Below are 71096 nucleotides of genomic sequence, written 5' to 3'. Positions count from 1 at the left end.
GATCCCACGATTTTGCAATTTACTATGGGGGAAAAAAAGGTGTATAATAGATAATTGTTTGGGGGTTTTTTTCTTTCTTGGCCATTCATGCTAAGCAACAGTCAAATGGCTGTTTGTGCCCGTTTTTTAATTTCTCTTATTCTGCATTGGCGAAACTGGTACATTTGAATAGTTGGGCGTGTTATTGTCTCCCTGTAGTCTGAAATTCCCGCATAGATGATGAGAAAGTATGGTCATGTTCCCTACTGACTCTGTCCTTTTCTATTGATGGGGAGACTACCGCCAGTGCTGGCCACTGAGCAACCCTTGCAAAGCCAGCAGACCGAGGCACCTAAGGGAGCCCACCCCTGCCCCAGCCCTGGAACGAATTGTGGGCAAGGCAGGGGCCCCCAAGGGGACACTTGCATGCCTATACACAAATGCCAGGAGCCTGGGGAATAAGCACTTGTCCTCCTGCTTAACACAAATAATTATGATGTCATAGGTATAACGGAGACCTGGTGAGACTCCACCCATGCCTGGACCACAGGTATAGATGGCTATACCCTGTACAGGGCAGATCGAGTAGACAAAAGGAGTGGGGGTGTAGCTCTTTATGTCAAGGGGAGCTACGCATCCCTGCAAGCTGACATTGGCACCTAGGGTGTGTGACTAGATACCCTCTGGGTTAAAATCCTTGGGGAACACAGCACAGGGGACACAATGGTGGGAGTCTACTACAGACGCCCTGCCCAGGATGAAGAGCTTGACCAGGAGTTCACCAGGGAATTGGCCGAGGCTGCACGCTCCCAGTGCATGGTTGTCATGGGAGACTTCAACTACCCGGACATCTCATGGGAAGAACGTTTGGCCAAATGCAATCACTCGAAGGAGCAATCCTGGGTGTGCAAGCAAAGTCTATCCCATCATGGAGTAAAGACAGCAAAAGGGCACAGCAGCCCCCTTGGCTCTCCAGGGAACTAGTGGACCTCTAAAAAGAAAGATCTACAAAGGATGGAGGACTGGATCCACCTCCAAGGAGGAATACTCTGCACTGGTCGGGACCTGCAGAGAGCAAACCAGAAAAGCCAAGGCTGTGACAGAACTCCAATTAGTTACAAGTATCCAGGACAATAAAAAGTCCTTTTTCAGATATGTGGGGAGCCGGAGGAAAAGCAAGGGCAACATTGGACCCCTTGGATGCTAAACCAGATGGGACAAGTGACAACTGACACCCAGGAAAAAGACAACTTGCTAAATGAGCACTTCGCATTGGTCTTTCACCAGTCCCATGGGACACCCCTGCCCATTACGGGACTGGGAGGCCCGGGTAAGGGAGATTCCTTACCCCTCATCAATGCTGACCTCGTGAAGGACTACCTTGAGATACCTTAAAGTGAGCCGGCCCTGCCTGTTTACACCCCAGGGTACTCAAAGAGCAGGCGAGCATCATGGCCTAGTCTCTGGCATGGACCTTCAAGAGCTCCTGGTGCTCTGGTGAGGTGCCTGAAGACTGGAAGAAGGCACATGTGGTACCTATCTTCAAGAAAGGGAGGAAAGTGGATCCAGCAAACTACAGGCCCATCAGCCTGACTTCTATCCCGGGGAAGGTCTTAGAAACGATTATCAAAGAGGCCATTCTTAACAGGCTGGCTGATGGCAACATCCTGAGGGATAGCCAGCATGGGTTTGTTTCAGGTAGGTCTTGCTTGAGCTATCTCATTTCCTTTTACAACCAGGTGACCTATCACCTGGACAAAGGAGAAGAGATTGATGTTGTATATCTTGATTTTTAAAAAAGCCTTCAATCTAGTATCCTATGATCACCTCTTAGTAAAACTGGCCAACTTTGGCCTCGGCCTCACCATGATCTGCTGGCTGGGGAACTGGCTCCGTGGTCGGACTCAGACGGTGGTGGTTGTTGACAGAAGTTAATCGTCGTGGTGTGTTGTGACCAGTAGCTTCCCTCAAGGCTCTGTCCTTGGGCCTATACTATTTAACATCTTCATTAATGATATGGACATTGGAGTCAGAAGCAGACTGGCCAAGTTCGTCAACGACACCAAACTCTGAGGTAAAGCATCCACGCCTGAGGATAGGCTGGTGATCCAAGCCAACCTTGACAGGCTCAGCAAATGGGTAGACAAGAACCTGATGGTGTTTAACATCGAAAAATGCAAGGTACTCCACCTGTGGAGGAAAAACCTACAGCATCCTTATAGGCTCAGCAGTGCTACACTGGCTAGCACTACGGATGAAAGGGACTTGGGGGTCATGACTGGCCACAAGATGAACACAAGCCTGCAGTGTGATGCTGCGGCTAGTAAAGCAAGCAAAACGCTTGTATGCATCCACAGATGCTTCTCATGCAGATCCCGGGACGTCATTCTCCCCTTATACTCGGCCTTGGTGAGGCCGCAGCTGGAGTACTGCGTCCAGTTTTGGGCTCCACAATTCAAAAAGGATGCAGAGAAGCTTGAGCGAGTCCAGAGGAGAGCCACGCGCATGATCAGAGGTCAGGAAAACAGACCTTACGAGGACAGACTGAGCGCCATGGGGCTCTCTAGCCTGTAAAAGTGCAGGCTCAGGGGTGATCTGGTGGCCACCTATAAGTTTATTGGGGTGCTCACCAGGATCTGGGGGAACATTTGTTCACCAGAGCGCCCCAAGGGTTGACGAGGTCGAACGGTCACAAACTCCACCATGACCATTTCAGGCTGGACATAAGGAAGAATTTCTTCACTGTCCGAGCCCCCGAGGCCTGGAATAGACTGTCATTGGAGGTGGTTCAAGCACCTACTTTGAACACCTTCAAAAGATATCTGGATGTTTATCTTGCTGGGATCCTATGATCTGCGTGGAGCCAGGCCGGGTCAAGCCCCACCCAGGCCCCTACTTGGCCCAGCCCCCCAGGGAGAGAGAAAGGTAGGAGGGGGTACTCACCAGTCCCCCTCCAGTAGGGCAGGGCCCCTCAAATCCTAGACAGGGCCCCCCCTTGCCCTAGAACAGCTTTCCCCAACAGCGGGCCCACTGTGCATGCGCACAGTTTAAAAGGGCCAGCCAACAGCAAAAAAAGCCCCAGTTAGGCTCTGGAGTGGTGAGAGATGTGTGGGTGAAAGCCCGCCATGCCTCCTCTCCCCCGAAGCCGCCCAGATACCCCCAGCAGCCATGGAGTCCCCTGCCAACCCTCAGCACAGAGGCAAGCGGGGCCTGTGGTGGGAAGGGGTTTACCCCTCTCTGAGTGGGAGGAGGCAGCTGCGTGGAGCCGGGCAAGGTCAAGCCCCACCCAGGGCCCTACTTCGTCCAGCCCCGCAGGGAGCCACGCGACCGGAGCTGCGTGAACAGGCTGCGCAAACAGGCGCGCTTGTCTGCTGGTGCATGAGTTAGCGCAGCGTTCTTGCAGGAGGGGGCACAGGAGGGCCCGAGACCCTGCCTGTGAACCCCCCAGGGTAGACAGTCCCAGCCATAGCCAGCCTACCAGAGGCATGACACGGATGAGCACGCACCGCATCCTGAGGGTCCCCTCGGGCTCTGCGGCCCTCCCCCAGGGCACCTCAGATACGGCCACCTAGACGGAGCCCATGGTCCGGGGCTCCAGGCAGATAGAGCCTCTGGCTCTCGGCTGCGCAGGCTGCCTGTCCTTTTTTCAGGCTCTGGGGCCCAGGACCATGGTCACCTCCCCGTGTGGGGTCTGCTCCCTTTTGGGGTCTCTGGCGTGCCAGCTGGAGGAGCTCCAGGCCACAGTCCAGAGATTGTGCACCATCAGGGACTATGACCAGGAGATTGACTCCTACTACCAGGCCCTTCTCCCCCGGGAGCCGGAGGATAGACCACCATCTCCCTCCAGGACAAAGGAGGACTCCGGGACCTCCCACTGTCCAGTCTGTCCAGTCAGGGGCATGGACTAAGGTGGTCAAGGGCCCTAAGGCCTGCCACACCTAGGCCCCTGCCCCACCGGAGCTTAGCAACAAGGACGCACCTCTTGCTGCTCCAGCAGAGCCTGTGGAGTTGCCAGCTCCCACAGGCAACACAGGCCCAACTGCAGCTACTGTCCCCGCTCTCCCCAAGACAAAACGTAAGGTGTTTGTTGTGGGAGACTCCATCCTGCGGGGGACTGAGGGGGCAATCTGCCACCCCAACCCCCTAGTCCGGGAAGTCTGCTGCTTCCCAGGCGCCCACATCTGGGACATTGCAGAGAAGATCCCAAAGCTCCTCCAACCCACAGAGCACTTTCCTATGCTCCTTATTCATGTGGGCACCAATGACACAGCTTGGAGCACTTCCAGCCGGGTCATGAGGCACTACAGGGATTTGGGAGCGAGGCTAAAGGGTCTGGGGGCACAGGTGGTGTTCTTGTCAATCCTCCCAGTCTTGGGCTATGGGCTGAGGAGGAAAGGAGGATCCACATAGTCAACCAAAGACTGCAGCGCTGGTGTCATCAGGAAGGCTTTGGCTTCCATAACCACAGCTCACTCTTTGGCGAGAGAGGCAGTGAGCTCCTGGGAAGAGATGGCCTCCACCTCTCTCCCCTGGGGAGGAGGCTCTTCTCAGCCAGACTGGCTGACCTGCTCCACCGGGCTTTAAACTAAGCCCGCTGGGGGATGGGGGGACTACCACCACTGCTGGCCCGCTGAGCAACCCTTGTAAAGCCAGCGGGCCAAGGCATTTAAAGAAGCCCACCCTTCCCCCAGCCCTGGTACAATCTGTGGGCAAGGCAAGAGCCCGTAAGGGGACACTTGCCTGCCTGTACACAAATGCCAGGAGCCTGGGTAACAAGCAGGAGGAGCTTGTCCTCCTGCTCAATGCAAATAATTATGATGTCATAGGGATAACGGAGACCTGGTGAGACTCCACTCATGACTAGACCTCGGGTATAGATGGCTATACCCTGTACAGGAGGGATCGAGTAGATAAAAGGGGCGGGGATGTAGTTCTCTATGTTAAGGAAAGCTACACATCCCTGCAAGCTGATATTGGCGACCAGGGAAAGCCAAGGCTGCAACTGAACTCCAACTAGCTTTGAGCATCAAGGACAATAAAAAGTCCTTTTTCAGATATGTGGGGAGACGGAGGAAAAGCAAGAGCAACACTGGACCCCTGCTGAACCAGATGGGACAACTGACAACTGACGCCCAGGAAAAAGCCAACCTATTAAATGGGTACTTTGTGTTAGTCTTTCATCAGTCCCACTGGACGCCCATGCCCGCTACAGGACAAGGAGGTCCGGGTAAGGGAGATCCCCTGCCCTCCATTAATGCTGACCTCGTGAAGGAACATCTTGAGAAGCTGGACACTTCAAGTCAGCTGGCCCTGACAATCTGCACCCCAGGGTACTCAAGGAGCTGGCGAGCGTCATAGCCTAACCCCTGGCACAGATCTTTGAAAACTCCTGGTGCTCTGGTGTAGTGCCCAAAGACTGGAAGAAGGCCAATGTGCTGCCTATCTTCCAAAAAGGGAGGAAAGTGGATCCGGCTAACTATAGGCCCATCAGCCTGACTTCTATCCTGGGGAAGATCTTAGAAAAGTTTATTAAAGAGGCCATTCTTAATGGACTGGCTGACGCCAACATCCTGAGGGATAGCCAGCATGGGTTTCTTGCAGGTAGGTCTTGCTTGACCAATCTCATTTCCTTCTATGACCAGGTGACTTATCACCTGGACAAGGGAGAAGAGATCGATGTCATATATCTTGACTTCAAAACAGCCATCATCACTTCTTAGCAAAACTGGCCAATTGTGGCCTTGGGTCCACGACGATCCACTGGCTGGAGAATTGGCTCCGTGGTCGGACCCAGAGGGTAGTAATTGATGGCAGTCACTCATCATGGTGCCCTGTGACCAGTGGGGTCCCCCAAGGCTCTGTCCTTGGACCCATATTGTTTAACATCTTCATTAATGATGTGGACATTGGAGTCAGGAGTGGACTCGCCAAGTTCGCCGATGACACCAAACTTTGGCATCCACACCAGAAGACAGGCGAGTGATCCAGGCTGACCTGGACAGGCTCAGCAAATGGGCAGACAAGAACCTGATGGTGTTTAACATCGAAAAATGCAAGGTTCTCCACCTTGGGAGGAAAAACCTGCAGCATCCTTATAGGCTCGGCAGTGCTACGCTGGCTAGCACTACAGAAGAAAGAGACTTGGGGGTCATCATTGACCACAAGATGAACATGAGCCTGCAGTGTGATGCTGCGGCTACTAAAGCGAACAAAACGCTGGCTTGCATCCATAGGTGCTTCTCAAGCAAATCCCAGGTCATCATTCTCCGCTTGTACTTGGCCTTGGTGAGGCCGCAGCTGGAGTACTGCGTCCAGTTTTGGGCTCCACAATTCAAAAAGGATGCAGAGAAGCTTGAGAGAGTCCAGAGGAGAGCCACGCGCATGATCAGAGGTCAGGAAAACAGACCTTACGAGAACAGGCAGAGAGCCATGGGGCTCTTTAGCCTGGAAAAGTGCAGGTTCAGGGGTGATCTGATGGCCATCTATAAGTTTATCGGGGGTGACCACCAGGATCTGGGGGAATGTTTGTTCACCAGAGCGCCCCAAGGGTTGACAAGGTCGAACGGTCACAAACTCCTGCAAGACCGCTTCAGGCTGGACATAAGGAAGAATTTCTTTACTGTCCGAGCCCCCAAGGTCTGGAACAGCCTGCCATCAGAGGTGGTTCAAGCACCTACATTGAACACCTTCAAGAGCAAATTGGAGGCTTATCTTGCTGGGATCCTGTGACCCCAGCTGATTTTCTGCCCTTTCGGCAGGGGGCTGGACTCGATGATCTCCCGAGGTCCCTTCCAGCCCTAATGACATCTATGAAAGCTATGATTTTGCTTCCTTAAAATCCAAATAGAGCGTGGAATTAATACAGTTTAATTTTCTTCTCTCCCTGTCCTGTGCACCAGGACATTGCTGCTGCACAGCTCTAAGTACAGAGAACACGGCAGGTTTGACTCTTCCTTCAGATGACAGTAACTACTGAGAAGAGTAATGTGATGATTCCATATGCTCCCCATCCAAGAGTGGTGGGGATCCTTTGTTTCAACCAAATAGACAAGGTAGGAAGAGTCATAGAATCATAAAAAAGTAAGGTTGGAAGGGACCTCAGGAGGTCACCTCATCCAATCCCCTTTTCAAAGAAGGACCAGCCCCAACTACATCATCCCAGCCAAGGCTTTGTCTAGCCGGGTCTTAAAAACCTCCAAGGACGGAGAGTCCACAACCTCTAGGAAACTTGTTCCAGTGATTCACCAGCCTCCTAGTGAGAGAGTTTTTCCTAATATCCAACCTAAACTTCCCTTGCTCCAACTTGAGACCATTACTCTTTGTTCTGTCATCTGCCACCACTGCAAACAGTCCAGCTCCATCCCCTTTGGATCCACCCTGCAGGGAGTTGAAGGCTGCTGTCAAAACCCCCCTCGGTCTTCTTTTCTGCAGACTAAATAAACCCAGGTCCTCAGCCTCTCCTCATAAGTCATGTGCCCCAGCTCCTGAACCATTTTTGTTGCCCTCCCTTGGACTCTCTCCAACTTGTACACATCCTTTCTGTAGAGGGCGGCCCAAAACTGGACACATTACTCCAGATGTGGCCTCATCAGTGTCGAATAGAGGAGAATCACTTCTCTTGACCTGCTGGCAACGCTTTTACCAACGCAATCCAGTATGCCATTAGCCTTCTTGACAACAAGGGCACACTGCTGGCTCACATCCAGCTTACTGTCTATTGTAACCCCCAGGTCCTTTTCTGCAGAGCTGCTGCTTAGCCAGTTGGTCCCAAACCTGATTCTTCCATCCTAAGTGAACGACGTTGTACTTGTCCTTGTTGAACCTCATGAGATTTCTTTTGGCCCAATACTGCAATTTCTCTAGGTCACTCTGAATCCTAGCCCTACTCTCCAGTGTATCTACTTCTCCCTGCAGCCTGGTGTCATCTGAAAACTTGCTGAGGGTGCACTGCATCCCATCTTTCAGATCATTAATGAAGATATTGAACAAAACCGGCCCCAGGACCCACCACGGGGCAGTCCACTTGATACCGGCTGCCAACTAGACATTGAGCCATTGATTACTACCCTGTAAGCCAACCAATCCAACCAGCTTTGTATCCACCTTACAGTCCATTCATCCAACCCATACTTCCTCACCTTGCTTGCAAGAATGCTGTGGGAGATGGTATAAAAAGCCTTGCTAAAGTCAAGGTATATTATATCCATTGCTTTTCCACAGAACCAGTTATCTCATCATAGAAGGCAATAAGGTTGGTCAGGCATGACTTGCCTTTGGTGAATCCATGTTCACTGTTCCTGAACCCTTTTTTTTTCCTCCTCCAAGTGCTTAGAAGTAAGGTGCCTTCCAGCCTCTAACAACTATGAAATGGATTCTTTGAGGATCTGCACCATGATTTCTGGGGACTGAGGTGAGACTAATTGGTCTGTAGTTCCCTGGATCCACCTTGCCTTTCTTAAAGATGGGCACTATATTTGCCTTTTTTCCAGTTGCCCAGGCCCTCCCTCAATCACCAGGAGTTTTCGAAGATGATGGCCAGTGACCCTGCAATCGCATCTGCCAACTCCCTCAGTATCCTCGGATATATTGCATCTGGCCTCATGGACTTTTACATCATGCCCAGCTTTTCTAATAGTCCCTAACCTGTTCTTTCACCCCTGAGGGCTGCTTGCTTTCTCCCCAAACTGTGCTGCCTGGTGCAGTAAGTCTGGGAACTGACCTTGCCTGTGAAGACCAAAGTAAAAAAGGCATTGCATACTCCAGCTTTTTCCTCATCATCTGTCGCTAGGTTGCCTCTCCCATTCAGTAAGGGACTCACACTTTCCCTGACCTTCCTCTTGTTACCAACATACTTGTAGAAACCTTTCTTGTTACCGTTCGCATCCCTTGCTAGCTGCAACTCCAGTTGCACTTTAGCCTTCCTGATGTCATCCCTGCAGGCCCAAGCAATATTCTTATACTCCTCCCTAGTTGTTTGTCTAAGCTTTCACTTTTTGTAAGCTTTCTTTTTGTTTCTAAGCTCAGGCAGAAAAAAATGCTCTTTTGGCTGGTTCATCCAGAAACTGAACTCAGAGGGCTCCATCCTGCCGCTCAAGGTAGACCAGCCCAGCTCCTTTGACCGCAAAGTTTATTAAATCACCCTAGCTCAAGGTCACCGTGTCACTTACCACTTCCATGAGAACTCACAGGCCAGTTCATTCAAGGATCTCCGAGGACTTTACAAACACCACCATCTTGTGAAGCAGGTGAGTGTTATATCAGTGGGAGTCGGGCATGGAAGTTGAGTTAGTCAAAAGACTTGGGGAAAGAAGCAGGTCACCTCTTCCCCAGTTCCTTTTCTCTAAACACAGGAAAGCTGCTTGTTTAGGTGTTGTTAGGGATGCCTTCATCAGCAGTCAAAGATGCAAAGGATACTTTGTATAAGGGCAGGATTTCTCAAATCCCCAAGCAGGGGCTAGGCGGTGCAGTTGAGACTGACAAGAGCATTCAGGAGATTGAGGATGCTGAACATTGCTGACTTGCATTCCTGATTCCTGCTAATGAACTTACTGGGGAGGAAGACATCTCCTGTCCCATGGGAGGCGTTTGACTTGGGCAGGAGGCCTGAGGCTTTTGCTGAAGGAAGTGCCTGGAGGCAGGTTGTAGTGCCAATAATGAGGCTATGAAATGTTGCGACCCTGGTTAATATAGGCACCCATTCGTCATGCCTGTTTATCACATCACAGCACTGTTTAGCTGTATAAAATGGGCTGTAAACTTTGTTCATTTTGGCTGACAGGTATGATAAAAGTAATGTGCATTTTACAACATTACAAATTTAAAGGAGATAGTCCCTTGAGACCTCTCACTGCACAAGGACTTGCTATTCATCAGAATGTGGAAAGGACCTACCGGGTCATTTTGTCTATCCCTCGCATGCCAGTTCAGGATATCATTGCTTTGCTTAGCAGTGTCTCTTGTCTGGATTAAAGACGCTGTTTTAAATATGAATCATTTCTTCTCTCTCGGCACATCTGCGCCTTTCATATCTGCATTTTAAATCCCCCACCTCACCAGCAGTTGTTTGTAAATGTCCCTAGGTATTTAACTTTTATTCCCCAAAACCTCAGCTCTATTGTTAAAAAATTTAGCTAATATACACTCCTGATATTTCGGAAAGGTCAAAAGTAAATGGAAGAGTGCCTTTCCTTTCTTTTCTTCCTTCAAAGCAATGAAGGTAAGACTGCTCTGAAGCAGTTACTTTTGCTATTATCCCAGGTATATACTTTTTATTTATTGCAAATTTTCTGGAGAGAATTATTCCCCAAGTTATTAGCAGCAAGAAGATACAATAGTCTTTTATTCTGTTTCAGAACGTAGGACTCTACCTCAACAGTCTGTTTTTTCACAGTTTGCTCTAATCCTCCTGCAAGCTGACACAAAATTAAAGCTCTGAATGCTTATGGACCCTTATTCTGCAACATTTATGCACTAGTGGCTTAAAAGGACAAGGTGACTAACTATAGCAGAATTAGGCCCAATATATGTAAAGTGCTTTGGCACCCTTGTGGGATAAATAGCATTATATTAAAGCGGCATGTGTTAACTCACCCAAATGTCTTCTCTAGGGGTAAGTGTCTGATTCCTCCAGAGGACTAAATGCATCTTGCAATATGCTGTATCAGTATGTACACTGTTATACACACAGAGTATATGATTAGAACATATCAGTATCTATTATACTGACTTCTACATGGTGCTGTATTCAAGGGCCCTGTACCAGGCAGAACTATAGACCTAAATGATGTAACAAGATCCCCAGACTGATGTCCCAGAGTTGCCCTGGATTATGTGAAAATAAGCCACAATGCTGGTTAATGATTACAAAATAGTTCAGGACACTGGGTGGCTCTTTCACCTGTCTCCTCTGCACAGGACACTGGCTCCTCATCCAAAATCTGATCCAGTTAAGGCTCTGGTTTTCATATTGAAATCCTGACAAATAAAGAATAGACCCATTCCACCTCTTCACCCGCTCCATCAACAGGCATGATGCAGTAGATGGTACCAATGGCAGGATCCAGAAGAATTGTCTGTAAAAGTACCCCCAGGGTAAAGGTCTGTAGTGTAGGACATTAGGCTCAGCTCCCTGCTTGTCTCTTTCAGGACTTGGTCTTGTTTCCACTGCATTTGAACTGACCTAAGTAGGAGCAGACTCAAACCCCAGAGCTTGCATCTATTAATTAATTAATTAATACAAACCTCTCCTCCACAGAATGGGTGATGTTCCAGCCAGGAGACCCCCTTCCATAACAGATCCCTCACCCAGATGGACAAACAGCCGGGGGAGCAGGGCTTCCACCAAGCTGCTTCCTTCTTCCCAGATCTCTGTGAGGCTCATGTTCTTGTATTAGGCAGTGTGGATGGGACACAGAAGAGGAAGATTAGACAGACAAGCCTGAAGCATCCTCCGATACAGAGCAAGAGAAGCCCCCAAGGAGCACAGATCTTTCTCATCACTAGAGGTTTGGACAGCAGGGGAGTGTGCCTACGGTCTAGTGCTTCCGAAAGCCACAGGACCATAGCTCTGCTTGTCTGCATCTTGGGAACCTCAGGAGGTAGCCGTCATGCTGACAGGGGTCCCCCTTGAAGCCCGTTGTCACTCACGTCCATTCCTTAGGCTAGCTATGCTGTCCCTTCCCTCTAGAGCTCCAAATTACCCTGGGGGAAAAGCCAGGGAAACTGAAAACAGAACAAAAATGAGAATTTATCTGGATTAATGCAGAGGGTAAATGACGGGGCTATTTTTACTCCCAGAGGCCTAAATGTGCTCTATTATAAATGCTTTATACCACACACTGTTGTATAGTGTAATTGTACTGCCCTGTCCTGGGGCTGTATTTTTTACCTATAAATGTGCGTGGCGATTTGTGTGTTTCTCCTATTTACACTGATCGTTTCAACACCCCAAATCCTGCGGGAATTTAGGAAAGTGCATCAGGTACAACAGACCCTCTTCATCATTTAAGAGGGCAGCTAGTGCTCAGGCAAAGCTCCATTACATACACACAGGCCTTTGCTTACGCACCAAAATTGCATTACTTACCTGTGCAGGTCTAGCAGAAGCATTACCTGTGCGGCTCTAGCAGAAGTATTACAACCCCCACCTAGGTAGGGTGCAATTACACCGCTTGCTTCTGTCCGCCCATAACTTTGCTAGGCATTGAACAGGTACAGCTATCTTTGTAAAACACCCTGCTCCCCAATTCTGTTACACTGGTATGAAAACTCTGTATAAAGTAGGGAATGGCAGTGGTCCAACTGGCCTGTTAATATCCCTGTTTTGCTTAATGGTGCCTCCCATTCAGGCTAAAGATGCTGTTTTAAATATGTAAGCAATTAGTGTCTTTCTCTCTCGCTGAACACATCTGTGCCTTTCATATCTTTTGCATTATAAATCCGCTGTGTCCCCCTCTAATTTGGTGGGGAGTATATCGCCAGATATTTTGCTCCCATCTCCAGTAACTTTTAGAGCAAAGGGAGCCAGCCTGGCCTCAGCTGCGCTCACTGCATGGCTGGCCCTTTATCTCCATGGCAGGGGGCTGGAATCGGAGACCCCTAGGATAGCACCTCCTGGGGAATTCACTGGTCCAACCCATCCCCCTTTCCCTCTCCCCCACCTCTCTCACACACCATCACACCCAGGCTATGAAAGAAATTGCAGCTCTCACCCCAGCAGCCATTGCTCTCCAGAATAAAATCTAAGATTATAGCTGTAGACAGCAGCAGGTCACTGGGGCTATGAGTATGACAGAGACGCATCACGGTCTCCAGGAAGTAAAGCTATTGTGTGCCTTTACTGTAAAATACAGCCGGCCAAATTCATCCCTGATGTAACTCCAGTGAGATTAACAGAGAAACCCCAGCGGAGAGGAGGGAGGAGAGAGGGCTGTGACTGTTTCCAAAAGCAGCCTCCCTCTTTGCAAATAATTCCCGCTCACCTCAAATTAGGCTGGTCCCTGCTACTAAAGCGGTTAATAATGAATGGTACGTTTCATATTTAAGCAGCAGCTCTTCCACCCAAAGGATCCCCTGCCTCGCATGCATTATGCAAGCAGGGAAAAGGTATCATTACCACCCTAATAAAACATGAGTTATTATCACGGTGCCTTCACTGCCTTTTGCCACCACGGGGACAAAGCAGTCACCAGGTTGCCTGGGCCTGGCAACAGTAGCCACCGCGTGGCATTAGCAACCCGAGGACAGCGTGATGCTTAGGAGGATGCTGAGGCACCGGTCATTTTTTTGTGGCCGGTGCCACTGCTGGATGGGTGCCTACCCTGCTGGGACATCTGGACAAGGGGGGCCATGGCAGGACTAGATGCACTGCCTGTTCTGCTCTCAGGGTCTTTGTGGCTGTAGATGAATGCGGGGAGCTAACGGTGGGACTAGATGCAGCACCAGCTCTGCTCAGAGGGTCTTTGTGGCTATGGATGCATGAGGGGTGTCACAGTGGGACTAGACACAGCAACACAGAGGGTCTTTGTGGCTGTGGATGAATGTAGGGTGCTACGGCGGGGCTAGACACAGCGCCAGCTCTGCTCAGAGGGTCTTTGTGTCTGTGGATGCATATGGGGTGCCACAGCAGGACTGGACATGGTGTCAGCTCTGCTCTCAGGGTCTCTGTGGATGAATGCGGGGTGCCACAGCAGGACCAGAGACGGTGCCAGCTCTGCTCCAACGGTCTTTGCGTCTGTGCATGAACGCAGGGTGCCACGGTGGGATGGGACGCAGTGCCAGCTCTGCTCCAGGGGTCTTTGTGTCTGTGGATGAGCGTGGGGTGCCACAGCGGGACCGGACGCAGCGCCAGCTCTGCTCTGAGGGTCTTTGTGGATAAGCACTGGGTACCACAGTGGGACCGGACGCGGTGCCAGCTCTCCCTGAGGGTCTCTGCGGATGAACGTGGGGTGCCACAGCCGGACCAAACACAGCGTCAGCTCTCCTCCAAGGGTCTTTGTGTCTGTGGATGTATGAGGGGTGCCACGGCGGGACGGGACGCGGCGCCAGCTCTGCTCTGAGGGTCTTTGCGTCTGTGGATGAGCGTGGGGTGCCACAGCCGGACCAAACACGGCGCCAGCTCTGCTCCAGGGGTCTTTGTGTCTGTGGATGTATGAGGGGTGCCACGGCGGGACGGGACGCGGTGCCAGCTCTGCTCTGAGGGTCTTTGCGTCTGTGGATGAGCGTGGGGTGCCACGGCGGGACGGGACGCGGCGCCAGCTCTGCCCTGAGGGTCTCTGCGGATGAACGTGGGGTGCCACAGCCGGACCAAACACGGCGCCAGCTCTGCTCCAGGGGTCTTTGTGTCCGTGGCCGAGCGCGGGGCGCCACAGCCGGACCAAACGCGGTGCCGGCGGAGGCCGGGCCGGGCCGGGCCGGGCCGGGCCGAGGGGGCGCGCGGCGCCGTCGGGCAAAGTTTGGGCGGGAGGCGCGAGGGGCGGGGGCGCGGGGAGGCGGGCGCGAGGCGGGGGGAGGGGGCTGCGCCTCGCCGGCTCCCTCGCTCGCTCGCTCCCGCGCTCGCTCTCCGCCCGGCAGCGCCCGGGAGCGGCCGTGGCCCTCGGCGGCGGAGGCGGCCGCGCCGGGGAGCGCCCGGGGGGCGGCGGCGGCCCCTGCCATGCCGCTGCCGTGCCGGGGCTGGACGCTGGCGCTGCTCGCGCTGCTCGTGGGCTTCCTCCTCCTCGCCGACATCTCGGAGCTGGAGCGGGAGCTCGGGTAGGGCGGGCGCGGCGGGGGGCCCCTTGCGACCCCCCCCGTCGGTGCCATGGAGGACCCGCCGGGCGAGGGAGAACTTGCCCGGGGGCTTTCCGGGCGCGGGGGAGCTGGCAGACGTCCCACGGCTGCGGGTGGGCCGACTCGGATAGTTGGGCAAAGAGTGGCCGGCGAGCGCGCTGCGTGGGGCTGGGGGAGCCTTGGGGTGACACCCGAGGGCGGGAGGAGGCGTCGGGGGCAAGGGGGCTCCTCGGAGACGCCGGCCGGCGGGGCTCGGCCAGCTCCGGGGGTGGCTCGGAGTCGGGTCCGGCGGGGTGAGCGTGCTGGTCCAGGGCGTAGGAGACAGGCCACTGCACCGCCGACACGATTGCACCCGCTGGGGCGCGTGCAGAGACGTCGAGGGTCGGTCTGGCCGTTGTCCGCAGGCTGTAAGCGCCTGGGGGCAGAGGCCTCCTTGCATTGCACGTTTGTGCGGTGTTCGGTAAAGGTGCCTTTAGTCCCTGAAAGGGCTACCGAGCCGTCGTTATAATCCAACGGCGGGCAGCATCAGTGTCTTTCAGGGCTGAGGCGGGAGGGCAGTGGAGGGAAGCTGCCTTTGCTGCGCCTTTCTGTCTCCAGGCCTCCGTGACTCCTGCATCTTTGGCAAACAGTGACTTGAAAAGGCAAGAGAGAGCGGCTGGGAGTGTACACAACGGGAGGAGAGAAAGAGACGGTCCAAGTTTCCTGAGAGCTCTCAGTGCGCCTGTAAGGGAACAGTTACTCGCACAGAAACGGCTGTAAGCTTGAGATCGGCTTTCCAAATACCCCCACACACAACCACCCACACTAATTCAGGAAGGGTGGTTCGCCTCCATCCTCTGCTATCCATCCACCACCTGCTCAACTGTCTCGGGGAGTTGAAATGCAAGTCAAGAGCCAGCCACAGCACCCGGAGGCACCGGGTTTCGGGGCAGGTGCTGCTCACTTCTTGTCATCCCTTGGCTTAGAAATACTCCTTGAAGTATTTTCAGGAGAACAGCTTTGCCCACTCCCACACCCACCCTCACCCCAGCCTGTGAGTTGGACACTGGGTCAGCACAGCCTGCTTGGAAGAGGGTGGCTTGTATGAGCAGGAGAGGGGAGAACATATTTGTTTCACCCACGAACACTTGGAAATCTTGAACAACCTGGTTAAAAAAAGAAGAAGGAATGTTGATTTAAATGCAAAGTGAAAGGTATGGTGTTACTGACAAGAGGACCGAGAAAAAATGGTGCTGTTTCTCAGGGTATTAAGTCTTCAGTGTTGTAGGTAAGGAGGGAGTGCAAAGAAGAGAGGGCTGTGGTTGCGGGAGTCTGAGATGTTTCAGGGGCAGAGAGTTGTTTCGTTTAACTCTTTAAGTTGTCCTTCTTGCTGCCCGGGCTCTTCAGTAGGAAGCTGTGGCAAAGAGGGAGACAGACCTCAGGAGCTGGGTTATATTCCTTCAACCCTCCTCCCTTTTCAGCTTGGTCTACCCCCACTTTTCTGTACCATTATCATTATGTCGGTGAGAGCTGTGATTTTTACGGTGTAGCTGTGGACTTTGACTATACCAGGGTCATTATAGCGGGACTACTTTAGTGGACAGCTGCAGTCATATTTCCATCTGGTGTTTGCCTTTGTGAGGTGCTGATCTTCCCAGTGCCATTAGTACCTTGTTTTCAAACACCTGGTTAGAGACCTGGAACTTTTTATCCGGCTTGAATCTTCCTTTCCACCACTGCCTATGTGTTGGGTCTGTTGTTTTCCCGGATACAATAGCAGCCAGGTTCCCTTGTAAGAGAAGGGGAAAGGCATAGCAAAATTGTGGTCATTTTCTGATTTGCTACAACCGGTGCAGGGGAATGGGATATAATTGCCTTGTCCCTCTGCCTCTCACTGTAACACAAGGGACTGGACTCTGCTACTGGTGGAAAAAATGTTGCCGGCTAGCAAGAGTAAAACCTGGCTCTGTGTTTTAAGTATAAAGGGAACCGTTCTTTGTTATGTGTTCATACGCTGTCTGGCAAGATCTCTCCTGCCCTGATTATGAGTAAAAAGGAAGCCTGTAACTTGCTGTCACCAGGTGGCTTCTTCTCAAAGAAACATGTGAGCCGTGGTGATGCGCGCTTGACACTTCTTAGTGAGTCAGACTTAACGTGTGTGGAGATCTCATTTTCCCTGCCAGTCCAAACAGCATAACTCTCCACTTTGTCCAGTGAATGGTAATACCGAGGATTTCTGGCCAGACTTTATGTGACTCAAAGCCTTGGGGTCCCAATGAGTCTCTCAGCTCCTTGATGAGCACATCCAGTAACGCCAGCTGATAGCAGGCTTCAAGGAGACTGTGACCTCTCCTTGCTGACATGCAGCTCGCCACTCCCAGCCGTGGGGCCAGAAAGCCATCTTTGATGAGGTCCTGAAGGCTGTAGCAACTTCTGGACACAGCAGCCGTCCACTGTAAGATGAAGCATCTTTCCAGGATCACTAACCACCTCTGCCCTGGATGGTTTAACTCCTTCAGCTGAGGATATTGTGCTTTAAAGCCCTGGTACGCTGAGATCCAGTTACTCTTCTCTCTTCTTATATTATGCTACTTAAACGTGACTGCTGCCAGCATCTGCCACTAAGCTTTTCAACATACAGCAGTAAAGTTGAGCTCCCCCCAAGCATCCAGCCAAGCCCTGACATGGCCAGCTGCAGAATCTGTTCAGCTTCTGAGTCCAGCCTAAGGATTGCTTTAGGATTTCCCCTTGATTTGGTTTCCTGTTTGAGATGCTAAGGCAGATGAAACAAGGAGCTGCATCTGAGGTCAGTCGTGATGACCTGAAGGTTTGTGCTATGTCCTGATTGCAAAGTACTTTGGTTACAACCCTTCTACGCAGAAATCTCTTGCTTGCACTGGTGCTCTGCTGAGTTGTTCCGGGCCATCTAGTTTGCTGTTCTCTCTCAGTAGTGATTCTCCCTGCTTTGGTACCCTTGTGGGATAAATAGCACTGAATTGTGTCCAGGTCTTTTTTGGGGGGGGAGGGGAGGGCATTGCAAATGATTTTTTTCACCAAATTAAACTAAAATGCAAAACCAGCTCACGCCACTCTCTGAATCCTGTGCGACTTGGTATCGGCCTTTGCTGTGCTTCACTGATGCAAATCCAACCATAAATTATTAAGTGAATTAGTAGAATTTAAGCATAGCTACTTCACTTGAAGAGGTAAGCAGTTGAAGGACTAAGCCAGCGTCAGACGATCTGAGGTAGGACAAATAAAGACTAATGTCATGGCTACGTGCATGTATGTGCGATGAGATGAAGGTGTGTGCCATCTCATTACCTGAAACATTGCTAAAACAAGAATTATAATGGTTACTAAGTCAAGCCTCACTGGTGTTACGTTTGGATGTATGAGGATCTGAAACCTGACACTTCACAGGTCCATGAGATGCCTCCCTTTTATCCATCTATCTGAGTTGGAGAGACATAGTTTTAGGAAGAGATGTAGAGTTAAGTTCGTGGTGTCCAGCTCACCAGGTGATGAGTGTTCGGTAGAGACAGATAAAAGTGAGATTGAGAGAGAGAACAAGATAACCGTAAGAAAAGTTAACTTTGTTGCATCAAGGACCACTTTCTAATCCTCTGGCTGGTTCAAAGCAGGGACAAGGCATGAGTTGCATAGCTCTCATTTCCGTGAATGAAATTGGGTCCCAGTGTGTTGACTTTCTGATATGACATGTAAGGATCTCCTCCCTTTCCTTCTTCTGGATAACCTCCCCCATCCTTCTATTTTTACATTCTGCCATGAGAGCATTTTGATGTAATTAGCTTGTTCTCTGTTAAGGAATAGGGGTCTGGTTTCTGCAGACTCAGTGTCATGGCTCCTGTGTCTTCAGGTTACACTGGCGATGAGACAAACACTTGTTCTTGATGAGGCACAAAACTCAGGGCCAAATTCTACTCCCATTTACACCAGAGCAACCTCGGCTAACTTCCCTGGCATCAATCTCAGGCAGGTCTGGCTGTCTGCACTGAGAATGTCAAGGCATTCTCCTACCTTGGGTGTCATGCTAGCATATCTGCATCAGTGCTAGCAATAGGTGGGAGTGATAGCATAGTCCAGGATTGAGCATTTTTATTACCAAGCCTTCTAGACACGTCCTAAGATAAAATAAAACATCCGTGGTCTGTTTGCACAGGCAGTCCCTGTCGCTGCGAGAAGCCTGGGGGAGCTCCCCTAAAATCTGCAGCACAGGCAGCATCCCTGGAATTCAGCCCTGTACCTTGAGGAAGAATAAAATTCAGAGCTCTAAATATAACTTCTGACATGGAGGAAGTTTTTAACACCGACCTGCCAAGCTTTGACAATGTGAACGAGTGTGATTTTAAACATTTATAAGTGAGATTTCAAATGTCTCATCAAGTCGCATTGCAAGATCCCTCATTCCAGCAGAGGAACACTTTTGAAAACTGCCTCTGAATTAATCCCCAAAGAGGGAATCTCACTTCCTGGGAGTTGGCAAGTCTGCCTAATGGCCACTATTCGTCCTAATCATGGTCTTTTTCACACTCTGCAGCAAAAACCTCAAAGGCAGCTGTTGAAACATCGTGGGGGACAATCTGCAAATATCAAATGTCCTGACTCATTCCAGTGTGTTCTGAAATGTGACACAGCTGAGAAAAAAAAATGTCTTCATCTGGGGCTTTGGGAAAAAGGGCACAAAGGGAAGTCATGTCATGCTCCATTTTAAGTAGCTGACTTGGAGGATCGAAAACATGCCTCTGATCCCACTGCTTCTCTCCGGACTCAGGTTTTGTTTCAAAGCTGTGAGTCAGCCTAGTACTTAGGGAAGTGCCGGCCCAATATGAGTGGTGAAAACGGAGCGTACTGCAGGCAGGCATTCAACAACTTCCCCACCTGCTGTTCTGCAGATCACCTTCCCTAGCATGACCTTCAACACCCGCTGCTATTCCAGTGCGGTGTACCTCACCTCCCTTCTGATATCATGCTAGTCCAGTCCTGGATCTCCCACCGTTCTGTCAATACAAGTCACTCTTAATGTACAGCACTCTCTGTTATTCTGCTGCTTGGCTTTTCTTGAGTTAGTTGAGCTGAAGTGTGATATGCTGAGATGGAGAACAGGCTGTTTCAGGCCAGAGACACAGGTTCAGGTGGAAGCCCAGTTGAATCAAAACTGAACCCCAGTTGAATCGGGCATAGCCAGGCTGGCTGGACACAGAGACTTCACCAGAAAGAGCTACACTGCAGCATTGTCCTAGACCAAGGCACTGCTGGACATTTTGGGATGGACAAGAAGCTGTTCCAATTCAGAACCGAACTATGCCATCGATTCCTGTAAAGGCCCACATTGCAAAAAAGCAGTGAACCATTTTCTCAAGAAAAACAGAAAACCGTTAGTTGCAAAACATTTTGCAGAGATGGTTGCATTCTGACAAATACCTGCTGGGAACTACGGCAGGTTTCCATCAGAAAGTCTGCCTGTTTCCCAGTCAGGTTGGTTCTTCAGCAGCTTGGACTGGCAGGTTTACAGCTCCTTGGCAGCTGCTCTGCTGTGCTAATGGAGAGCCAGGGGACTGGAAACCTTGGGAATCCAGGCTCCAAAGCCCCCATGCTCCCACACCTTTGGCAATACAGGCTTTGAAGGCCTACATCTCCAGGGTACCACACCAAGCAGACTGGAGCCAGGGCTCCTGGAGCTGGGCAGAAAGGAGACAGTCCCTCTCCAAGAACTCTGGAAATGAGGGACGGGAAGTTGTTCCAAATTAGAAGGAAACCATTTCCAAAACGCCAAGCTCCTCTGCAGAGCAGATTGCCCAAGCACTGAATATTGGAGAAGGAAAAGGAGCTTAAACATCTGATCTGAGTTCTGTAGCTCAGACTCCCAGAGGGTTGTGTCACAGGCTCAATAGCCATGGGATTGTGCATCCCTGGAAGCCATGAGTCCTCAGGCCTCACGTATGCTCAAGTGGTTTGCCGGCAGAGCTTGAAGCGGGTCCACATTCGGAGGACCTCTGCTGCAACAGAGTTTCTTTCTGCCAGCCTATCTGCACCTGGCTTGCCCAAGTGGAAGAAGGCTTCCACAGCTGGCAGGAGGCCCTTGCAAGTCACCATGGTCCCTTCAGCAGTTGGTGCCTTCCTAGTGTGAACGTCACCGTCTGGCAGCACCACTGCAGCAGTGGAGCTCACCGATGCATGTGTACTGTAGACACTCAGCCATGGAAGGTCTTCTATGTTGGCAGAAGCAGGTAAAAAAGACCTAAGACCCACCCATGGTTTTGCCCCGCGACTTAACTTCTTTTCAGTTGGCGTCAGCAAATCAAGTGAGCCTGGGCGGTGCATCTGCACCCATCTTGCAGCAGGGCAGTGTTGAAGTTAGCACCTGTCTCTGAAATGCATGTCTCACTGTGAACAGATGTCAGCCTCATTGCATGCTGTTGTCAGTGGCTGTGAGGACACAGGAGTATGTTGTGTGTCCATATGCAGGGTGGGGAGGGGGTGTACTTCCATCTGCATCTATCTATACTTGTTTTTTGTGAGTGGGCTGTTAGCTCATCTCCCAAAAAGTCATTTGGTCACAGTGACATTTACTGGTCTTGAGCTTCCGTCTTGGTCTTTGCCTGCAACCGCTTCAGGATGCCCACAGTTGCTTGTGCTTTTCCACACAGCGAGGTCTTCCCAGACTGGTCGCCTTCTATACTGGGCCTCCGTCACCCCGAATTGCACTTTCATCTTAACACAAGGCATATTCAGGCCCTGCCAAGCTAATCCCCATCCTTAGCAGATCATGGTGTGTGCTAATATATCAGCACTGCTGGCTCCCGCCAGCCGCTTTCTGCCTCTAGTACTATCCTTTTTGGGCACACCCGTAAAACAAGGATAATAAAATATATCTACCTCATAGGAGGGTTGTGAAACTTAATTAGTGTCTGTTAATCACTTGATATCCTCAGATATAATTGTGCTGTTAAGCATCTTCCCTGTGAGGCTCTCAAAGTGCTTAAATTCAGTTTAACAATTCCCCTGGTGGGCTATGTAGCCCTTTTTGTCTCTGTTTTCCAGAGGGGAGGAACTGAGGTGCACAAGGTCATTTAGGAAATACCTAGCAGATCCAGATCCACTAGAAATGGGAGAAGACTAAAAAAAATATTGAAGTGTATTTGAATTTTTCAGACAATTTGGCTTGACTTTTTTTTGGCCTTTTTGTATGTGTTTATATGTTTGTTTCCTATGACTATTTTGGTGAATGGGCTTATTGGCAGGGGCATCTGGAAAACTGTGAAATTGAAGTGGATTTTGTAGCTTGTCCATGGGAAACACATTTGGAATTTGTAATCCTGCAAATTTGGACCGAGAAACTGCCTCTGGAGTTACACTCATCCAAATATGCCATGTGGCCCACTTGTCCAATCAAAGCGGTTTGCATTTTGCATATCAAAACCACCCAGCGAACAGCTTGTGAATAAGAGGCAAGCCAAGAATTATTCCCAGAAACTCTTGAGTGAAGTAGTTCAGAAAATGAGTAAATTTGAGGGGGGGGGGGGGCGGGGAGACAGTTCACAGGCAATCTGTGAAAAAAAGTCTTCAAATAAATATTTCATCCAGCCAGAAAGTCTGGATCTGAACCACAAGGCAATCTTTCCTCCCCATCCTCTTGTATGTGAATTAATACTACTTTACATTTGTATGCAGACCTTTTTGACCTACATAATACCTTCCATAGTACAGATTCTGCTCAGTTGTCTCAAAGCAAGAGTAAAGCTCACTGTAATACATATGGATCATATAAAGCTATCCCACACACATGCTACTTGGTCACTGGAAAACATTTCCAGGCAGGAACTCAGCCATGTGAACGAAATTGGGAAGCAAGTTAATATGCTGTGAGGCCATAGGATCAAACAGACTTACCTAGTTTACTAAGACAATATAGTCCAAGCAGCCAAGTTGCATTAGGAAGGCATTTAAAAATCAATGCCTGTCTCTGCAACCTTCACAGAGGTTGGACTTTGATTACTGAGGTGAGAGATTTAAAAGTGTAGATCAGGTAAAATAAAACGGGCTGGCTTTTTCTGATGGTTCCACCTAATTAGTGTCTGTCATCTCTTAGTCTTGCCTGCTTCCCCGGCTGGTGAAGTGGAGTGATGTACAGACATTATCCTGCCTGTGTTGTTAATTATAATACAATGTTCCTTGGAAAAATCTTATGTCAGGACCACCGTGTCTGAGCGGTAGCTTTGCTTGGAGGGTAGATACCATGGGGCTGGTGACTCCATGCTGCATGCAGCCTTTAACTGTGCACTCAAAAGAGGGAGATATTGGGAAAGCCGGACCATGAAGAAGAAAAGGCACAGCAGAAGTTGTGGAAGAGCGTCCCCCAGAGTGCCCTGTGCCAGCTGGCTGCCTGCAGCAGTTACTGTGACGAGCCTTGCACCTGTCCTTACGTTGGATATCTGGGGTCTGTGTGGCGATACAACAGCTCCACTAGGACCCAAAATAAGATACCAGCAAGCTGAGGACATAAGGTCTCGAGTTCCCCTGCTAATTCTCTGCTGTCCAGAGAGGCTCCCAAACTACTTTTCAAGTCCTCAGGCTGGAGAGGGAAGCAGGAAGACACCCGTGCGGTTCCACTGCAGGTGTTTGGTGCCTGCAGCGCTCCCATGGTGTGTGCTCATGTATCAGCACTGCATTTCATGTGTCGCCAAGGTTATGAATGTCCAAGAAAAGTCTGGCATGCACGTGTGCATGTGTCTGGGCACGTGTGTGCAGGGGGAGAGAGGGAGGGAACTAGCCAGAAATCCTTGTAGTCAGGGCCCTTGTTTGTTTTTCTCCTGCTGTTACTCTCATGTCAGGTCATTAACCAGGAAACATTGGAAATAGAGCTCCGCTCAAGTAGCTCGGGGTGATCATCTGTCATGGAGTGCATTTGGCATTCCCGCTTGAATGAATGCAGCTTTGTCTTTAGGTATCTGAGTTCTTCCGCTGACCCCACAGACTTATTCTCACCAAATCAGCATCTTCTCAGCTTGACACAGCTGTTGTTGGAGATGCAGTAAGAAGCGTGCATGCGTGTGTGCATGCATGCATGCGTGTGTGTGTGTATGTAATACTGCTCATACTTCAGTGGTACCTTTCATCAAAGCAGTTTACAAACTATTAAGGAATTACACCTGTCTCTGTCCCTTAGATTCTGTTATTCCTAACTAATAGTTAGCACAACCGAGGCAGGGAACAAACTCACCCACAACTGACCAGCAAGTCAAGAGCCAGGAATAGAAGTCAGGAGGCCTGCCTGTCAGGCTGGTGCTCTAACCACTGCTGAAATGCCATCACCTCTGGGCCCTGATTGCTGTTTCAGAGTGCACAGCAATGCTGCAATCAGGATAAGGACCAGATAAATACCACATCCAATCAAAAACTGCAGGCGAACTCAAGGGGGCTGAATGTCATTACCCTAACTGGTATCTGGACAGGACGTTGCGAGTAAAGCTGGAGCTAAGCGCTAATGGGATTTTCTGCTGTGCAAAAAGATTTGGGAAACTTTCTCATGATGTAGCAAAACGGGGAAAAAAGCAGCTTGGCAGGTGTTTCTGGTGTGGCTGCCTGGTTCTCCAGCTGCTCAGCAGACAGCCAGGTGGATGGACAGATCACCTGCCTGCCCTCTGGAAAGGCAACCTGAGAAGCCAGTCATCTGCACCAACCCTGATGCTGACCAGGGGGTGAACTGGTTGCGTGAGGGGGCCTGTACAGCCCTAAGTCCCAGAAGGATCTAGTTCTTCATGCATTTGCCAGGTGAGTAAGGGCACCTGGGGACCCCTCAGAGACTGCAAAGAAAAATGTCTGTAAAAGCTGATCTGAGCATTAGCTGTGTCAGGGGGCTGCTGTGCCCCAAGCAGATGCCCTTGGCACAGTGCTACTGACAGTACTGGCAGGTCTTTACTTAGAGGCTAAGACACAGGGGCTTGCTAGACAGCAGGCGCATTTACATCAGACACTACTACACAGTAGAACTAATTACTGCATAGTAAGCATCACTGTTTACATGTGGTGATCCTTACTGCACAGTAAATTCCTCTACTCTGCAGTAAAATTGCTACCAGATGCCCAGCTGGGATCTCACTGCTAGCTGCCTCACCGGTGGGTTGGGGCAGGGGGGCTGAGACGTGCCTCTACCCTGTAGCTCTTTCCAAGCCCCTTGCCTCCGATCAGGAAGCCGGGGTCCAGAGCTCCCTGCTGCCAGGGCAGAGGGACATTGTCCACCCCTGGGCTTCATCACCAGAGCCTGCTCCAGCAGCAGGCAGCTCCCAGGGACAGGGAACAATATCCTGCCAGCAGACAGCTGTCACCCCCTGGCCTAGCACCTGTGGGGAGCCTGGTTGCTGCAGGGGGGCGGGAGCAGATTGCTGCCAGGCGCAGCATATCTGCTCCCAAATCCTTGCATCTGTGGATGCCTGCCTGGGGTGGGTTTGCTCTAGAATAATTTACTCTAGAGTAAAGCCAGCACACAGCATTTGCATGTGTAGACATGCCCAGCAAATGCATCTGGACTTCAGTATTACATCTTATCCAGCAGCGTAGGCCCCTAAAACTCCTGGCTGGGCCTTGGATTCATTGCTGGGGGCCTGGTACCTTGGCAGAGCACATTGCCAAGGAGGTTTGAAACCTGCCTCCTTCCTGCCAGAATCTTATCTAAATCAGCACGTTCCTGTGGAACCGTTTGACTCTGGCAATTATTTCAACAGAAAATGCACTCTGACAATTTCCAGCCAGCCTGCTGGCCTGGCATGATCAAAGGGAAGGAGCTATGGTTTAACCAAGGGGGGTAACAAGTTGCTTAGTTGTAAAAAACCCCAGGAATACCCCATAAGCATCATTTGGTCCCATTCACGCTGCAAAGTTGCCCTGGCTTTAGCTCATGGGAAGACTGTACGATAAGCCGATATCCCCAGCACAGTGCTGTTTACAGCAATAGCAGGACCGTACAAAGGGTCATGGGATCGCCAATGATGGCACACATATCTGGACTTCAGCTTTTATGTTTAATCCATTAGCACAGGACCTTTAACCCCTAGCTGGGGCTTGGATTCAGTAGTGGCCCAGGGGAGAGGCACAGTCAGCCCTGTCACTTGTGACCCTTAAAGATGATCTGGATTTAAAAAATATGCTGTAGTATGTAGGGACCAACACTGGCCCAACCATAGGGCCTGGACCAGATGGGAGAATAGGCCTTTTTCAATTCCTAGTGTCTCCTTGTGTAGTAGAGATTGTGGGCAACCACTTATTCAGGCAGCAGTGTTTCCCTTGGCCCTTAATCCAGTCCCTGTCTGTCTTACCGTGAGTGCAAGGGAAAGCAAATGCTGGCTGGATGGCTCCTTCAAGGGAGAAGCATTTGTAAAGAGGCGTGGATTGCACACTAATCTAGATGGCTCCTGCACCCTGTAGTGCACCCCATTAAAACAGATGCTTAGTAAATGCCAATAAGCTCTGGAATGAAGCAGCTCTGCCATTCCCTGGATGCGCCAAGGAATGAAATAGCACATTGATTCTCCAAACTGTCAAAGGCATGAAGAAGCTGTTATGGGAGGAATTGTTTTAGCCTGGAATACATGGTTTCTTTGGGAGGTAGGAGGCTGTATAACATGGCACATTGCAAAGCACCATTTCCCAACAGAGATGCTCCCAGGGTTTAAATGGGGTGGGCAAACTTCCAGCTCCCTCAAACATTTGCTCCAGGCTCACAATGCTTTTCTGGACATCCACAAAAGTCCAGTCTTTTCTTCTCCGTTTCCTCTTCTTCTGGGGCCAAGGTATCCACTCTCTGTGTATGATTGTAGAAGCTCAGGCTGTGTCTAAATTGCCTCTGGAGTGAGCCCAGAAGCACTGCTGAGCACTAAGTCCCATCCACTTCCAAGAACTGGGCAGTGTAGAGGGCTTGGGCATAGCGCCCTGAACCACCTGTGCACAGAGCAGGTGTCTGAAGGACTTATTTCTGGGCTGTGCCCCTGGGTTTGTTTCAAAGGCAGTGTAGACCCACCCCCAGAAAAAAACTGTCATGAAAAATAAGTCTCACAAAGCTCAACATTAGTGGGGGAAATTTTTCTGTTTTCTCACATGGGTTTGGTACTTTTGGTGATCATCCTCATCTCTGGGCATGGGAAACAGTATGCCAGAGATAAAAGACTGAGCACTGGGTTTTCCAGTAGAGGTGGGCACTGAATTATTGCCCATCAGTTGGAGTTGTGTGCTTGTTTCCTGAGTGCCCCTTTGAAAGTACTGGCCCCAAGCAGGAATGAGCTCCACTGTCAGCTCTCTGCAGATGGGACACTTGTGCTAGTGTTTTTTAATGTAACCATCTTCATGATGGTCCTGATGCAGAGGGGTGGTTTGGCAGGCCATACAGGTAGCCCTGGTCTCTGAACTTGGTCAGCGCAGAGCAGCCTGTAGTGATCTGGGCTGAACAAGCCCAAGGACGAGGGAAGTATAAAGATGTTTTAAAGCCACCTTTGCTCCCACCCCTGCCTGGGTAAGAGGATCAGACCTGTTACTACAAGTCTGAGGACATTCTGAAATGGTTAATGAAAATAGCTTTTATCAGACTTTTTGGACTTCATACAAGGAGGTCAGTCTTCACTAGTGGCTTAGGCACAGTGGGGCAACACTAATCAAGGGCATGAGAGACCCCCCGCCAGATGCCAGGACACTGCTGTTTTGGACGGGGCGTAATGCAACTGTTGTAGCGGCTGCCGAGTCGGAATCTCTCCAGGCCGGGGTCTCTTGACTATTGAACAATGCTCTGGCAAGAGGAGCTGGGTTTATAAATAATGCATTTCCTTTGTCTTGCAGGAATTCTGGAGGCAGAGGTACAATCAGATCAGCTGTGAACAGCTTACATAGCAAATCTAATAGGTTTGTAAATTAGATTTTGTGTTCATTTGTTTTTGCTGTAAGGCAGCGATTAATCTGCTTCTCTTCTTTGCTGGCTAGTGCCCTTATTTAGCAAATGTATCTGTTTCTTTTCACTTCTGCTTTGCATTTTTTTAATCGTTTCCCCTTCTATCTCGGTGCAATAATCATTTGCAAATAACCATGGATCTGCAAGTTGTGGTGATTAAGAGAATGAGAAGAAGAGTTACTTATTGTGAAAGATAAGTCCACTGAGTTGCCACTTTTGCAGTTTGCCACTGCGGTGTTTAAAAAGAAAAAGATGTCTTTCTGGGAGTTCAGACTCTCATTGTCTTTCATCATAATGTCATTCATAACGTTGTTCTGTGTCCTCACTGTCTCATTCGAGGACATTGTGACATTTCCAAGCACATTCCAGGCAATTATAACAACACCGTCGTATACACATAATTGCACAGTTGTACTTAGTGACATCATTTGGTGATGCCATGACATCAGTCTACGATGATGCCAGAACACATACACAGAATAAAGCATAAAGTGCACAAGAAAAGCCACAGTTATTGCCAGACAGGATTTCTTTAACCAGTTACAGTTGTGGGTTTTTTTTACATCTTGAGTATTTGTCTGACAGGACATCAGATTATGTGGCCAGGTGAGAGGTTTCTGTCAGCCTTTGCTGGCATTCTCTGGAGCTGCTGCTTGGATGCTTGCATTTACACACACAAAGACGATAGCAAATGGGATTTAGAAATACAATCAGCTTCCTTCGGTAAATATTAAGTAGACAGGCACCCAAAATATCCTCAGCTGTGCCTGGGACTTCCCGTCAGTCTGCCTGTATGGAAAGCAAGCCAGCCTCCCGCACCAGCAGTTGCCAGTCAACAGGACAGGTACAGAGCCACACCATCACTGGAGGGACAGGATCGTGCTGTGAGATCTGTGTGTGTGCACAAGGTGTTCTGCCACAGAAACACCAGCTGCCACATCTGTCTGTCAGGACAGCTTTGCTTGGTTTAATCTTAAGTATCCCTTTCTATTTACACCCTCTGTCTCCTAGTTATGTCCCCTAAGTAGCTGTTCTCCCTGTCGGATGTTCACATGCTCTGAATAGACCAAGTTATTTGCAAACTGTCTCCCAGACCAAATTGGCTTTTTGCACTTAGGAGGGACATTCCCCTTAACTGGTAGCAAATACTCTGGCTGTGGATTTTTCAGAGCTCTCTGAAGTGTGAAGGCTTTTTTTTTTTGGCCTGCATACACATGCCCTGCTTCTTGATGAGACACTCGCTTATTCTCTTTGGAGGGAGGCTTGTTGTAATACAATATTCAGAGGCTCCCATAATGTATGCCATTTGATGTAAATGGCACTGAAATGCTAAGACTTTTGTTTGCTCCCAGGGTTTCCCAATGAGCATCATCAGAGCTGCAATACCAGGACACTTGACTGCTCCTTGATACTCCTGGATCAGTCATTTCCTTGTCTGGGGCAGTAACAGGCAGTGGATGCAATGAAATCCCTGTGTTCTCTGCAGCAAGAAACAAATATTATCAAAGTGCTTGCCCCCTGCTTTTCATAACAGGGCATTTATAAGTGGTACCAAATCCTGCTTGCAATGTCCAGGATCTCAGCTAAATTCATTTCTTGCTTTGGAGTGAAGTAAAGGTCATGGGTTTCTGATGCGGTTTTAACCCACTGAGGGAGTTTGACAGGTGGATTTGGGTTGTCATTTGGGAGGCTGTTATGCCTCTGCATGCGTAGCTGGTTGTGTCTGCGCATGCTGTCTGCAGGCAGAAACCCTGAGCAAGTCTGTGAGCTCCTAGGAGAATCTGCTCATTTGGTTTATGAGCACCTGCATGTGTGCAAATCTGTGTACTTGTGTACATGGATTAGTGTCTGAATCTGTAAACGTCGGTGTGCTTTGTATACTTGTGTATAAGTGTATGTCTGGGAGAGAGGGTAGAGAAATAAAGGCATCAACTTTCCTCCCCTGGTTAGGCAATAACAACAGTTTTGCTTTTCTAAGGAAGTTTGAATCCCAGCCGCCACAACAGAAGCCAAGTGATTAGAGATGCCATCGGGATGCTAACTGATCATGTCTCTCCCTCTCTCTATCTTTCTTCTCTAGAGCTGAAGTAGTAATAAATGGTTCTTCGTCTCCAGCTGTTGTTGACAGAAGTAATGAAAGCATTAAGCACAACATTAAACCAGCCTCATCCAAATGGAGACACAACCAGACACTCTCTTTGAAGATCAGGTACTGGTAATTACCTATAGGACAAGAGACAGATTTGGTCCTCTCCAGTGCAAGCTGGCAAATTGCCTCTGTATATCATCTAAAGAAGTCAAGAAAGAAATAAAATGTTTATCTCCTGCTGAGCTAGACTTCATATCTGTAAGCAATCACTTGGAAATGAATTCCCAGCTCAACCAGCTGGCCTCACACTAACAAAGCGAGACGGGCTTGAGCTTCCATTTTTCCATGCCATGCAGGGACCGGGGCATGATGTGGATCCGTGATGTCGAGTCACACACAAAAGATGGAAAATGTCTTGCCTTATGCTGTGACCTTTACTGGCTGAGAGTAGAGCAGCGATGAGGGGTTTACCGAGGGCTGTCTCCAGAGGGTGGGCAGGCAGGGGAAGATGCGTACAATCAGCGTGCGCTGCAATTGCTTTCATTTTCACACAGGAGGTTTCAGCTTTCAGCCATTTGAGCATCTCCTGAAGGTCATCACTCAGCAGTGAGTGTGGCCCGTCAGCAGCTAGGTTGTGGAGCTTGGTCAGGCAGGGGGTGTTTAGCCATCATAGGTCACATAATGAGCCATCCCTACTGCTGACATAAGCTGCCTGTTTTCTTTCCTTTCTCCAGGAAGCACATCTTGAAGTTCCTGGATGCAGAGAAGGACATCTCGGTGCTGAAGGGGACCCTGAAGCCTGGGGATGTGATTCACTATGTCTTTGACAGAGACAGCACCATGAATGTCTCCCAAAACCTTTACGAGCTGCTGCCACGGACTTCTCCCCTGAAGGGCAAGCACTTCCGGACCTGTGCCATCGTGGGCAACTCGGGGATCCTGCTAAACAGCGGCTGTGGGAGGGAGATTGATGCACACAGCTTTGTAATAAGGTAGGCCTGATTTCCTGGGTCAAACTGTAAGTCAGACTAGCCCAAAATCCTGTCTTATGCAGGGACAGAGCGTGGGAGGCTGAGAGGAAGCATGAACAGGTGCGATCCAAAACCTTCCACCCCGTGCTCCTCTCCTATTCCAGCTTCCACATTGCATTCTCCAGCTGCAGTTTGCACACACACACGTGCATGTGCGCGCGCGCGCACACACACACACGCGCACGCTTCATCCCTACAAGCATCCCTCTTATCCCAAGCTCCCACCCATTATAATCCTTACACGTACCCACGCTTCTACAGTCACACACAGCAACTTCTCACACCCACATTGTTCACATCCTACCATACACTTGTATCCCCAGCCCCTGCAGATGAACCCAGTACACACACACACCACCCACAGCCCAATGCACTCTTTACTTCATACACTCCTACAACTCTGCATCCTTTTCACACCCTACCACTCACTTTCTCAAGCACACTCCACCGCTTCACAACTTGACAAGGACGTATAGAAATACCCCAGTGGCACATGCACCACCCACTACATGCATATAAAAACCCGCCTGTACACACACACAGAAACGTACATAGTCTGTATATAAACTCTGTTCCCTGCTGGTGCCTATACGCAAGGCCGGACACAGGAATGGATGAACCGGGTGGCCGCCTTGGGCCTGGACAGAAAGGGGGCCTGAAAATTATAATTTTCTTCCATTTTCCGATTATTATTATCGTTATCTCTGGTGAAGGGGGGCCTGATACTAAAAGTTCACTCGGAGCCTCCAGGAGTCTAGGTATGGTGCTGCCTTTACACCCCCACAACACCCTAATCTAAACCTGTCATATGTACACCTGCATCACACCTAAATACACACTCTTTTACTCCTACAGTCACATGTAGACAAATATCCACACACACACTCTGTCCTTACACAAACACACTCCCCGCCGCCCTGCTTTCTTCACACAAGTGCAATAATTGCCAGCAGCATGCTTTAGGGAGCCAGCAGCAAAAAGGAAGATGCCCTGATCCTTATGGCCCATACAGTTGTAGTGGCTGAGGAGCTGTGACAAGTCTGCGGATGATTTGTGTCTGTGCAGATGTTTGCTTTCTGGCCAGTCTATTATAGAGACAGCCCCAATCTGTCAGTGGCTTACAAAGCAATTCTGCGTGTGACATGGGAATGAAGATAACGCCACCTCTGCCCTCTGGACAACATGTCCAATCCAGCCTTCCTGGCTGTCAGACAGGGATTGAGTTTGGAGGAAACATTCCCTGGGTAGTTTGCTCCATAGCTTGAAACGGAGCAAAGCCTATTCAGACCACAAAGGCTGGCACAGTCACAGCAAGGGCTGGGGCCACTAAAGAGAGCCCAAGTCCACGTTTATATTAAAAACGTGTGCAAAGACAGTAGTGTTGAGTCAGGGAACAGCTTTTCGCAGCATTTCTACGTTGTTTCAGAGACCTAATGTAGATGCAGTTGCACTGAGGAAAGCATATAGGCTGTAGCAGCAAGAGCACTTTTCTGCCAGTGTAAGGTGTATCTCCACTGGGAGGCTGAGCATGGATAACTGTCCCACTAGACCGGTGAGCTGTTTCTAGTGTAGCTATGCCCTGCAAGGGCTGTTTCTGGGCTCGGAGACTGCCAAGTCTTTGGATTTGGTCTCCTTTATTTGAGTAAGCAGTGTTGTGACTTAAGTAAGGGTCTGGCAGTCGACTAGGACTCCTTGGTGCTGTCTCTTGGAGGAGGGAAGAGTTCTTAAAGAAATTGCATCGCTGGTCTTTGCCGCAGTGCCTTTCTCTATAAGAGGAGATGGTGAAAGGCCTTGATGTGGGCAGCACGGTGAGGATCTAATCCATCAGTGTTCAACAGGTGCAGGAAGACCGTGAAGCTGAAAGGTGCCATCGAAACACAAGCAGTCAGCAGAGCCAAGGCACCCTATGTTTTTCAATGTGATGCCAGTAGCCTAGCATCCTCCTAATTTCCTGTGGGTATCCATCAGCTGCTCACGCTCCAGTCTGCCAGCACCAGGGTATGAGCCGGATCAGTAAAATCATCTGTCACTCGGTCAAAACAAATAGGACGACCAAGCGTGACTTGAATGCTGTCTGTGGAAAGAGCAGGAACCAACAGGGAAAGGGTTGGTTCTGTTTCCAGCATGCGGCAAACGTGTCTCATCGCTTCAGAACCTCAGTCCCTAGACTCCTGCTGTGATATATAAGCTGGAGTCCTGGACAGAGAGAATGAAAAGCATGTTCAAGGAAGGAGCAAGTGGGAGAATTCCTCAGCGTGCGTGTGTGTGCATCTTCTGACAGGAGACACCAATTAAAATGCAGAGAGAGATGGCTGCAGGCCGCTGTTCCCAAACGGCCCAGCCCTGGGGAGGCCACAAGCATTGATAGTCCTGGCATCCACCTTCTGCTGATATCATTACCGTTGCTGGTGCCACAGGGTGTGCTGTGCAGCAGGGAGTCACCAGGAGAGAAGAGACTCAACAGCATTACTCTAGCAGGGCTAGAATGAAGGGCTGCGGGTGTCGCAGTTGTCCTTTCTGGCTCTCATCGGATGTTTCTAGCCCTTCCAATTATAGCAGCTCCCTGCACACTACGGCACAGTCAGTTTTCCAGAGTGGCTGTCTGACGGTATCGCAGAGCAGCAATTGCACGTGGATGCACTTGCACTTATGCACGGCACACACTGTTCTTGATCAGAGTCAGCTCCGGCAGGGGAGTTTGCGCTACAAGACTCCAGCCTTGGTCTACACTGACCTACAGCCACCGCAGCTTTCCTAAGGCTATGTTACTAGCATTTGCCACTCCCAGCAGACGGTTCTCATGCTAGCTTGCCAGTTTCTTGTGCGCTTCCCAGCTCACCTGGAGTGCACAGAGCAGTGAGGGAGGTTAGAGGTGTACTGTCTTCTCCTCCTACCTTTTGATATTCAGAATGTACATCAGACCTTTGCTCTAGTGAGGGTTTCTCTATGCTGGAAGCACTGCTGTAGTTCATACTTGCCATAGTGACAGAGATGTTACCAAGTCATTTCGGCACAGCACACATGACAGATGCATGTCTGTACAAACCCATGCTTGGAACAAAAATACACTCCCTGAGGTATTTATGGGTATACACATAGAGGCATGCACACAGAGAGACAAACATGCTAGCAAATACACACACATGTGTTAGGACATGCATAAACAGATGTCTTTGTATACATTGATCCATTCACCCAGGTATGTGAATGTGCATGCACGGATTGTGCAGTTGTGTTTGCCCACACACAGAAGTGCATATGCATACAGGCTCAGACATGCTTGACTCTGCATGCAAGTACACTGAACAGCTCCCACATACATGCGTTAACACATGCTTTTTCTTGAATTTTCTGTACCCATAGTGGTCTTTCTATATTAAAGCAGGATCTTTGATGTGAATGCTTTATAACATTTCAGCACTGTGCGCTCTGGGATGGTGATCCTCAGCCCACTAGTGACCATGGAGGTGCTGGGGGGAGGCCAGAGAAGGGGATGATAGATCCTGGATGTTAGATCTATTAATAGCTCTTGAATAGAAGGGTTGGAGCTGTTTCCTGTTGCATTGCTAAACCAATAATGGCAGATGTGGAGGGTAATGAATAGAGAGGATAGATCATGCTAGCTATAGCTGGTTCAGTGCTTTCCCTCTAAAGCTTCCACCCCTGCCCTGAAATACTGGACTAGACAGACCATTAGTCTGACCCAGTGTGGCACTTATATCCTGATATGGGGGGAAGGAGGGCAGTTAGCTGACTCCCGCAGGTCCAGACAGCATTGTGCTGGGAGTCTGTGCTGCCCTGCACATACTGCTTCCTGAACGAGAAACAACAGGGCTCCCTTATTGCAGGAGAGCTCTACACTAGCATGCATTACATTAACAACTATGGGAGAGCACACCAGGGCTAGCCCGCATAACTGCATGGTGCTGCTGTCCACTGACATAACACTGTGCTGAAGCTGCTACACAGCTATTTATAGTTTCATAGTAGTTAGGGGTCAGAAGGGACCTAAATAGATCATCTGGTCTGACTCTCCGCCACTGGCCGGAGCACACGACCCCAGCCAGGTGTTCATCCAAACTCTTTTTGAATTTACCCAGGGTAGGACCGAGGACCACTTCCCTAGGAAGTTGGTTCTGGATCCTAGCCACCCTAACAGTGAAATAATGCCTCCTAATCTCTAACCTGAACCTGTTCTCCAGCAGCTTCTGGCCATTGTTCCTCGTCACCCCAGGTGCTGCTGGGAGGAATAGGACCCTTCCTATTTGCTGCTGATCTCCCCTAACGAGTTTGTAGGCAGCCACCAAATCCCCACTCAGCCTCCACTTGCTGAAGTTGAACAGGTTCGGGTCCCTCAGCCTCTCCTCATAGGGCCTGCCCTGTTGCCCTCCAACCACGTGGACGGCCCTCCTCTGAACCCCCTCCAGGCAGGCCACATCCCTCTTAAAGTGCAGTGCCCAGAACTGGATGCAGTACTCCAATTGAGGCCGGACCAATGTCGCGTAGAGGGGGAGTATCACCTCTCTGGACCGGCTATATGTGGATCACATGGATCGGTGTGGGCTGCTGGATCAAAAAGAGTTGAGGACCACAGCTCTAAGGACATGGACAGATAAAACCATTGCCGCACTGTTGAAAGAGGGGATTGGCTGCGATTCAGCAGAATCCACTGTGGCTGCACTGTCTTTTCTCCTAATCCACAGGAAGTGAAGCTAAACCCTCATAATGTACCTCCTGTTCCATTCAGGGGGAGGTTCGTTTACTTTGGGATAGTAGTGGATAGACAAAATAATTACACTGGATCAGCTGGTGCAGGGTCTGAAGCAGTAAGACCCTCCTCCCCACCTTTAACAATGGTGTAACTGTGTATCTGTCCATGCCTTAGAGGAGCAGGAAGCTGATGGTGTGTACCAAAGCAAGATGCTGAATGTGTACTTCATAAATGGACTTTTAAGGCACATGAACAACAAATGGAAGGTACCCAAGAGACATTGGGTAGGCACGTACAGGTCATTTCCCTAGTAGGTTCCAGATAGGTCAGTGTCTAGGGGACTGGTAATGGGCACAGGGCGTCTGTCTTCACAGTACCAGTGGCAGTAGTGGTTGAAAGGCATTTGGGGTAGATCAGTCAACAGCCATTGTCACTAGGTCAGAGCCTTCTTTACAGCACTGATATACTAGAGTTGAGAAATGTTCACAACTCCTCATAGCAGCACCAGGATGGCATCAGAAGGCAGGGGACACTATCCAAGTAATTTGCCCAAGGTCACAGAGTGAGTCAGTGGCAGAGCCAGGAATCAAACACCTCATCATACTGCATGGCCCGTCCAACACAGTCCGGTGGGTGGAGAATTGGCTGGAGGGTCGCACCCAGAGAGTCGTGGTGGATGGGTCGGTTTCGACCTGGAGGGGTGTGGGCAGTGGGGTCCCGCAGGGCTCGGTCCTTGGACCAATACTTTTTAATATCTTCATCAGCGACTTGGACGAGGGAGTGAAATGTACTCTGTCCAAATTTGCAGATGACACTAAGCTATGGGGCGAAGTGGACACGCCGGAGGGCAGGGAGCAGCTGCAAGCAGACCTGGACAGGTTAGACAAGTGGGCAGAAAACAACAGAATGCAGTTCAACAAGGAGAAATGCAAAGTGCTGCATCTAGGGAGGAAAAATGTCCAGCACACCTACAGCCTAGGAAATGACCTGCTGGGTGGCACGGAAGTGGAAAGGGATCTTGGAGTCCTAGTGGACTCCAAGATGAACACGAGTCGGCAGTGTGACGAAACCATCAGAAAAGCCAATGGCACTTTATCGTGCATCAGCAGATGCATGACAAATAGGTCCAAGGAGGTGATACTTCCCCTCTATCGGGCACTGGTCAGACCGCAGCTGGAGTACTGCGTGCAATTCTGGGCGCCGCACTTCACGAAGGATGCGGATAATCTGGAGAGGGTCCAGAGAAGGGCCACTCGTATGGTTAAGGGCCTGCAGGCCAAGCCCTACGAGGAGAGACTAGAGAAACTGGACCTTTTCAGCCTCCGCAAGAGAAGGTTGAGAGGCGACCTGGTGGCTGCCTATAAGTTCATCGGGGGGGCACAGAAGGGAATTGGTGAGTATTTATTCACCAAGGCCCCCCCGGGGGTTACAAGAAATAATGGCCACAAGCTAGAAGAGAGCAGATTTAGATTGGATATTAGGAGGAACTTCTTCACAGTTCGAGTGGCCAAGGTCTGGAACAGGCTCCCAAGGGAGGTGGTGCTCTCCCCTACCCTGGGGGTATTCAAGCGAAGGCTAGATGTGTATCTAGCTGGGGTAATGTAGGCCCAGCACTCTTTCCTGCTTATGCAGGGGGTCGGACTCGATGATCTATTGAGGTCCCTTCCGACCCTAGCATCTATGAATCTATGAACCCCTCTGCCTTCCTGTGCTGATTCGTACAAGTCTGCAGAGAGGTCAAAGAGTGAATGAGCCCCAGAGGCTAAGCCACCTTCGAGGGGGTCCCAGTTGCAGCACATCAGCAGAGGGCTGTAGGAAGCAGGTGTCCTGTAGCTAAGCAGAGCCAGGACTGGCAGCCCAGCACTTTTCACCAGCCCTCACACTCACTGACAAGCTCACCTATCATTTGCCACTCCCCTTCCTTCACAAGCACTATAAAGCTCTACCTAGTATATCCACTTGCAGGTGTAACCTGGCTCCTGTCCAGGAGTATGCCCAGGATGTGGGGCTGAAGACAGACCTGGTGACCATGAATCCTTCAGTCATCCAGCGTGCCTTCGAGGACCTGGTGAATGACACGTGGAGAGAGAAGCTGCTCCAGCGCCTGCAAAGCCTCAATGGCAGCATCCTCTGGATCCCAGCGTTCATGGCCAAGGGGGGCAAGGAGCGCGTGGAGTGGGTCAACGAGCTCATTCTGAAACACCACATTGACGTCCGCACTGCCTACCCTTCGCTGCGCCTGCTGCATGCTGTCCGAGGGTGAGAGCTCCTGCCTTCAACGGGCCAAAGGGATTGCTTCCCCGCCTGACTCCCCGGGAAGCAGGGCTTTAGGAACTTGTGTTTGGGTCTCATCTATGCTCTGTTTGCTGCTGTGGGGTATACATGGGCATCCTAGTAGCCAGTGTCTCATGAACCACTAGAGCAAGAGAGCAGTGCTTTGGGCGAAGGGGACCTGAAGACTCTTCAGACCACAAGGAAGGTCTTTGCAGTGGGTAGTCCTTTGCTTTCTATCACCTGAAAACTGGGGTCTCCTACCTTGGTCCCATGGTCAGAAGTGTTTCTATCCCTGAAAGCAAACCTTGCCCCCAGTTTTCCCAGTCCTGTAGACCATCATTACTTTGTTGGCTGGATTTCAGACCTGTGTAACTTCCATGCCAGCTGTGTGGCATAGTCATGGTTTTCCTGTAATTAACCTGTTCTTCAGTTGACTTAGCTAGTGATTAAGCTTGTCACTCCTTCATTGCTGTGCCAAGGTCACAGTCACAGCCCTCTGGGAGTAGGCTGGATGTGCAGACTGGAGATGAGTTACAGGTCCTCTCAAGTCACCCAAATCTGTGAGGATGGAAGGTTGTGACCACGTGATGGTTATTTGGTAGTGGTCCGAGGGAAATCTCTTCAGTAGTTTCAGCCCATGTGTTAGGGCATATGCAAAGCTCATCGCCGTGACAGGCAACTTTGCTGCTGTTCTTAAATGACAGACACAGAGTTTGAAGGCCACTACCTTCCTCTTCTTCTGCCTGTGGCTAAGTCAGGGTGAGCTCCTGTGAGAGGAGCCTCTGTTGTATCTTCCCTGTGAATAGAATGACTTTGGGGATCTGAATCCAATTCTTTTCTTCTGTGTGAACAATGCAGATTCTTTCTCCTCTTTTATTTCTGTCTTATTTTTATATGTGTCCCTCCCCCTAGAAACATTGATGGCCTGACTATAATCAAAAGGTTTATGCTGCAAGCGGGGGCCATGCTTCTGTGATAAGGTCTCCTGCTAGTCCCATGGCAGGAAGGATGTCTACCCCTGGACTCTGGTGACATAGCACTGAGGGTTCCTCCTTTAAGCTTCCTGGCATTACAGGGTCAAAGGATGTAAGCCACGTTTCCCTTTTGTGAGGGACCTCCGATAAAACATGATGGTCTTATCATGCACTAAGCCATCATTACATAGATGTAAGATCATCACGTTGCAGTAATGCTGAGGACTTCAAACCAGTCTGCCAGCTGGGCTTGGAAGACATGGGCACAGCTATGAAATTCAGGACGGTCCTGTGGGCATGGGTCTGGGTGGTGACCTTTTGACACGGCAGAAATGTCATCTACCTGACCAAGTCCTGCCAGTATGAAAAGATCACAATGTGTGGCCCATACAATTATGTCAGCAATGCCCCCAGTGGAGCATCCGTTATTTTGGGAAAATGGTGCGACTCCAGCTGCAACAGGTTTCTTTCTGTTGTCAGAGTGTCTGACACGAGGGGGTTGTCTTACTCTTGGCAACAGCAGTCTTCATAGGGCAGACATGGCCAGAGAGAGCTGTGCTAGGATGGGAGGAATGGAGGAGCAGGTGTCACTTGGAAGTTTCTACGCTGTGGCTTGAGAGCTCAGGTTCACTACTGACCCCACTCATCCATGCTTGCTCCTTGTGTTGACCCTGGAAATGAGGCAGCAAGGCAGTCTGGGGGCTCAAGACCTAGGTTTCCATCATGCTCAAGAGCAGTGTCTTGGGGTATCGCCAGGGTACTCTCACTGCCTCATTCCTGGGTTGAGCAGTGCAGGTTGGCAGGTCTTAGTCCTTCAATAGTGGAGGTGGGCACTCTGACCCAGTGATGTAGATGTGGCTTCTGTGACACTATAGCATGGAAAAGTGGGAATTGGCCATGCACCTTGGGTGTAATCTGGGTCAGGTGAGTAGTGAGTGAGCTGCTAGGGAAACTGTTAGTGCCAGGGTGATACTTTCTCATGCGGCAGAGCGTGAGAATGGGGGTGTCCATGGCACAAGTGCTTGGCTGACCTCTGGTCACTCTGCATAGACAGAGAGGATATAAGGTTCATGCTCTAAAGCTGGCACAGGTGCAGCCCCTGCCTGGCAAGACCCTTGTACCTGCCCTTTCCCCCTACCCACTTCACACCCCTGCCTTGATCCTGCTCTGTGAGTCTTCCTCACCTCGCCCTTCTTCCCAAGCTAGTGGTTTTCCATTCCCTCATATCTGATTGGAGCTGTTTATAACCCTAGTCTGTCCCCGGGATGTAACTCTCAGTGCCAAGGGTGCCCTCAGAGCAACCTCTGGTACCAGAAAGGGGCTAGTTTTTATCAGGACAGAACCAGAGATCAATTAATTGGAGACCACCCCAGGTGTGTGACTCTGCACATGGCCACTTGAACAGGCAGCAGCCTTCCCAGAGCGAAGCAAAGAGCCTTTTCCCCCTGTTCAGATACATCCTGGTCCTGCTGTTCAGAGCTACCACAGGTGTGGCTGCAACTGAGCTTAAAATCACTCCTGCTTTCTCCTGGTGAGGCAGCTGTGTTGGAGGGTTGTTCAGGCACTGAAGGACTAGCTAGCTGGTGACTTGCTTTCAGGTAAAGAGTGGGAGGGAAGTGATCCCTTGAAACACAGGAGGGGAGAAGAAAATAACCCAAACCTTGAGCTATTTCCAGCTGTAATTGACTTACTTTCATCTGTCAAAATAGAATTAAGCTCCTGTAATAAGTCATTTAAATCAACAGGCTACTAATCCTGTGATTGCTCTGGTTCCCTGTGCCAGAAGCTTCCCACAGCGGGAGAGATTTGCAAGGGCCCGGCTGGGCTTCCTGAAGGGAGGAGAGCAGGGAGGAGACCCCATGGGTCTGTCTGGTGATGGATTTTCTCCCTGCTGTGACTGCTGGTACTTCACTGGGCTCTGCAGGACTATAGCCAGGAGCCTGCATGATGGGGCACTGGCAAAACAGTCATCCTGTCAAGCTAGACTGGAAGCCTGTGCCACAGACAAAAGCCTTGACAGGGACTGATTGATAGTGTGCTCCCCCACAAGCCTCCCAACATAAGCCAGATGCAGTGTGGGCAGGAGAAATAGCCTGGGTCTGCAGAGTGCAGCCGCTCGAGAGGAGGAGCTGGCAATCTGGAGGAAGTAAGGGGATGTAGGAGCAGCAAGGGTGGAAGGAAGGCAACCTCTGGCACTGGCAAGGGCAGGACAGGCTCTCTCGCCTGGAGCAATGGGGGACATGTTGGTGCCTTTCTGTTCTTAACCCCTGCTTCCGCTCTGCAGAGCTTGGTTCAATAGGGAGGGACAGTGTGGACTCTGGGGTTCCCCTGGGAAGGAGAAAGACAGGGTGGGAAGGGAGGTCCCTCACCCAGGCCTCTAACCACATGCTGTGACTATCAGTGCCAATCAGACCAGATATCTGGTGCAGTGCCTAGTGACAGCATCTGAATCCAGGAAGTCGATACCAAGGGGTGCTGCCTGGTGCTGCTGTGAGTGCTCAGTGTGGCCATGGCTCTGGGGCTTTGGAGCCTTGAAAAGTGATTTTGGTACATGCTGAAGGGACAAAGCTTGTAGATCCCTGTTGGCTTCCCCTGCAGCGAGGCACTGGGATGCCACTGAAAATTGCACCCTCAGGTAGGTTCAGGTGACACAGTGGGTCAGACCTCCACTGGGGGTGTCTTTTTTATGAAAGTGCCATGTGTCCAGTGAAGGAAGAGGAACAGAAGGGCAGTCCCTGGCACTTCCATTGATGAGGCATGGCTGGGATGAGTATGGCAGAAATGAGACAAGCCATGTAGAGCCAGCAGCTGCTCCTGATCAGAGCTAATTCAATTACAGCTCCAATGTCAGCTCTAGTTCACCAAAGAAGATCAACTCCATAGCCAGACAGGCTTCTGACCAACCCAGGGACATAAGGGGAGCAGCAGCTAACAGCTGCACTGGTGGCACACAGCAGCAGCCAGTTTGCTAGAGCAGCTGCTGCTACTTTTGTGCATCTCACCAAGTCGGTGCCCAGGGCAAGTGCCCCAGTCACCCTGCTTCATTCCACTACCGGACTGACCTGCCCTCCTGCACTGGCACTTCTACCTCTAAGTCCAGCATTGGGAGAACAGTGGGATGCTCAGTAATGACTATTGCAGTTAAAACACTACAAGGTCCTCAGACACTCAGGTCTAGGAAGGGACCCTGTGAAGGCCTCCTACAATGCTGGCTTTGAAACAAGCCAGAGAGCATCCAGGGATGGATGAGTTCCTGGTCTGTCCACAGTCATTGCATCCAAATGCAGGACAGAGACTAGACTGGAGATGGGCAGTAGGGCTGTGCGAAACAGCACTGTTATGTTTCGCCTTGAGTTTTGATGGTTCCATGGAACAGTGTTTCGTATCGAATTTCATTTAGAGTTGAAACAGCTGTTCTGTTCCATTCTGTTGAAACAGAAAGGCCGTTTCAACACTGTTTCAATGTTTTGCTGGGGGTGGGAAGTCAGCCCAGCTGGGCTGCTTCCTGCTTCCCCACGCTAGATCATGCCCCGGGCAGGAGGAAGTCCAGCATTATCTAGCATGGGGGCCCGGGTAGCAGCCCAGGTGGGCTGCCTCCAGCCCCCGGAGCGATCTAGCGTGGGGGATGGGAAAGCAGCCCAGCTGGGCTACCTCGTCGCTGCCTACTGAATCTTGCACTGGGGATGAGAAGTCACCCAGCTGGACAGACTTCCCATCCCCAGCCTATGGTCGAAAAGTTTCGACTTTTGAAACGTTATGAAGAGCCTTGTTTTGTTTCGAGGCTATTTCAACAGCCTTTGTTTCCTTCCAATTTTGCTGTTTCGACCTCGAAATTGATTGAAACAGTGTCAAAACGGAACGGCCAGTGAAATTTCGCACACCCCTTATGGGCAGACAGAGGCTGAGGCCAGACTCATTGTTAGACCCTCCATTGCTGGTGTTGGCATCTTCTCAGAGCTGAGGTTTACATGTGAGACCATGAATATAATGACCCTTCGGAGAGAGGAGTGGTAGGCTTAAACTTAACTTGTCTTGTAAGATGAGCCAAATTGATCTGGAAGTCATGTAGAAGAGAGAATATGACTGTCCTTCAGAGAAGGAGCCCCAACAGGTTGGGATTCTTGGAGACTCTATTGCACTTTGAAAAAAATAAGGGGTATCTTGTCCATATATTTTGCCTCTGTCAGTTCTTTCTTGAGTTTCAAAAGAAAACATTCTCAGTTCTCTGATCTACGGGAGTTAAAAATACCTGCTCTCTTCAACCCAGAACAGGGTGTATTTTGGTAGAGGCTAAGGTCAATTCTCTTCCTACAGTTTGGAAAGCACTTTGAGATCTTTCGGAATGGCAGGCACTGGAGTAAATAGAACATTTTCAGTGTTGTTTTCCATTATTATTATTATTATTATTATTATTATTAATAATGTCTGCTTCTCTGGATATGAACAGTCTTTAAATATTAGGTTGGACAGCTCTGTTGTCAAGCAAGGCATCAGAAATTGCAGATGACTTGGAGCAGAGAAGTGGCTTCTCCGTAGGGTTAGACACAACAAGCTGTGCACCCCGTGTTGTTCCAAGACTGGAGGTCTGAGTAGCTTGATAAGTAACTTGATGCCCAGAGCACAGAAGTGGACTGTCCCAGTTGTGAAATGGAATTTCTGGATTTAAGAGAGTGACCCCTCCTCAGATGTGTGGAGGTCTCTTGACCTGCATCCTGCTTTCTAAAACCATGCCTGCATTTCATGGCTTCTGGAGGATGTGAGTCACTCCTGCATGATGCTGTAAAATGTTTCCTGAACTATTCAGCTGGCAAGTGAAGTGTGGGGCTGAGTGTTTCTCTGCCTGGCTGGAAAACAAGCAGAGCCCCTGAAGTCATCTGTAAGTACCTCAAAAGAGACTTGCATTCTCAATGCCAAGCAGCTTCATTAGAGAAATGCATTTATGTGAGGCAGGAGAAAATAACAGAGTAGTTGAATTTAACCCAGACTGTATCTGGGGGGTTGAGTGTCACTGTTTTCATACAAAATTTGTGGACACTTTGACTCATATAATATAGTCTGGTATTTTTACCATGCCCATCATGCTGGTATCCTGGCGCTGGGCAGGTTCTAGTCTTAGTATTGAGACTCTCTTTCAGAAATAAATGAATAAACCATGGACCTAAACTGCTAGTCCAGAGCTCTTTTTAGGCTCAGCATCAGAGTAATAATTAACATAACTATTACCACCTTGGGGTAGGAGTTATCTTTTTGTTTTTGTAGATTCTGTCTGCGTAAAGTCTCTGAGATAAAGCCTGTCTGGTCTGTCCCCATAGCCATTTCCTCTAGGTTCTTATCAGCAGCTCTTTGCCTGGCTCTTTCCACCTCCATCCTTGCTCCCATGCTGCCCCTCACGTGTGAGAGGAACTCCCCATAAACAGCCACTCACCTATCTCTTGACATCCTTGCGATTCCTCCTAAAAACCCTCCATTTCTGTGATGCTGACAAAAAAACCCACCGGTTAAGGTGCTTAGATGCTGGGCTCATTGCTTATCCTGCCCATTGTTTCCATGTTCTTCTCTGTGGGCATGTCTGCACATGCAATTAATTCAAAGCAATAAATTCCAGCGCATATTGTGCCAGAGTTTATTGCTTCCAGATACACTTTTTGAGTGTGCTCCCAGGACCGCAGGTCAGAGCAGCCCCGGCTGGCAGAGGGCCCAGGGGGGTCAGCCTGCCAGCCCAGAGCTGGTCCGACCCTACTCAACGTGCTGCAGAAAGGCTGGCTGGGGCATTAGGGTGCTCCAGTGAAGGGCTAGCCAGCAGGTAACCCCCCCATACTGAAGCATCCTTATGCCCCAAACAGCTGGATCAGCATCTATATGTGCATCGCTGCACAGTAAATAACTTCGTAGTAGGATAGTACTTCTATTGCTAATAAACTCTGTCATAGGATCCTATGGCAGATTTTATTTGTTTACCCCAGCCTAATAAGACCATACATGTAGACGTGGAGACTTTACTACAGAGATAATGAGGCAGCTCCACAGTGACTGTCTTATGTAGACTTGCCCCGTTTGTCTCCAGCTGTTGCCTCTTGTCCTCTATTTATGCTGGAAGGTCTGTGAGGCAGTCATTTTCTGTTGTCTTTGTACGTCACATTGTACTACAAAGCCTGTTCTACAGGTAGAGCTCCTAGACACTATGGTAATACCAATAAACAATGATACTAGTGATGTGCCACCTGCCATGCAGTTAGTGTGCCTGGTGCTTTACAGATAAAGTCCTACATCAACAGTCTGCAGTTACAGCCAAGGCAGCAGACATAGAGGAGTAAGAGGGGATGTACCCCAGGAGGCATGCCTCCTTTCGTGGAGTGAGAGGGAAAGGTAGGCTCTATGGTAGCTCTCTTGCTAGCTACTTTCTTTCTCTCTCCTCTGTAAGGTAAGGCATTTGCATGGCTTTTCGCAGCAAAGAGTGAATGAAGTTTTCAAGGAAGAGTCGGAGCTCAAATTCTGAGTTTGAAGGAAGGAACTGAATGAAGAAAAAGCAGTGGAGTGGGACATAAGAGATTTCAGCCTCCATGTTTAGTAAATGCCAAGATGTTTATGACTAAATCAAGAGATGCTGATCCAGGATAGGTCTAGATGTCCCCTCTAGGCTTTCTTTTGTTTACATCAGATGGCTAAAGAAGGGCCAATGCTACACCCCACTTATAAGGATTTTGAAATCTCTGTACCTTGGTGCATTTAACTAATGGGTGTGGGGGGCTGGCTTGGCTTGGCTTGTCAGGGGCCTACTGTAAAACCCCAAACCCAAAATGGTCTAGTTCCACTTATACCAATCTCCAATGTAGATTTGATGAATTTATATTGCAATGTGCTGTTACACTTTTAGGGGTGGTACAGAAATCTAGACAGACAGGATAGGATTGGCAGATACTACCTCTACATTATGATCATAGCTGGCTTTTTGGTTCTAGCTGTGTTGTTCTTAGGACATAGGCAGGCAGGTTCCTAGGGTATATGTGATATCTTTTATTAGACCAACTAAGTAGTTGGAAAAAAGTTCTTGCAAGATTTTGGGTTCTGACTGCACCTGAAAGCTTGCAAAGAACTTTTTTCCAACTACTCAGTTGGTCTAATAAAAGATATCACATATACCCTGGGAACCTTGCCTGCCTTATGATCATAGCTGCATTATTGATACAGGTAGGCCACATACTGGACCAGAACCTGCTTTCAGCTATGCCAATATAAATCCAGAGTAACTCTCAACAGTTTCACGCCACACTGCAGCCAGTGTAACTGAGAGTAGAATTTGACTCACTCGTCTAACTAGAATATATATATATATAGCAGGCCAAAACTGTCCTCCTTCTAGACAAGAGGCCGATATCTCCTGGCCAGCATGTTTGTTTCTATATCACACCTTTTTAAATAAGCTGATTTAAAAGAGCCTGAAGTTACATTACTTCAGTGCTCTTGTAATGTAATTTCCTGGCTCATCTGAGTTCCATTTACTCATTCTAGTAGCTTGCTTCTGTCAGGATTTTTCTGCTCGGCCTCTCTTGTGAGTTTAGCAAAGTATGGGTGAAAGCCATGCCAGGGTTTTGTTGGACACAGAAGCATAGGGATAAGGCTGTGGCTGTGGCTGATGTCTATCTGTGAATCAGACCATGACACTCTAGTATTGAAGCTAACAACTGGCAGCCCACGGGGAGGATTTTTGCACTGAACTTTTCAACATGAATTAAGGACAAGCTCCACTCTCTGAATTCTGCATGTAGGATGATGCTGAGTAAAGATGAGTGTTAGAAGAGTGACTTGTAGCTCCTACAGAGCAGCAGGATAGAGGCTCTGCCACTGTTCTCAACCACAGAGAGGCTACTGTTTCACAACTGCCTACGATTTCAATTCCCAGAGCGCCTTTTATCAAGAAGGCTCTCAACCCACACTTGATGAGAGAAGTGCACTGTGCAGTGCCCACCTGTGTTGCTTTCAGAATGCAACTTCTTCTGGAGTGGGTACACCAGCTGTTGAACAGCACGCAGTAATGGCATGCAACATTTTAGGAGAGACAGTGCAACTTCATTGGAAGTTACCAGATGTCCTGGCAACTTCAGTGGAAGTTAATACCATCCCAGTTGCTCCAGCATCCTGGAGCTGTTCTCATTGAATTGGTTTTGGACAAATTATGCTCTGGGATTTCCTAGGAGGCCTTGTGGCCTCTAGGACTGCAGAGCCTCCTAGAGGCCTCAGGGGCTCTGTTTTAAAACTGTCTTCTCTAAAAGATGGTTTTGCCACGTGGGAGCAAAGAGTACTGACTAGTAAAGGCACAGTCACCTAGGAAAGCTCCAGCCCTGCTCCCAGCTGTTGTCTTCTTGGCTGCCATCAGTTTAATAGGTAATATGTCTTCCATAAAGCTATCTCCTTTCCTTACAAGGGATGGGCTGGGTGATCTAAAAGGGTTTTCTATATAATCATAGAAAATGAGGGTTGGAAGGGACCTCAGGAGGTCACATCTAGTCCAACCCCTGCTCAAAGCAGGACCAGCCCCAACTACATCATCCCAGCCAGGGCTTTGTCTAGCCAGGTCTTAAAAATCTCCAAGGATGGAGAGTCCACCACCTCTCTACTGTTCAACATCTTCATTAATGATGTGGACATTGGAGTCAGGAGTGGACTGGCCAAGTTCGCCGATGACACCAAACTTTGGGGCAAAGCATCCACGCCAGAAGATAGGTGGGTGATCCAGGCTGACCTGGACAAGATCAGCAAATGGGCAGACGAGAACCTGATGGTGTTTAACACCGAAAAATGCAAGGTTCTCCACCTTGGGAGGAAAAACCTGCAGCACCCTTATAGGCTCGGCAGTGCTACGTTGGTTAGCACTACAGAAGAAAGAGACTTGGGGGTCACCATTGACCACAAGATGAACATGAGCCTGCAATGCGATGCTGCGGCTAGTAAAGCGACCAAAATGCTGGCGTGCATCCATAGATGCTTCTTGAGCAAATCCCGGGACGTCGTTCTCCCCTTGTACTCGGCCTTGGTGAGGTCGCAGCTGAAGTACTGCACCCAGTTTTAGGCTCCACAATTCAAAAAGGATGTGGAGAAGCTTGAGAGAGTCCAGAGGAGAGCCACGTGCCTGATCAGAGGTCAGGAAAACAGATCTTACGATGACAGGCTGAGAGTCATGGGACTCTTTAGCCTGGAAAAGCGCAGGCTCAGGGGTGATCTGATGGCCACCTACAAGTTTATCAGGGGTGACCACCAGGATCTGGGGAAACATCTGTTCACCAGAGCGCCCCAAGGGATGACGAGGTCGAACGGTCACAAACTCCTGCAAGACCGCTTCAGGCTGGACATAAGGAAGAATTTCTTTACTGTCTGAGCCCCCAAGGTCTGGAACAGCCTGCCATCAGAGGTGGTTCAAGCACCTACATTGAACACCTTCAAGAGTAAATTGGATGCTTATCTTGCCGGGATCCTATGACCCCAGCTGACTTCCTGCCCTTTGGGCAGGGGGCTGGACTCGATGATCTTCCGAGGTCCCTTCCAGCCCTAATGTCTATGAAATCTCTGGGTAACCTGTTCCTGTGTCTTACTATGCTCCTCATGAGGAATTTCTTCCTAATATCTAACCTGAACTTCCCTTGCTGCAACTTGAGACCCTTGCTCCTTGTTCTGTCATCTGCCACCACTGAGAACAGTCTAGCTCCAGTCTATCTGTTATTATTACAAGCCTATATAAAAATAGTTTCAGCCAGTTTTTGCTGGCCAGCAGCATTCACTCCCCCTGTCTGCGAATGCTGCTTCAGCCTCTGAAGATTTATTTGGATACCTGATACCATGATACCTTCTGAGGAAGGTGTCGGCTGCTAGGAAGGGCTCAGGGAAGGACGGTATCACGTTGCAAGATTGCTCTTAGCTCCCCCCTTTAATTGCTGTCTGTTTCCTTAAAGTGTTGCAGTTAATGGTTACGGTGACTGGTATAGCCAATTTGAAAAATAATTACTGCCTTCCTCGAGCTTACCTCGCCTCCTAATTAAAATCCCAGACCTCGCATATTAAAGGTGTGCTGTTGACATAGCGTCCCATGTGCGCTCAGACAACCTCATTTGGATTTGCAAAATTAATTAGTTTTTGTTTCAGTCCCCAGCTGTCCTCCCAAAACGGGAACAGGGCATGCGCCAGTAATGCGGACACCATCTAATGTGACCAGAACAGCAAAAGAGATAAGAGAGCAATTTGTTCCTGCATAGCTCAAGTGGCTGCTCATACAAGCTCCTCATTAAGTAGGACCCCATGTCCTTCCAAGAGCTCACTGGAGGAGTCTTCGTTTCCTGAAAAGCAAGGAAGACATGTGTTCTCCACAGTGCAGCCAGTCCTGTGGCTTGACTGCTACCCTGGACCTCATTCATTTCAATGCATCCATTTCCTTCCCTATCTCAGGGACAGCTCGGAGTTGGAGCTTGTTCTCCAGGCCATGTCATCCCAGCCCCTCAGCACTGGAGCAGCAAGTGCCTTTCCCCCTGGCACCAGCAGATCGTTATACGTAGAGAGGTTTATTGCCCCATATCCCACCCACAAGGAAAATGCCACTGACAGGTCATAAGTAGCTAGTATGCCTCTGCGTTTTGTCGTGTAACAGCCCAAGGTGTGGCCCAGTGAAAAGCTATTAAGACATTCATATTAGACTAGCAGAGATGGTGAAGCTAATTTTGAGGCCATTAAGTTGTATGGGACCAAGTCATCCCTGATGTAACTCCACTGAAGTCAACGGATAAATGTGACTTTATGAATCTTCCCATAAGGATGATTGTGGTAGTTTCATTGGTGAACAACTTGTCTCTGACGCACAGTATTAAATGGCTGCAGTAAAGTCTCATTTCTCTCCTTGCCTTAGCAGCCCAATGGCAGACCTTTGGACTGTGGCTTAAAATACACAGGCACCTTGTTTCATAGCCTTGTGGTTCTTTACAATAGCAGGGTTTGCCTTCTTGACACTACAGCACATGGGTTTGGGCAAGTCCAAAAAAATCCAGGGACAGTTTCTCTGAGCAGAGGGCTTGGGAAGAAACCACATCCTGGATTTCTCTGTTATTCGCTGCAAGTACCTCACTTCTCAAATACTGGCTGCCAAGGAGCTGAATCATTCCAAGTGGCAGCACCTTCCTGAGCTGTTCCTGCCGGAAGTAGCAAATCAGAGTGCTTTTCCACAGCCCCAGGAGCTCTGGTACAGCTGATGGTGGTTACCAGCCAGCCGTCACTGCAGACAGCCCACAGGAAAGCAAGACTTTTTGCATGCCCTTAGAGTGGTCTGAGAACCCATGAGGTTATCTGCCAGATTCACTCCACCTTCAAAATGTTACTCCCCAGCTCACCTGGGGCAAGTTGCTTTTTCCCCATCTATTTGAAGATGGGCAGGTAGATTTGTGCCTGCCCTGGTAAATTCTAATACCTCTTGTGCAGAGATCACTTTCAGGACTTAGGCTGTGATCTGCACAGGCCACCCCAGTATCCAAACCCTGACACCCACACGGATCCTATGAAAATCACTGTAACTGCACCTGTATGGAAGGGCTTGCAGGAGGATGCATTTGCTGATCAGGACCCAAGAGAGAAGAGTTGATATTCAAATTGCTAGAAGGACTCAGAGAAAGACCTCACAGAGCTGCTGAAAACCATCATCAGCCTTGCAGGCAGAGTCACCTGAAACTCATTATTTCTGAAAACTTTACTACGAATTATCCATGGGCACCTAAAGTGAACACGCACCATGGCAAGTGTTTGAACAGGTTCCCCATGGCCTCTCGGGAAGTGCAAGCCAGGAACGATCACAGGCCAGCTGCAGCTTCAGGAACTGCAGGAAGCTCTGTCTGCAGCCAGGGACACCAGCTGTAGAGCATGGCCAATATCAAATGTGACCGAGGGGAAGCATACACCCTGGGGAGATTTTCCAGCCTCCTACCTCTTTCCTTTTACTGTGGTTTTTATAGCAAAACATTCTCTGCTCAGCAAGTAGCTACTCTAAGCTGTCAAACTGGTAACATCCCTTATTACAGTACAAGAATACCACCCTGTTTTCCAACAACAGCCCAAAACACCCCCCTAACAAAGGGCTTTCTGCTGGCTTTTGGCCCATTGCTACAGGATGTTATTTCCACTCATTCTCTCTGCTATCTCTCACAAAAATTAATGTAGTAGTCGAAAGTGATGGCCCCAAACCACTCCTGCAACTCTCTGCTGCACAGCTTTAGTCTGTCATTAACACCAGAATATTGTGGTTGTGTTTGAGTAAGGGACCATTAGGTGCCGTAGCCAACAGCCGCATTTTTCAGGATTCTCAGCATGACGATCTCTAATGCAAAGCCAGATATTTCCACAACTCCATTACATTTATTATTAGAGTAAATTCATCATGCCTCAGTGAGAATGATGAGGCATTTAAGTTATTTATTGGGTGTGGGGAGGGGGTTATTAAAGGCATCCATGATCCCATCTCTAGTATTAATCATTGGATTGGTCTGTAATATTGATCTCCATGTCGCTTGCAAAATAATTGTAAAGTGAAGTACTGAAAGCCACCACTGAAGGAGATTTGTTATTCACAAATCATTACAGAGACATAAGGTACTTGAATATGGTAGTGACAAGCGTGATGTCAATGCCTCGACAGACAGACAGACTGGCAGGAAATGTTTATTCATGAAGAAAACGCAGCAGAGGTTATTTCTTGGCAAGCGGGACGATTACATCAATCAAACATGTCTGGGTTTTGAATCTGCCTTCGGCAGAGTGCAAGCAGGTGTCATGCACGTGACACGGCGGGGGGAAATATCACAAACAACAGGCTTGTGTTTTCTCTTCCCCTCCAGGTACTGGCTCACAAACAAAGTGCACATAAAACGACCCACCACTGGCCTGCTCATGTACACCCTGGCCACCCGCTTCTGCAACAAGATCTATCTCTATGGCTTCTGGCCATTTCCTCTGGACCAGAACCAGAACCCTGTCAAGTACCACTACTACGACAGCCTGAAGTATGGCTACACCTCTCAGGCCAGTCCGCACACCATGCCCTTGGAGTTCAAAGCCTTAAAGACGCTGCACCAGCAGGGAGCCTTGAAACTGACTGTGGGAGCATGCGACGGGGCCACGTAAGACAGGCCACCGCGCTCGTGTTCCTGCAGGCTACACACCACAGGAGACTGGGGGAGGGGGAGGAAAGGACAAGTGGTGGCTAGTGGGGTTGGTTTTCTTTGTTAACGCGCAGAACAGTGACAAAAATATATATACGTGGTACCTATATATATTGACCTGAGTATTATAACTGTTTGGTGTTCACCAAGGAAGGGACAGATGAGTTGCAGGAAGGTCTGAAACGGCTTTGCCTCGGGCTGGCTAAGCTCAGCAGGAAGGTAGTTCTACGATGCGAAGGTTGCCTTGGTTTGTACGGATGTGTTAGGGCAACGGTAAATATTAGGCCATTTGTCGTGACTGGTCCAAGGTTGGTAGTTAGTTAGTTTGACCAAGAACCCAGGTGCTGGCACTTCTCAGTAAGTAGTGTTCTTGGCTCAGTGCTAATGGTAGGGCTGTGGGGGGAGCGGGGAGGGGAGGTTTGCTTGTGGCTTCACAGCTGAGGGGTTGCCTGAGTGACTGGACAGGAACGGAGAAACGCAGTCGGGCCCAGCTGAGAGCTGCTGCACCTTCAGTCCAGCGGGCCTGCCCTGCTGCCTCCGGTGAACGGCGCGCAGTATCTTCCAGGTGGTCACCAGTCAAGATCCATCCCAGTGGTTCAGGCTGCAGCCTGTGTGGAAAGACCACTGGGCTGCGAATGCAGCCTTCGAGATGCAGCCTGAGACTCCAGGAACCCCCGAAAGGGGCTCTCAGTGGTGTGCTGGTTAAAATCAGATTTGCAGCTGTTGCATTGAAAGGAGGCCTGAGGCCTTCAAGGAGACAGCGCAGTTGATGTTGTATAAAAGACTGGGCAGATGCTCTCCAAAGGGTGCTGTGTTTGTGCTTTTCTCTTTCTCTCCTAAGGAACTACTAGTAAAAAGCAACGGCGCTGGGATGTAGCTGGAAGGCTGCTGCAAACCAGCAGTCAGTCTGAGGGGTTCAGCAGTGCCAAAGTCGAAGGGACTGATCTTCTGTCAGAACTCATGAAAACCAGAAGCACACTTAGCTCCTCATTCCCAGTGGCTACCTGTTAAACAGGCCGCCCCACTCCAAAAAATGGGCAACGGGATTGTGACCCAGTCAAGCAGAAAGATCAAAAGTGAGGGCTGGAAGTGAGCCTGCCAAGACTGAATCCCAGAGGTTGGTCTTCACCCTTGCGGAAAGAACCAGCAGAAGGTCTGTGGACCGCTTAAGTCCAAGCTAACTTATACTGGAAAGGCTTGAATACAACTCATGCAGGCCTCATGCTGGCCTACTTACACAGGAGTGGAAATCACCCATTTTTTCAAGAAATTCTAAGTAAAACCCACCTCTGTGTTAGCAACAAGATCTACTTTATGACAGAGAAATGGTTCTAAAAACCAAGTTTGCTTGCCAACACTGGCTTTTCCATCTTGTTGTTTGACCTTGAACCAAGATTGGGCAGGTCTATTCTAATGTCATTCCCTGATGTCTGTTTGGAGGTTCAGGAGGTTTAAGATCAGCAAGTGCCATTAAAGAAGTTTATCTTTAATCGTGAAAGAGCTCTGGTTTGCACTAGGCACATGCTTCCATGCTTTCCATCCAGTGTTTTCAAGTTAAGCTAATTGACATTGTCCCTTTATAAATCCAAATGCCTACCACCACATTGAAAAGGCAGAGCTGCATGGTTGTATCTCTACAAAATGCCCCACCTTCACCAGCAGCAGCAATGAAAGTGCACTGCATTGCTCCAGACGTACTGTCTTCTAAACAGAAGTGATGTAGCCATGTCCACTCAGGCTAACCTACACCACTGAGTGGCAGTACCAGTTAGCCTGTCTCCATGCTAATTAGCCAGCCTGTGCGGCCATGTTCCCAGCTCAGCAGGCAGCCTGTCTGAAGGAGTGCCGCATGCTTGTGGGTACTGTCACCTGGGGCAGGAATTTTATCATATAGACAAAGCTTGAGTCAGGTTTAGGAGTGGTGGAATTGCCATACCGTCAGCATCTACTCTGGTAGCTAGTCTCAAGCCCAGATGCTTGTAACACCGCAGCAGACTAATTGTGGACTAATCTGCCCCAAGGGGATGTTTCTTCCCAACCCAAGGAAATGATCTGCCTGAGGCTTTTTTTTTTCCAAGCTGAACTTTGGCCTTAACAATTAGCTTCAGCTTGATTTGGTGAATGTGCATCCTACCTTGAACCTTATTTCAACTTAATTGCTTGTATTTTTTAAGAGGGGAGGGAGGGCGGAAGAAATTACTTAAAAAAAAAGCAAGTGGGTCTTGCAAACTTCCGCGGCATCACACAGTTAATGAATGGTTGCTCAAGACAGAACATTCCCTGGGGATTCATGCCCAGCCAGGAGGAGGTGATGGCTAAAATGGAAATTGCCAGACTGTTAATAGAAGATTTTTACTGATCCTCTGGGGACAGGCCTGAGCCAAGGTAGTGATTGCTGTTATCAAACCTTTTTAAAAAAATAAAATAAAGTAACATAAACAGTGTGAGCTTTATTTTTAAACGGATTAGAACATACGCGGCTACCAGAGCAAACAGCCCAGCTGCTGTCTCGAGAAGGAGTACAGGCCATTTCCCTTGCGTGGGGAAGTGGAGAGCAGTGCTGTAACTACCTGGGGGGAGAGTAGACCACCGAGCCCCATCACTAATTTGAGGCAGTGGAAGAGAGGTGGCCACCGCTGCTTCACCAGCCTCTGCCACCACCCAGAGCTCAGAAACTGCTTATTATGCCTTTGCATAATAAGCCTTTGGGGGGGTGGGGGGCTTTGTAAGGAAGCTGTTTTGCTACTTAGAGAGGCATGGATATTACTTAAAGTCTTCCTGGGGGGTAGTTTAAAATACCAATGAGCTCCCCATGTGGCTCGTAGAGATTGCAGAGATCTCTCCAGGGGCAATGCATATTTGGTGGCTTTAAGGAAAACAATGGGTTTGTTTTCTTGGCTCACATGTCACATATTCCTGGGCCTTCTTCTCTGCTGATTCAAAGGACATGCCAGATGTATGCAAAGCAACACGGCAGCAGGCTGAAACTCTCAGCACCATGTCTGTTCCTGGAACTGATCCCGGTTCCCCAGTGCTGCAAGAAAATATACTAAGCCAAGAGTGAAATTCTGTGCTCATTTAAATCAATGGCAAAACTTGTTTCAGTTCAGTGTGATCAGTACCGGTGGTTTAAAGCAATGATTCTCCATTATGATATAATCAGGAGCAGAAAAATCGTAGTTTGGACCTGCCAGTTTTATCTGTGTGCACAAAAGCCTGCCGGCTTTAGTGGGCTCTGGGTCAAGTCTTATAACCCAGTCCCAGGAAACAGTACTCAGTTTAGTGCTACTTCTAGGCACATGGCATCTGAAGCACTGGGGGGATAGCTATTGCCAATGAGTTGAAAACCCCACTGGAAACCAGCTTTAGCGTCCCTGCTTTAATCAAATGTCCAGGGAAGCCAGCACAACACATTGCAGCCGCTGAGACCAAACAAGGCACTGAAGCAGGTTGGCTGTTTGTTAGAGGATAGATGGGTATTTGGGGTTTTGCTTTCCCCTCAGTATCACGGCTAACGCTGGGTGAGCGCTGGTTGGTTTTCTCAGCTGAATGGAGACAGAAAAGAGGTGGGAGCATTGGTCTTCATAATTTCATGCGGCTGCTGTTTGGCTCTGTGCTGGAAGCCATCACGCCAGATGTCGCTGGGACCAGCCTGCTCCAGAAGGCCGCTGCTTGATAAATCTCTTCATGCCTAATTAAGGCCCCTCTTCCAAAGAGAGTGAAACAAAAACGTGTATTGATGCCGTTCAGACGGGGATCCGGACGTGTGTGTTGCACCATGAACGTCCTTAATAACATCCCAAACGACAGCTGCCGTGCCCCACGGTCTGGCATGCTCTCCTCCCTTCTATTCTTAGCTGATTTTTTCCCTTTTTGGTTTTCCTTCTTTTCCCTCTCTGGCTTTCCATCTCTGTCTAGTCTCATCTGGCAGTCTCTCCTTTCTCCTCCCGAAAAACCACCCTGGAGCAAGGACTGTCATCACCACGAGCCCACATAGACCAGTGTTTCCTATAGTAGCTTGACATGGATTTTTTGCAGTTACTGTTTTAAAACTGAGTGTGCTTCCTAGGAACCAAATAAAAGAGCATCTGTTGAAAACATGGAAATGAAATGGTGTTTGCTGACTGCAGGATTATGCTGGAAAGGGAACTGGGGTGTCTCTTCGAACTGGTCCTGGAGCAGTTCAGCGAACTGCCTGTGCGGCCAGGTCAAAACCCCTTTCAGCACCATTATAGCCAGATCGGGAGAGAGTTGGTTTCACATGCTCTAGCACCTAGAGCCTTTCTCAACCCCCGCTCGGGGATTCACTGCTGTTTAGTAAGGGGTAACTTTGCTCATGTAGATGGGGTATAATGGCAGAGGGGAGTTCCCCTCTGCATCTGCACAGACTATTCACTGTAAAGTCGAGAATGGTGTGAGGACTGCAACATGCACTGGACTGCAGGAGGGTTGAAAATCCTCATCCTCATCCACATTTCCTCATGTGCTGGGGTGTTTACATCTGCAGCAGTTGTCCCTTCCAGGAACTTGCAAGCATACCTTGTGTGAGTGTGCCTTGAATCTCGGGAGCTGGTTTATGTATATAGTCCATGCCCTGCAGATTGTTCATCCAGTGCTTTACTTACTGCTTCTCGTGTCACACATATCTAAGATAAGGATTGTGCTGTTTCATTACAGAAATGAAACTGCAACTGCGACTGCAACTGCTACGACTCTGGAAAGACCAGCAAGGGGTGCTAACAGAGCTGCAAAGCCCAGACCCTTCCTGGCAGACTCCTCTTCTCAGCCTTCAGGGGCAGTTAGGTTTGAAATGCAGGGACCCTCTAAAGCCCTTTCCATCTCCATACATTTGTCTTCCATGCATTTGGTCTCTGTGGGTCCCACAGATGGCAGCTTCTGGCCAAAGGCCGTCTCCCGATTCCTCAGCTGAGCTTGTGCCAACAGCACAGCTGCTCGAGTCACTATTTTTTTTAATCTTGATCTGTTCCATTATATCCCTCCCACGTCACCCGCCACATGCTCCTCAGTGGCTCTGGGCTGGCCGCCAACCCAGGAGATTAAAGTACACCGCAGCCACCAGTGCCACCTGGCAGCATGGCAAAGGTGAGGGGCGTGTTGACCCTGCCGCTGATGGTGCCAGGAAGAAGCACAGCGAAACTCAGGGATATAGTGGAAGGCACCCGCCACATGTGCTGAACCTGGTAAATGGATGTAACATAGTGCTGCAGAAGGGCACAAAAAACATGCATCACTCCCAGAGTGAGGCAACTCATCCCTTTGGGCAGCGGCCGAGTCTTACATTTGGTGCTGACTTATAGGGACCACGCAGCAATCCAGAGGGGTGACTGTAGCACGCGTAGACTTCTCCAAGAGAGCAGTCAGCTAGCTATCTAGCTCAGGTGCTACTAGCAGTGTAGCAGAGTGCCCAGTATGGGAAAGCAACCCAGGTATTTATTTGGGTAGGCTTTGCAGCCTGGGACAAAGCTTTGCTGCCATGGCTGTGCTATTATCAGTGCTTCAGCTAAGTATTTCCATGAGCTGCACTCACACCTCTGGACTGCAGTGCAGAATACAGCCAGCCTGCTACATGCCCACAGCACATCCTAGCCTGCACTTCAGGGGATTGTGCAACTCCCCCGAGGTCTATTCCACAGGCAAACACCTCGGGAAGATCTGCGTGAGACTCAAGCTATTTTTGCTTTGGCTCAGTAACAAATTAGTTCTTCTAGTTAAAGCACTCTCCCTTTCTGGTGTTAAGAATGTTAAAATACTTGAAGAAAATCAGCTCTCTTCACCTAACTGCTGCTGCTAGTAGATGCTATTTAACCAAGCCATGCATTATTGAGTCTCTTAGACCGAATTATCAAAGAAAAGTTAGAGATCTGGGCACCAGAGACTATATTTACTAGGCAGGTTAGGGTCATTATCCCCATTTTACAGATAGGAAAACAGAGACCGGGGGGGGGTTTGTTCCAGGTCACCCAGCAGGCCAGTGGCAGGACCAAGAGTAGAAAACAGTTTGTTGGGGTCCTCCAGTGCTTGCTCGACTAGAACACACCACTACCTGATATGCTCTTTGTTGAATTCCCTCCAACTTTGTTAACAAACCAAAACACAGGTCTAACTTGTTATTCAGGTGTGTGCATGTCATACACACACACACACACACACACACGTATGTATATATGTTCCACTCCTCATCACACACTTGTATTTAGGATGTCTCTTAAGGGTTACTCTCAACCACCCCCAGCAACACAAGCTGCCCCTCTCCATCTGCTTTACCTTATTCTCCCATATATACAAAGCACAAAAGGAGAGACAAGAAGTGGACATATTGATTCCTAAAAGGGCTCTGGGGGACAAGAACAGGAAATGATTGGCAGATTATAGCTAGATACGAGCCTGGGTTCAGGCCTAAGTAGCAGGGTGCCCTATACGAGCCTTTCTAGTGCACTCAGCATTGGTCAATGGAAACCCCTAAACTTATGACTTGTGACTCCATAAAACTCTTCCTATCCCCATCTTTTTTTGGACTTTCTCATTTTTCCACTTTTCTTTATTGGTTTTTAAGAGTATTTAGACCTTGCTCCCATCTCTAGCCATGTTATCATTTTATTCAGATGCTGCAAGCAGTAATCTTTCAACGAACAGCGGGAGCCTCCACAATCCTCGCTGTTACCATTTTCTCCCAGTCGATAGTGCTGTGGGTGATGGGCAGCTGTCTCCGGAAAGCCTTCAGGTGGGAATCATTCATCTTTTGGTATTCTTCTGCCAGGTCAGCCTGGAGTTGGTTGTCTGCTTTCTCTACCAGCTTCACAAAGTCCTGGGCAGTCTGAGCTTCACTGGTGATGGGCAGAGTCCCACTTACTTCCTTGCACACTGTCAAATGGATATTGCCATCCTCAAAGTAGTGAGCATGGACATCGATGGTCCCGGTCACCTGGGCGGACGTGGAAGTGGGAGTCAGGCCGACAGTCCATTCGGATTTCCAAAGGCCATTCCAGAAAGCAGAGGGTCTGTTCAGGTGACCCTCAATGCAGGCCACAAGGATTTTCCGGACAGCCGTGTCTTTGATGAAGACACTGCAAAGTCCTTCAGCATAGTGGCTGCTGACATATATGTTTAGAGCCTCATAAAGGGCCCTTCTCCACATTTCACCTTTTTTATCCTCTTGGGCATGAGCCTGGAAGTCACTTGCTTGCTTTCTCAGATGGTCAAATTTGAAGGAGACTTGTTTCTGGGGGTCAAGGAAGCGATTTTCCTCAAGCTCGTTGTGGCGGGTCAGCAGCACCTCACACTCCTCCTGCCTGACGGGGGTGAAGTAGACCTTGTTGTGCAGGGCCCAGAGGCAGGCAGCTTCCTGGGACATCAGGCTATCATCATCCACCAGCAAGCGGAGGTCATTGAAAACCTCATTGAACTCTTCGGGTGGAGCTTGCTTCAAGAGATTTCGCATCACCTGCAGCTTCTCGTCTCTGGTCAGGAGACGGCTCCTGGGCATTCGCTGCATCGGGGCAAGGCTGGAGGATCCCAGGTGCCCCTCACCTGAAAGGAAGGCAAAGCAAAAGGCAATGACAGCTGCTTCCTTTCCAAGCAACGCACGGAGGCCTCCAAACTTTGCTTAATGGAGGGCTCCATAGGCAACTTACTACACACACCAGTGATGGAGCAGATTGCTTTTATGTCAAACACAGAGCTACCGTCTATGGGATACCACCTCCATCCTGCAGATCTTTTATCTACAGCAACCAGCCAACAGTGCTTCCATAATCCCACTGAAATCATAGATGTCTCCATCTTCTTACGAGCCCACCCTTCCTCCATCTTCTAACCATAGCTAATCCTGAGATGTGGCTTAGCAGTTATGGGGGTATTCTGAAGGTCACCCACAGTGTGGGACTGTCTGAATAGTGCATTAACTGTATTAGCATCTGTTTCTTGTTAGCATATGTCATTCACAGACCAGCAGTTACTGACAAGCTATGGACAGAAGCAACCCATCTCTTTGGGGAGTCCTAAAATTTTAATCTAACTGGATATGATCCCTGAACAGGGTGAACTTTGTTTCATAATAGTAATTACGATATTGAGGGATTCTGCCAAGAAACTCCTTTCCCAACACCTAACCGCTGCTCATCTCCATCCGTGGTTTTGAGGGCTATTTCGGTCCCCGACCCAGCGGGCAACCCATGTACTTACCAAACACAGTGGCTTTTGGGGATGCCATCTTGTGCTAAGTGCACTAGCTTGCTCCCAGGAAAACTCTTTCCACACTGATGTTGCCAGGGCTGCATCAAAGGTGCAATCTCAGCCTGATCACTTGACAGCATTGTGGCTTCAGCCACTGTCTACGGGAGGTGACAAATGGACCTTTTTGCTTATTCACAGCCAGCATCTGTTTGGAAGCTTTCAGGAGGATAGGTGATGCACCAGCCTGAGATGCATCACAGCCAGCATTGCCTTCTTATCAGCTTACATAGTTTGGGCACTGAGGATCCAAACTGCCTGCAGATGTAGAGTTATGGTCACTTTATATTCCTCAGTCGCCCTGTTTGATCCACTTGATTTAGGAAACTTCCCATGTGCTGAAAGTCTGGGGTGTGAAGGAGGTAAACCCATTTGCTTGGTTTCCCTTGCTTTGGTTTTCTGCTTCTCTCCAGGTGAAATGGGCCATCTTTGCCCAATTTTATCTGCAGCTTCTTAGTTTTGCCAAACATTGGCTTAAATACCTCAGGAAACTTTGCACAAAACTTTGCCTCTCAGCCTAAAATAATAGTGCCCAGATTATAACAAGGGTTTCCAGTCCCTCTTAATTCATTAACACAGGATGCTTTCCTTGGAAAGTCAGTAAAAAAAGGGGTGTTATCTGGAGTTAGTTACCTCTATTTATCCTGGACACTGATAGCTCCTGAACAAGTAACACAGGTCCATACATTGCAGGCTACGATCCAAAGACAGCATAATGCAGGGCACCCCTGACTAAAGCCATCCCCAGACTCACTTTTAATCCAAGATTTGAGTGGAGTGGGCAGTCGGGAACCTGCACGCAGGCCTGGCTTGTACGGATGTGAAACAAAATCGATTCCTTGCAGAATGTGCTCTGTGCTCCTAGCACATCCTTCTTTCCTTCAGCAGTGACCAGACTGGCTATAATTCATGCTGGAAGCTTTGCCAAACCACCCTGCAAGTGTTGAACATATTTCTTGCCTCACGGGTTTTGGCTGAAAGGCCCCATATTCTGCTCAAAGGAACATGTGGCCTCCAGTACCTGAAACACTGTGTTTTTAGGATTTGGCCCATTGCTCTTCTTGGCAATGTACCTCTTCCTGGTAGGTGGCAGTGCTTCTCACAACTAGGGTACCAGGAAGTCCTAATGGCCAGAAACCAAAAAGTTTCCCTAGGGTGATGACACTCAACCAGGGTGCCATGGTCCCCTGGGGTGGCTTGGGCTCCTTTCAAAAGTGCTGTACACACAATGTTAGCCATGTTAGTGTGCAGACTTGAGTCAAAAGATGAACCCAACAGTTTCACATAAGAACCCACAGTGTTGAAAAACTGCCCTGTTGTGGTCTTCCTGAGTTCTGAGCAGCAAAAAAAATGCCGTACAGGAAACCCTCGTTATTCACGGGTTCAGCTTTCATGGTTTCCAATATTCGCAAATGCTGAACCTGCATTTTAAATACACTTTTTTATGTATTTAAAAGAGACCTCCACGTTCGCTGCTGTTGGGCTCCCACCACCACTGCTGCACTCCCGCCGTCACCACCGCACTCCCGTTGGAGCCACCGGAGCTGTGCCTCCCCTCCCAGCCACCGGGGGCACCGTGTTCACAAACACGGTGCCTTAGTTGTGGATTTTGCCATTCACGAGGGATACGAGAACGTATCCCTCGTGAATGGTGAGGGTCGCCTGTATTATAGAATCATACAATCATAGAAAATGTGGGTTGGAAGGGACCTCAGGAGGTCACATCCAGTCCAACCCCCAGCTCGAAGCAGGACCAGCCCCAACTAGATCATCCCAGTCAAGGCTTTGTCTAGCTGGGTCCTAAATATGTCCAAGGATGGAGACTCTACCACCTCTCTGGGTTACCTGTTTCAGTGTTTTACTACCCTCCTTGTGAGAAAATTTGTCCTAATATCTAACCTAAACTTCCCTTGCTGCAACTTGAGCCCATTGCTCCTTGTTCTGCCATCTGCCATCACTGAGAACAGTCTACCTCCATCCTCTTTTGAATCCCCCCCTTGAAGGCTGCTATTCAATCCCCCCTCAGTCTTCTCTTCTCTAGACTAAATAAGCCCAGTTCCCTCTCACAGGTCATACACCCCCAGCCCCCTCACCATTTTTGTCGCCCTCCACTGGACTCTCTCCAATTTGTCCGCAGGCTTTCTGTAGTGGGGGGCCCAAAACTGAACACAGTAATCCAGATGTGGCCTCATCCATGCTGAATAAAGGAAAATCATCACTTCCCTTGACCTGCTGGCAACTCTTCTATCAACGCAGCCCAGCATGTCGTTACCCTTCTTGGCAGCAAGGGCACACTGCTTGCTCATTTTCAGCTGATTGTCCACTATGACCCCCAGGTCCTTTTCTGCAGAGCTGCTGCCCAGCCAGTCAGCCCCCAGCCTGTCCCGGTGCATGGGATTACTCTGTCCTAAGTGCAGGACTTTGCACTTGCCCTTAATGAACCTCATGAGATTCCTTTTGGCCCGGTCCTCCAATTTGTCTAGGTCACTCTGAATATTATTTTTCCATCGTCAGAAAATGAGTGAAAACTGAGAGCTGGCGTTTCCTGAGGCGTGCCTTGAATCTAACAAAGGGTGGCTTGAGCCTAAGAAGTGTATGAACCAGATCCTGCTTTGGTATAAATCTGCACAATTTCATTCTGTTTACCCCAGTTTAAGGTCTTGCCCTATCAATGCAAATGTTCTCGAATGAAAAGGGCACCGTGAGTGTGCCAAGACTGACACCCAGTGCTCTGGGCGCTGGGAACTGGCAGGGAGAAGTGAACCTCTTCTCACAGCGGATGTTTATCACTACCTGTTTCTGAAGACTCAGTCCTGCCCAATTTCTGCCCAACCATTTTTGGTAAACTGGTACAAGACTCAGACCTCATTGCTGCTGCTCTTCCAGCATTGCTACATCTTCCAGGTACATTTTTTCCCAGGGTTGGCTCAAGCGCATAGAAACAGCAATTCCCCCCCCCCACACTTTATGGCTGGTACCCAGTAAGAGCAGGCTCAGAGCAGACTAAAACAACACAGGTCCACAAAAACTGCACTGCAGAAGAGACACTGTTTAACATCTCACTTGAGTGATTTGGAAATTGCTCCATGGCTACACGATGCTATCAGGCAACTGTTGGGCCTTCCTGCCTTTCAGCTAGGCACTACGCTAGTAGTGGGAAGCCTCCGGGTGCTCTACCCAGCTGGGTAGATCAATAATACCGCTCACCCCTTGCATGAGAACAGCAAAGACTTGAAATGGCATCCCTGCCTGCCCAGCGTACAGCCAGCCAAACAGCACCCGCAGCAGCCTCCGGACCCCCAAACAGCAGCCGCCTACGTACCAACCAGCACTAACTTCAGCGGGACAGGCGGAGGGGCACTACAGAGGGAAATCCTCCTTTCCCCCAAAACAACACCCAGGCACATGAAGCGCCTCTGCCGACCCCGGGCTGGGTGCCACCCCTTCCTCCCCCGGAGCCGGGAGCGCGGCCCGACCCGTTACCTGCTCGGCTCGTTCTGTCGCACCGCGGAAAACAGGATTTCATCAACTAGCAGGTTCTACGTTCCCATGGCAACTGGGAAAGACCAACCGGCTCTCTGTGAGGGAAACGGGCGATGTCACCTGGAGTGCGAGTCTGCAGGGATCGGGAGCGAGCTGTCGCAGCCTGCCTGCGGGAGCCCATCTACCCCGTGTGGCCCCGGGCTGTGGACGGGTTAGACCCAGAGAGCCCCTTGGTCCTTATTTAATCAATGAGTAGTGAGTTCTGAATCAGCCGCCTCTTTTTGAAGAACGTTTCTTGAACCTCAATGTAAAAACAAAAAGACAGTTAACTTTTAATGGGACAGATTATTACGTCCTCTGCTGGTTTCCGAGCAAGGGAGTGGAATTTTAGTTAATGGAGTAAGGTCTTGCGAGTCTGGACCATGGGTAGAAAAACCCGTTCCTTCATTAAAACGCGAGGGCAGACACCTTCATCTCCGGCTCCTCTATGGCTCCTACAGTAACAAGCTGTTCATGAAAGCACAGTTCACTCACTGAATTCACCAAAGAAAAGGAAAAGTGTGTGAATTAGATCCTCCTTTGGTACAAACCTGTGCAATTCCATTGCATGTTACCCCCATGCAAGATCTATCGATGAAACTGTTCTTCAAAGAGAAGGAACAGAGCCGTTTTCTCCCTGTAGTCCTACTCCGAGGACCTTACTTGTGGTGTATAGCATACCCTTTTGCCCCAGTCCTTAATCTCCAGTGAATAAAAGCTGCCAACCGTGGTGAAACGTGACCAACTGGGTGACCTTTTGGCTGTCTGGAGAAATTTCCAGCAAGGTTTGAGCTGATTTCACATTGCTATGTGACCTTATATTAATATGAACCCTGGTCTGCTGAGGTTAAAGGCTTTGAACCCTTATAGAAAGGCAACATTTTCTAAATGGCGTGCTGAAAACCTGGCACGCTGCTTTCCAGAGAGACCTGCAACTTAAACTTTGGATCTAAAAGGAGCCACCAAAAAGAAAATATTATGCTTGGACTCTCAATCTCAGCATCTTGCTGTACAGCACAACTTCTTTAACTCAACTCATACTGGAAAAAGCCGCTGGGTTGGAGATGGCTGGGAAAGGACAGAGAGCAGAATAGCAGACTTCTATTCCTGGATTGCATATGATTGCTCCATATGGGTGCAGAGCCAGAGCATATGGGCCTCCATCTGTTAGACGGGCCTGGCTGGGCCCCATGGATGGCTTATAATGTGAGTAGATTCATCCAGATTTGGTATTCCTCCAAAGTGAGAGAGAGCCAATGATTCAAATATTGTGTAAAGCCATTGAAACTAATGGCACTAAACAACAGTCATTTGTTTCCTGTTTGATTTGAGAGAAGCCCACTTGGTGGAAAATAATGAATTAGTTACTGGGGCGGGTGCTTGTTGTGTGTTCAACAGCATCCTTGGAGGAAGAAAGCCTTTTTTTAAAAAAAAAAAAAGTCTAGCTGTTCTCTCTCAAATTATTTCATTCTCTTATTCCCCAGAAAGGCAGCAGTAACCTTCAACTTCAATAACGTGGCATTTACGCTCCATCTGCGACCACATTTAAAGCAGTTTCCAAGCACCAGCAAGGGATGGCTTCATTTGCGAGTCCAGCTTTGCGGGGTGCCAGGGCAGATGCTGTAGCAGCATTTCTGCACCTGGACATCAGAAGCATAGCTCAGGGGCAGCCCAACTTTGCTCGAACAAGAGCCACATTCATCAGGACCCCTAGAGCCATGCTACATCAGTAAAGCAGAGGCTCAGACTGCAGATACCCTCCCCTTCAATGCAGAAGTTCAGCCCATCATGATTACAAATCCCACTGTGCAGGGCTGCTGCTTACGCTAAATGACCAGTGCATGCTGAGATACTTAGAGGAAAATCCTGACCCCACTGAAGTTAATGGTAAAGCTCCCACTGATTTAAGCAGAGCCAAGGAATTCATTCCAGGTCTTTGACGACGGCTCTTCTATTGTAGAGATGGAGTCTTAGGAGTCTGATCTGAGGCAACCAGCTTGGAAAATGTTGGTGGAAGGCAACAGTAAAATTGCACAGGACGTGCAATTAAAGTCCCTGGGGGTAATCTAAGTGCTATTGTATGAGCATCAGCATGAGCTCAGAACCAGTTAGGAAACCTCCCTCCGTTGAAGGAATTAATTAGCATGCATGTTAGGTCCGTGATTTGGGGAAATTACCATGACCTGGTTTTCTTCAGCACCCGAGGAGCTGTTGAGGTTGCTGACTTAAGATGTTGTAGTAAATGCCTAGTAATGACTCAGAAGGCAACACAGTCCGTTGCCTTTTGCATCTCGCCTGCCTCAGGTCCTGCTTTTTGTTAGCTCATTTTTCATGGGTGGCAGCAAAGAGGAATGACGCGTGCTTTGGCCTGCTCCTGAGCCGGCCAGGAGAGAACCGAAAGGCACAGATTTCTTGGCTGCAAACAATCCTAAATGGAGAAGCAAGGCAGCTCCCAAACCCTGTCATTTATTTTTGGAAGGAGTCATTTGGTAATTGCGCGTGTTAAATGCAAAGCAATTAAGGACAGAGCAAGCAGGAGAGAAGGTGTTATGCAGGAGCTGGAACAGAAGCCATTTCCCTGGCTAAAGGTTTATAAACACTGTGGGTCCTTTATGATCCTATGTGGAGTGAGGGGCCAAAGGGGCTCATCTCAGGGGGTTGCTCCATTTATGTATGAGATTTTAATGAGAAACAGGCCACCAAAATTCTCGCCTCTGCTATGTGGTTTTTATGGCCCTCTTGAGATATTGATTACAAATGCACTAAAAGTGCTGCTTTGGGAAACTGGACTGATTCAAAAATCTCATCTGCTGCACACTTTTGGGCAAGTATATCAAAGGGGGATTATTTATACAGCAGTGTTTTTAGACATGTATTTCATGTGGACAGATAAACCCTGGCTGTGAGGTATTCCTGTCGGGCAACATTTGGTGCCCAATGAAAGAGAGCATGGGGACACTTCTGTATGGTTTCAGGCAGACAACTGCGATAGATGCTTCATAGCCAGGTATAACCTATATCTGTGGATATCAGCCATGTAATGCTGGGTACAATGTGTACTAGAGGGAGCACCTGTGAATGAGATAAGCCCAAGGCAGATGGGCTTGCAGTGGACATGCTTGATGGAAAACTGGCAACTAGAGGTGGGGGTAAGTTTTGGATTGGGTAGTACCTTGAATGGGTTTCCGCTATCATTCCTGAAATGCAGCAGGGCTGTGTGCTGCTTGTTCTTGCCTTTACCTCTTCATATGCGTGCCTTGCTTGTGCCTTTGTTCATAGCATCTGATGAATGAGGTTGCTGCCTATGAAAGCTCAAGCATCTCTGAACCAGTTAGTCTCTAAAAGCTGCCACCTGGCCCTACCCTCTGCCCTGCCTGTGCATGATGTCAACGACAAGATGTAGTGCGGCGGTGGTGTGAAGTATTGCCACAGGGTGGAGGGAAGGCATGGGCTTGATGGAAGTCAGGGAGGTAATCAGGGTTAGAGAGGCCGCTCCAGGGTTGGGGGAGAGCTGTGGATGTGTTTGAGGTTGGGATGTGGGATATAGCCAGGTCGTTGCAACCTAGAATGGCCCATGATTGTTGCAGGCTCCACGTCTCCTACAACCATGACATGGCAGATATACCAACGAGCTGGAACTGGGAATGCCTGCTGCCCTTCTGGATGTGGCCCTTTTATCTTCCCCTTCTTTCATGAGAGCTTGACACAAAACCCACATCGTAATGTACACTGTGCCTGGCATGGCCCATATCCCGGGCTACTGCTCAGCCTCTACTCCTCCCTGCCACCCCACCTCTACCCTGTTGCTCTTTCAATGGGATTGGGTCATTGCTTTTACTCAGAGAGCTCAGAAGTCTGCCTCCATTCCCTCTAGCCTGAAAGATAAGAGGCAGAGCAGTATCTGCTGCATTTATGCCCCCACTGAGAGGGTGTCTGGCTGCTATTCTGCAGCTGATGGAGTCGGGACTGCCGTTTGCTTCTTCAAAGAGGTTTGGTTTTGTTCCCTTGTGATATTTAGCCATCCCTTTGGCAGCCAGAATAGTGAATATGGACCAAAATTGCTCTTGTTATTCCTGCTGAGACCCTGCCTGAGGATTTTCCCTCTAACCGCAGGGTGAATCCAAAGCTCCATCATGAAAGTCACTACTGTAGTCATGCCTTTAAGCAGCCTCGGAGGAGCAAAGTGCACTAAGCTTAGAGTTTAAAAGAAGATTAGCTTCTAAAATTTAATGAGAATCGCTGTGAAAACAGAATCCCAAGCATATAACAACAACCAAAAAAAAAAAAGCCCTCCTTGAATACCCATCCAATTAGGGCTTCCAAGAAATCCTCATTAAAAAGCTGCTTCTGACATTTGACAGTGCCATTTAGATTAGAGAAGCACAAAAATCCCTTTGAAAAGACAGACTGACATTTTGCAGAGAAGTATTTTAATAATAATAATAATAGTTAAAAGCTCCGAACGTTTTTCCCTAGCAGGGAAAGATTCATGAACACAGCAAAGGCATAGGAAAAGGGCAGTGCTGGCTTTGGTTGAAAGAAGAACCTCTCGTACCCAGACTGTCCTAGGGACACAGCCCTGCCTCGCTGGATGTTCACAGCCTCTGGCGTGGGTCCTTTAAGGGGACCGTTTAATAATATCGAGAAGCTGAATTTTTTTGGCTGAGCTGAATATGAGATCGCTATGGCAACCTTTCTTCTGAGGTGATCCAAGTCAGGTAGTGACAGCAAAGATGAGTTAAAGGTCATCCTTGCAGAGGAAGATGGGCATTGATGAAGTATTTTAACAGGTCCCGGAAGACCTGGCATTTAGAAATGAACTGAAGGGTTCAGGCCAGATCCTTGAAAGACAAAGCTACAGCATGAGGCAGCCTGTGGGGATGCTCCCTGCAAAGCATCCAGAAGAATTCAGCACTCGCCAGGCACAGACAAGTTCACTCAGCGCCTCGCCGAGAGGGGTGCCTGCAATCCTTGGACTTATTTTGGAGTAAGAATGACCCTAGAGGCGATTTGGAGGGTGCAGGAGCTCTGCAAGTGAAGCCGCAACGGCAGGTTGTAACCTCTTTTAGGGAACTACTCGTTCTTTACTGTTTGGCTGCTGGCTGGGGAAAAGCTTAGGCAGGCATTCAGATGCCCCCAACAAGCGCTGTCACTGCTGAGCTCCGAAAGCAATGCGGCACAGGGAAAATTTTTCCAAAAACAACCAGTGAGTTGCCTGGTTCATGCTCCTAAATGCTGCTGATACTTAGGGAAACCCAGCTGCTTTTGGCACACGCACAGCACCTTTCACCAGCAGATTTTAAGCTTGAGATGAGTGAAGACAATCTTTTTTTTCTTTGCAAATGTATGTATTTCTCTCTATATAAATAAATAAATATATACACCTATGCCACTACAAACCTGTCTCGTACTGCTGTGGTTCATGTGACAGTCCAAAGCACACCTTTACAGTTACACCTTCCTTTTGCCCATTACTATGACCATGTCATGGCACTTGCATGCCCACATGCCCTTGTATCCAGCACCTTTAGCTGTCACAGTCGCACAAAGGACTGCTTCTGTATCTCCTTCCCATCTCCTCATCTCCCATCCCTGCTTCCAGTTCCTCCTGATTCTCCAGTCCTTTCACTCATCGCTATAATCGTCATTGCCATCACAGTCATGGTCGTCTCTGTCATCGTTGTCATTGGCATCACTCTCACCGACTGTCCTACCCCTGAACAAGCTGTGCCAGTCTTTTCCATTTGATCCCTGCCATCTCCTCCCTGCCACCTTCTACTGACTTCTTTAGTATCCCTGCATCTCACTGGGAGCGTGCAAGAAATTCAAAGCAATAAACTCCAGCACATATCATGCTGGGGTTTATTCCTCCTGGGCGCTGTGTTTGAACATATGCCCGGGCCCACGGCACGCTGAACTGGGGAGGCACAGCCCCAGCTGGCATAGGGTCCAGGGGCATCATCCTGCCAGCCCAGGATTGCTCTGACCCAGCTCAACATGCTGTAGAGGAGCTGGCAACTCTGGAAACTTACTGGGCGCATCTACATGTGCATTAATGTGCTGTTGTTATGGTGCATTTAGTACCTGTAATAACAGATGCTAATTCAATGAGCAGGGACCAGCACTACTGCACAGTGGCACCAGCACACCATCTTCTAGTGACGCTAATATGTAGTAGACAAATTCTACGGTGCATTAGTGCATTAGCATGGATTTTTCTGTGATGCACTAATGTGCAGTAGAATAAGTCTACTGTGAATTTAGAGTCTCATGTAGATACACCCACTGAGGTGCCCAAGTGTAGAGTTAGGTGATTAACTTATTCATCTGAGTTTAAATGGTTTGGACTAACTGATTTACCCCAAGTCACACAGCAAGTTAGTGGAAAAGCCAGAAATGGAGCCTGGGCTTCCTAGCACACCAAGTTATGCCCTATTCCCTGGACTGTCTTACTACCAAGAGCTCGTTGCTGGAAAGCAGCTGCTAGATCTAGACTCATCAAGGCCTAAATTGAACAAGTCAAGTTAAAAGCACTAAAGGCCAGACCTTAGGAGCTATTATAAGGTACCTGCAGAACAGCTGCTCTCCTCACCCAGCAGCGAGTTCATCACACATGAGCCAAAGGCAAAGTGTTTCCTGTCATCCTCCTACCTGTTACGAGGAGGGCTCATCTCTACACAGTGTTTAGTTACATCCACGTAACCAGATGCAGTGCAGGTCAATGACACTGGGAGAAGTCATGAACATGTGAAAAGGAGAGAGCCTCTTAGGGGAAAGGAAAGGTCTTGGAGAGAAACAGGTGTCCTGAATGAGCTCTAGCTTGGCCAGCTGGTGTCCCTCTTGCTCTCTTGTTCAAACCAGATCAGTCTCTGGTTGATAGTGCAAGCTCTTCAGGCAAGCTCAGGAGAGCAGGAGAGGCTCCAAACAGAGCCAGCTAAGGAAACACATTTCTGTTTCACGATCAGCTCATGGCTACACATTTCTGAATCAAAACAAAAGGCCTCCAATAATTTCTGCAGCAATAATCCCTAAATCCTTGCCACAGAGCTGGGGGCTAGAACTTGAGAGCCTCAGCTAGACCCCAGGGTTTCCAGGCAGCCAAGACAGCTGGTTTCCCAGGCTGTCCTACTCTTGCAGCAGCTGGGAATAGCTGGACCAAGCGTATGGAAGACTTTGTGTCTCCGGTCCCACAGTAGTCCACATAGCTTGCTTGCTCCAGAGCCCCTAGAAACCCTGGGGAGTTGAGTCCAAGTGAGGAGGTGCATGGATGAGGAAACAGAAAACCCATTTGAACCTGCTTATCCATGCACCATCGGGAGACTCAGTGTCACAAAAAAAGTTTTTGCTTTCAACAAATCGGTGTTTTCCAAGGGAGAAAGCAT

The 71096-nt window shown here is 49.2% G+C and overlaps 1 protein-coding gene and 1 pseudogene across 2 annotated transcripts; one reads left to right on the top strand and one right to left on the bottom strand.

Moving 5' to 3' along the window:
• Positions 1 to 14496: 14496 nt before the first annotated feature.
• On the top strand, positions 14497 to 54381 carry ST8SIA2 (ST8 alpha-N-acetyl-neuraminide alpha-2,8-sialyltransferase 2). 2 transcript variants are annotated; one of them, XM_090028582.1, is made up of 7 exons: positions 14497 to 14727; positions 27571 to 27633; positions 29760 to 29888; positions 30503 to 30760; positions 37476 to 37769; positions 51619 to 51900; positions 52784 to 54381. In XM_090028582.1, the coding sequence occupies exons 1-7, from the start codon at positions 14630 to 14632 to the stop codon at positions 52791 to 52793; spliced, it is 1134 nt and encodes a 377-aa protein (XP_089884708.1). In that variant the 5' UTR covers positions 14497 to 14629; the 3' UTR covers positions 52794 to 54381. The 2 variants fall into 2 exon arrangements, with proteins under 2 accessions (XP_089884708.1, XP_089884709.1); XM_090028583.1 differs by having other exon boundaries at positions 51619 to 54381.
• A 2922-nt stretch (positions 54382 to 57303) lies between these two features.
• Positions 57304 to 60394, bottom strand: LOC149852103 (F-actin-capping protein subunit alpha-1 pseudogene; annotated as a pseudogene).
• Positions 60395 to 71096: the final 10702 nt, after the last annotated feature.

Source organism: Crocodylus siamensis, chromosome 15, assembly GCF_052110815.1.
Source record: "Crocodylus siamensis isolate JL-2025a chromosome 15, ASM5211081v1, whole genome shotgun sequence".
Taxonomy (NCBI): domain Eukaryota; kingdom Metazoa; phylum Chordata; order Crocodylia; family Crocodylidae; genus Crocodylus; species Crocodylus siamensis.
Note: the sequence above shows the minus strand (reverse complement) of the source record. Positions and strands in the feature narration are given on the sequence as shown.

Bases quoted from the DNA above. Each gene is read 5' to 3' on its own strand.
- ST8SIA2 (XM_090028582.1), top strand. From the start codon at position 14,630: ATGCCGCTGCCGTGCCGGGGCTGGACGCTGGCGCTGCTCGCGCTGCTC. The intron at 14,728-27,570 runs GTAGGGCGGGCG...TTTGTCTTGCAG, and splicing joins GAGCTGGAGCGGGAGCTCGG to GAATTCTGGAGGCAGAGGTA. The intron at 29,889-30,502 runs GTACTGGTAATT...TCCTTTCTCCAG, and splicing joins ACACTCTCTTTGAAGATCAG to GAAGCACATCTTGAAGTTCC.